This window comes from Salvia splendens, chromosome 17 (assembly GCF_004379255.2).
Source record: "Salvia splendens isolate huo1 chromosome 17, SspV2, whole genome shotgun sequence".
Classification (NCBI taxonomy): domain Eukaryota; kingdom Viridiplantae; phylum Streptophyta; class Magnoliopsida; order Lamiales; family Lamiaceae; genus Salvia; species Salvia splendens.
In genome coordinates, this window is record NC_056048.1 from 23,046,471 (window position 1) to 23,104,445 (window position 57,975).

Sequence of the window (57,975 nt, forward strand, 5' to 3'; positions counted from 1 at the left end):
GTGAATCACTTACGAATCCAAAGTGGTATTCCATGGCCAGTAAATGACACAAACGTGAGAACTGATGAGTTTGTAAATAATATTGTGTCAATATTATTGTCTCGGTATACACCAAGGAGGAATAGTTCAAGGCATCACGTCCGCCAGGCCGCCAGTATGCACGATATTGTTGACTATGGAAAGTTTAAAGCCCCAAGCTACTATTCCAAATGCAATATTGTTTCTCGAGAATTGAACAAAGAGTCTGCATGCATGCAAACACGTCTTGTGTTGGTTTGAGCTTGCAGTGCTCCAACTAATGTGGGGGATTGTTGAAAACGTATGAAATATGAAAGGCTTCAAGCTTTTCACATGCAAGCCCTTTGGCCTTTCATGTAATGTAACCTCCATTTGGTTTATGGTGTTCCTTTAATGCTAAGACTTTTGAAGTGGTCTCTCCTATCCTATAAATAGGTGGGTTTGACAGATGAGAAATACACTAACAAAAAGCATTATCTCTTCTTTCAAGTTCTCTACATCATAGTGTGCATCTTAGGAGCATTGTCTAACTCGATTCTCGGAACTCCATCAAGTTCGTCAGTGCCTAAAGGGTTTAAGGTGCTTCTACAAGCTAGGAGAAAGTCGTTTTATCTTTGGGGACAATACGTCATTCCGTGAGCACTAACCAGGGCGTAATTTATCTTGCGGAAAGAGGGTTTTCCTCGACTCGACTTATTGTTGGTTTGTTTTATTTTATTTCCGTTGTAATTTTCATTCCACTTATCGTTGTCAGTTTCCTTTCGATTGTAATAGTTAGAATACCGCTTGTACACGGCTTGAGAATTTTATCCCAATACTTTGATAAGGTTTAGAGAACAGGGTGCTACTCCAAAAGCCAACAATGAAAGTGGGACCAAGGTGCTACTTTAGACGCCAACGACGTCAGTGCGAACAATGGTCATACTTCCGAAGCCCATAATGTCAAAGGTTTGTTTTATTAATTGATAATTGTAATACATTCATTCTGTATCAGTAACCGTACTGACCATAATCCTTTTTTAGGATCGAAGAGAAGCAGGGAACGCATGATGAGTTGCTTGGGGAAGGTGCTCAAGTTTAAACCAAAGCTGGCGGAAAAGGAAGAAACTGAGAAAATAAGCCGTTAAGGAGTCATCTCGTACTGCAGCACATCAACAACTGATGGTGGTGAAGTTGATAGAGTTCTAAGCATAAAGAGAGGCCCCCCAAAATTCGTGGAAATGATGAAGTTGCTCAACGAGGACTAGATATGGGGTTCGACCAAGGGTTATGATAAAACTCGATCGCAATCTCACAACGATAAGCTCAGCCCAATCCTATTTTTACAAGTGTAATTCTAGTTGGATCAATATAATACGCAAAAGATGACTGCAGGCCAAGCCCAATTACAAAGGCCCATTATTCTAATAATCGCAAATTGTCTTAGAAAATCTGGAGCGGCCTCAAACCCAAAGCCTCGCACTTTGAACTGAATTTGAATCTCAATTTCATTTCCGGAAACCCTTGGGTTTTTTCTTCTGCTATTTTGATTTCAAGACTAAATTTCCTCAATCTGGAGCAGACTAGACGCCGCCTTCTCTGGGAATGGAGGCTTCAAAAGGTCGATAAAAAGTTAGAAATTTGAATTAACATATCTCTTTAAGTCATTTTTTTCGATTCGATTACTTTTCGGCGGATATATGTTTGTCTACTTTTTGATGTGTGCTGTTGATTTTCTGTACTTGTGCTATTTCTTTTGGATTTTGTACGATGCTTTACGTCAGTTGTTGGTTATGAAATAATTAGGCCGGTCTTGCGCGTTTGTTAAAGTTGAACCTTTTGGTGGTAAAACTGTGATGTTGGGGTTAGGGTTTGCGAAGTTATGTGCATTGTTGTGATAGTGATTTCTACTTAATTGGCTGGGTTTATTCCATGCATACAATTGCCCGTTGGGGATGGTTATTCTTGAATTTTTACTTTCCAGAATGGATTTTTTGGGAATGTCTTGTTTGGTTTCTATCTATCTAAATAGCTCAATTATTTATCGGGCATCCAAGTGCAAGAAGTTGATGTACTTATTGTGGAATTCTGCCTTACTCTGCAGATTGAGAATCATCCAGATCATATATACTACAGCATATTTTGAATAACTATTTAGATTGTGGGGTTATTATTTATGTACTACTCCACTACTTTCGTTTGACAATAAGTTCGTCAAACTTCATCTTTTGCTCTGTCTTCTCATCTACTCTTTTCTTCTCTTTTGTCATTGATGCAGGATAATGTGTTCTGTACCGCTTTTTGGAGCGGTTTGGTTTAGCCGGTCTTAGCACGCTTTCTGGTTCATAAATGCGATTTTAGCTGCAGCCGATGCCGGTTATGAGGTGGAATCAAATTGCCTACAAATAGTACATGTTCGTGAAATTTTTTACAGAACTGCCATTTTGGAGGGAAGAGTAGTCATTGGTTAGATTAATAGGCAACAGCTGTTGGGACCGAAAACCTATCATCGGCTGCCACCGCTCGCCGTCATGAGCAGCGCCAAATCCCGCAACTTCCGCCGCCGTCGAAGACGAAGAAGCCAGTACCTTCGTCACACCATCCACCACCAAAACCTCTGCCACCACAAACAAACCCTCCACCACCAATAAACCCAAAAAGCCCACCCCTCAGTCCGGCACCAAAAGTCTCCTTTCATTCGCCGACAACGACGACGACGAAGAATCTCCGTTTTCTCGGCCACCGCCGAAGCCATCTTCCTTGTCTCGATTCCCCAAATCTTCGTCAGCTCACAAGCTCAGATCGTCAAAAGACCGAATTGCCCCTCACCCTCCATCTTCGTCCCTCCCCTCCAATGTCCAGCCACAGGCTGGCGTCTACACCGAAGAAGCCCTATTAGAGCTTCAGAAGAATACTAAAACCCTGGCCGCGCCCGCTCGAAATAGGCCAAAGCCCGACCCCGAGCCTGTTGTTGTGTTGAAGGGTTTGATCAAACCTGTTACTTCGAGCGAATTAGATGCCGCAGCTACTGGAAAAGGTCAGGATAGTAGTGATGATGATATGATGTTTGATCGGAGGGTCAAAGATTCAAGCGTTGAAGCTAAATTGAAGGATATTCGGATAGGGCCGGGTTTTAGGGAGGATAAGGAAGGGATACCGGACCAGGCCACAATAGAAGCGATTAGGGCGAAGAGGGAGAGGCTGAGGCAGGCCAGGGCTGCAGCTCCGGATTACATAGCAATTGATGGAGGCAGTAATCATGGAGAGGCTGAAGGTCTGAGTGATGAAGAGCCGGAATTTCGAGGAAGGATTGGATTTTTTGGTGATAAAATTGGCGGGAGTGACAAGAAAGGTGTTTTCGAAGATTTTGGGGAAAGGCCAGTGCCGAAAGAGAGGGGAATGGAAGTGGTTAGCGATGAAGAGGATGATGAGGATAAGATGTGGGAGGAAGAGCAAGTGAGGAAAGGGTTGGGGAAGAGGCTGGATGATGGTATTGGGGTTCAAGGAGCGGGTGCTACTGTTGGTGGTTTAAGTAGGTTGCAATCTAGTTTAGGGAACCCTGTTGCACTTCCTAGTGGAATGCATCATCCTGCCCAAAATGTGGATGGTAGAAGTAGCTATAACAATGTCGGGGGGGCAAGTTTTGACATGTTTGGTGGTACTGATATGTCAATTTCTCAGCAGGCTGAGCTTGCCAGAAAAGCCATGACTGAGAACCTGAAGAGGGTTCAGGAATCTCATGACCGAACAATGGTGTCTTTGGCGAAGACAGATGAAAATCTCTCTTCGTCTTTACTGAATGTTACTAGTCTGGAGGATTCCTTGTCGGCTGCCGGTGAGAAGTTCCTCTTTATGCAAAAGCTTCGTGAGTTTGTTTCTGTTATATGTGCGTTTTTGCAGGTATGAATATAAAGTTTCCTCGTGTAATGTTGGTTAATTCATTGTTTTGTGAACATGCTATGCTCTTTGTTACACTTTCATGGAACATAATTCTGGATTGATTATGTTCATAGTTGAAATACAAAACCATTTCCCTTGAGTTTCTTTAGAGACTAGTCGCAAACCATTTAGTTGTTATGTACTTATATTATACATAGACACACAAGTACTCTTCTACCAAAACAAACGAAGTATAAGTGGGCTAGTCTATTGAATATTTGTAGAAAAAGATAGTAGCATCTGTATGTTTGTGGTAGATATTGTGAATTAGATAGAACTTTTCCTTGTAAAATTATGATACTAACGTAGAACGGTGGATTGGATGTAAAACCAAGAATTTGTTGAATAACTGACAAGACCAACATGAAGAATTCTAGACATTTGAATCATTGAAAGTATGTAAACTAGTGAAAGCAATATCCTAATCATTGAATGCAATTATCTATGATTTCTATATAATTTGCAACTGTCATCCAATTAGTTTCATAACCTTATCCCCTTCAGCACTCTGTATCATCTATCTATAGCGAACTTGATTGAATAGCGCATACAATCATCTATTTGTGTCTAATATGCTATTATAATCCCCTTAGTAATGCTTGATTTAATGTTCGGCTAAAGAGCCTTACTTATGTTTTGGCTTAATTTGCTTTGACAGCATAAAGCTCCTTTCATTGAGGAGCTTGAAGAACAAATGCAGAAGCTTCATGAAGAACGTGCGAGAGCCATTGTAGAAAGAAGAGCTGCAGATAATGATGACGAAATATCTGAGATAGAATTAGCTATTGCTGCAGCACGGGTAGAACTCTCTAAAGGAAGCAGTGCAGAAAAAGTAGCAGCAGCCATCGCTGCTTCCCAGGCTGCCTCTGCTAATGCAAGAGGAGCTAAAGGTGCACCAGTGGAGCTGGATGAATTTGGCCGAGATGTGAATCTGCAGAAACGGATGGATATTACTAGAAGATCAGAAGCCCGGAAACGAAGGCGAGCGAAAGCTGATTCAAAGAGGAAGTTGGCCATGGAAAATGACAGTTCCGTTCAACTTATGGAAGGAGAATTCAGCACTGATGAAAGTGATACTGAGACTAGTGCTCACGAGTCAACCCATAATCAATTACTTCATGTTGCTGGCAAAATCTTTAGTGATGCAGCGGAGGAATATTCTCAATTTTCAATGGTTGTGGAAAAATTTGAGAAGTGGAAGAAAGATTATGCCACAAGCTATCGCGATGCATATATGTCCTTAAGTATACCTGCTATTTTTTCACCTTACGTGAGATTGGAGCTTCTAAAATGGGACCCACTTCATGAAGATGCAGATTTTATGGATATGAAATGGTACGCACTACACACATTATTTTCTTTTTGTTATTTCTTTTACCATAGTATAAAACACTCCCATTCTGGTTATTTATCATCCCCGTATAATTTTAGTAGAATAGTGTTTTGGAAAAACCGAGGACAAGTGCACAAGACAGGATAATGATTTAAATATCTTCATGTTTATGATTTCTTAGCTTTATTTTCTTGATAAACATTATTTTTTTTCCATTTATCGACTGGTAGTAGTCTGGGCGGTTTTCTCTATCTGCACATTTTGAGATTTTTCTTTGCAATTTTACAGCACTACTTGTAAAGACATGTTATTTTTAAAATATGTATTTGCACTAGGGATGGTGGAGGAGATACAATGCAAGTAAAATTTATTGACTGATAATTCGTTTATTTATAAATTCAACTGTCTGTGTTTTATGTAGGTGTTCATTGCTCTTCAATTATGGCCTTCCAGAAGATGAAAATGGAAAGAATGGAGAGGATGCTGATGATGATGCAAATCTTATTCCTGAGCTGGTTGCAAAAGTTGCACTTCCTATTTTGCACCATCAGTTAGCCTTCTGTTGGGACATTCTTAGCACCCGTGAAACAAAGCATGCTATTTCTGCTATGGACATGGTCACAGAATTTGTAGGTTCCTCCAATTCAGCTGTTGGGAAGCTGGTAGCTGTGCTTCGTGACCGTTTCACCACTGCTGTGAATGATTTGGTGGTAATGTTTCTTAACTTTTAAACTTGAACCCTCTTTGTATTATTGTGTCATATCAATATTTCTCAATGGTGTTTTCTACCGCATGATTTCTCAAATAGGTCCCCACATGGAGCCCACTTGAACTGGAGGTGGTACCTGGTGCAGAAAGAGTTGCTGCATATAGGTTTGGCACCTCTGTTCGTTTATTGAGGAACATATCTTTGTGGAGTAAGGTTCTTGCTATTTCCGTCGTTGAGAAGATTGCTCTAGATGAACTGTTGTGCGGCAAGATTCTTCCTCATCTGCGCAGCATACAGACAAACGTGCATGAAGCAATTATACGAACAGAGAGGGTGATTGCTTCACTTAATGATGTATGGACCGGTTCTAGTGTTACAGAGGATCGAAGGTATGGCTTCTTTGTAGTTCATAAGTTCATTTACTTTGCTCTGCAGCTCATTCTTGATGATATATTGGGATTTAATTACTTTCATGCTCCAATTTCTGGTGTCAGTTTCCATGGTTGCATGTTTTGAGTTTGTGCTCTTTTCTGTCAAATATTTCAAATTATGTAGCCAACCTATATGCTGTACAAATCGATTTTACTGGGAAAATCTCCGACTATGGCCCGTATAAAAATGTATCCCCTGACCTTACCAATACTAGTAGAATTTTGTTTTTCTAGTTTAATGTTTCTTAGTAAATATGAATAGCTCTTTTAACTATGCAATCAATAGAAACTAAGTTTGGGTGTTGATTGAATGTAGCAAGAAACTGCAGCCGTTGGTGGACTACGCGTTGCTGCTGGGGAAGGCTATGGAGAGAAAGCATGCTAGCGGTGGCATGGAGAGCGAAACAGGTAAACTGGTGAGACGATTGAGGAAGATGCTGGTGGAGCTGAACCAGTACGACCATGCAAGAGCATTGTCAAGAAGCTTCAATATCAAGGAAGCTATCTGATGTTGTCTTTCTACAATTTTGAGCTACCTCGTTAGTACACCAACCATACTTATAATTAAGTATGAAATTGGCCTAGCAATGACATACTACTACTTTATTGCAACTATATGAAGATATTCAAAAGGGTCGCCCCAGCATCTAAATTAAAGAATACAGTTTTAGGAACAATAACTTACTTGGCCACCATTAGTAAAACAACTTTTAGACAATTTTTTTGAATTTTTAACATTATAAACTGACACATTTTCGAATAAATAGACAAGCCAAATTTGATTTTGGAACCATTATTAATGGGTGATAAACTAAGAACTTACTCCTAAAATGAAGTATACAAAATAAATAATTGATGGAGTATAATTAATAACAAAATCACAACTTGAAGGTGTAGAATCTTAGTATAAATTAAGTGGTCCGGATATATTACCACGTGGTGTGTCCAGCCAATCACAGTTGAAAAAAAATCTTATTTTGCTCTTTCTTTTGTCGCTTAAAATACGACAATATGTTTGAGTTTTTATTTGTGGAAACAAATTGAATGATAATTAAAAACACAAAATCACAGCATAATAATTTAGCAAGCCCAAAAAAACTGGACATGATAAGGACCTCGTGTTTTTTTAATGGATAAATGAATTTAAATTTAAAGGTCCCGCCACGTAGGACTTGAACTTGAGACAAAATTAACCCTCTACCGCTCAGCCAACTCTCACACATAATAGTATTGCTTTGGTACTTGATGACAAAATGGAGATTTGTTTATATAGAATAATTATGTTAATAAATGTATAAAAACCTCTATTTTTTTTTTGTCAAAATGGATGTATAAAATTGGTTTTCTACGTAGTAGAAGTATTTTATGTTGATTATTAGCGGTAAATAACTAGTAACCAGACAAGACCTCTTCAAAGTTCAAACTAAGTGACTCATTCCAACTAATCCGACTTGTCCACGTCTCTCGTTTATTTACCACTTTGCAATTCAATTCTGATACATACAATAAGAAATAAAAACAAAATAAGAATCCACATGGAATCCTCTTAGTAATGTAACAACATCATCAACATTGCCATTTCTTGGTCTATCAAATCTTGCATTGATTCACTATAAATAACCATTCCAAAGAGTAGCCTCTCATCCCACAACAATATAAAATCCAGACTTGAGTTTGAAGAATGAGTTTCTTGTCAAGTATTTTAGGGTGTTTTGTGTGTTTGTCTTCTCGCGTATCTGACACGACCTTGCAAATCTCCGACAATAGTAAGCGCGAGAATGAAAAGAAGTCGGCACATGCTCCAATTCCTGTATCACTTCCCACTCAACTCCAGATTCTCCTATTTATATGTGCTGCCTTTGTGGATAATCTTTCTAATTCTTTCAGTTGTGGTTTTGTTTTCATTGTTGAGAGAATGTTTCTTCGAGTTGTGCTACTTTGTAGAAATTCAATAAAACGATACAATCGTTGAAGAAGAATTTTTTCAGCTTAACTTTCATGACTCTTTTACAACTTTAAGGATCATCATCCCTCATTTGTTTGTATCATGAATTGTAACAAACTCTATCAATATATATGTATATGTATAGTGTGTACAAGGCCTCTTAATACAAAATTAAGAATAAATAAAAGAATTAAATACATATATGCTTTCCTATTACTATACATGCTCCTCATTCAAAAGATGTATAGAACTACACAAGGGAGACTCATGGAGCTATATGTATACCATCACAAGCCAGCAGAGTCTGGCCATGGCCAAATGCAAGGCCACCAGAAGATCCCGTAGGCGTCCTGTGTGTCTGGTGTGAAGTTGAAGGATCACGCCATATGACATTGGTTGAGATGATGTTAGTCCTTATTGTGTCGAATGAGCGACTGTAGCATTGCACATGCATTCCGGGATTGGATATTTGGTGACGTCCCTCCCGGCCTTGCTAGTCCTGAGCTCCGGCTGGCCCAAGGAATCGTGGTGCAAGTCTTGGATGATGCTGCTGAACTCACTCTCCCCAACAGAGGACTCCATGAAATATTTCAGCATCTGCCTTTTGTTAGGGATTATAGTCTTCTTGTGCCCTGCGTAGGCCCTCTGCCCCTGTTTTCAAACCAATACACCAACACTTGATAAGCAACAAAATTCATCAATAATCTTTCTCTACCTCTCACACACACACACAATGTACCTGAATGGCATGCCCCATGTTCCCACCATGAGAAGCCATGAACACATCACTTCTCTCTGAAACTATGTAATCAATGGCGGCCATCAACGACGCTCGCTTTGCAAATGGCTCGAGCTCGCCCTGCAAGGCGAGGTCTTCTTTGTTGTAGAAGTGAGGAAACTCAGTTATGAGAGGAAGAAGTGTATCTTTCCCTCCCAATGGAATCCCTCCAGCCCAATAGATTCTTGCACTCTTAGGAGCTCCCAAAGCTTTGAGCAACCTAAACACACAACAACATACACAGCTTAGTACTCTAACTAGTAATTGGTGTTAGCAATTAGCAAAACTCCATCTTGTCTCATTCAAACCTTGCAACTTCCAAGGCATTTAAAGGGCATAGCCCGGCAAGTTTCCTCTGATCGTAGGTCATGTTTGATCTCGAGGTCAAGAGCTTGGGACGCGCCTTCCTCTCGTTACTGATCATCTGGTCATACTCAGGACCGAGCCCGGGAAGGCATCCCGTCCTCACCCACACATCCTTTTCCATTCTGAGATGGAGGGCGACATACGGCCCCTTGCTCCTCATTCTCTCCGAAAGCCTGTTGCCTACTTCCGTGATATGAGGGGCGAATCGCAAGGCATGAAATGCAACCTGCAAATAGTCATTCCTGATCAATAACTGCACAAACTAAGATAAATTTAATCACATAGCAATCTATCAAGATACCTTGCAGCGAAGCTTCTGAAGGTCGGAAGGAAGATCCTTCGAAAGCCTCGAATCCAAGCCACGCAACAGCAGCACACCGTCCCTCCTAATCTGCATCAAACAAATGAGATACTCCACTTTATTAGACCATTCCTCCATTTCTCAATGCATTGATATATGATGAGTATATTCTTCAAGAATTGATCAAACATCAAGAATCAGTTGAAGTGAGCCTTACCCGTCGAATGTAACGTGATCGAATCCATTCGGGTGAGGCGTGGAGTGGAGTTGTCTTCTCCTCCACCGGCCGAGTCATCAAATGGGTAGAAGGGAGTGAGTTCACTATTCTCACATCACCACCCAACACACTCTTGAAATGATCCAAATCAAATATATCAGAAAATTCACTGCAACAATCAAAAAAAGCCACTTCATTAATCAATCCCAAACTCACCATCACAGTAAAAATCAAGAAATGGTAAAAAGATCAAACCTTTCATCACCCCAGATAACATTAACTTGCAAAATGGGCACAACAAGAGCCGCGCCAAGAATCCTAGCAATCACGACGGCGTCAACGATCTGATTCCTCTGCTGATTCATGCCGCCGGAAACCACCACCAGCAGATACTTAGTCCTCTCCTGCACAATCCCACGGCTCTCTGTTTTGTACTTTTCACTGAATTCCAAACACGGCCTAAACCCCATTCCATCAGGCTGCTTCCAAAACTCACTCTTTTCAACAATTTCTTCCTCGTTTCGACCCACAGTCCCCTGAGAACTCAACAGCCCCCGCGAGAGAAGAGAGCTCTGCCGCGAGATAAAACAGGGCTGACCGGGAAATGGAATTTTGGGGTCAAATTTAGCCCACATCTTGAGCATCCACAGAGAGCAGAAGCAGAAAATCAAGAAAAAGAGTAATCTTGGGGTGTTGAGGAGATTCAAAGAGCGAGTCTTCTTCTTCTTGGGGGAATGCAGCAGAGACTCGAGAGAGGATTGGGAGATGGAGTTGATTATCTGAGACGGCACAGAGATGTAGCTCTGGTGCTTCTTCTTCGACACCGCCATGTGACACATTAAGACATACAATTTCAAGGGAGAGAGAGAGAGGGGTCTTTAATTGCAGAGACAAGAGTTAAATGGTGAATGGGTTTGAGTGAATTCGTATTAAATGGTGGTACAAGCACTAGGCTTTATAGCCTGTGTTGAAGAAGATTTTAGAGAGGGAGAGAGAGAGAGAGAGGGTGAGGGCGGCGGGAAGGGAAGGCCGGGCAGAGTACGATCGATGATGACCGTTTGGCGATTTGTTTGGTGTTTATGTCAGTGTATCTTTTGAATTTGTCTGCCGTTTTGTGTTTTATATATAGCGTTTTGGGTTCTTGATTTTCTTATTAATAGCATCTCCAGTAAGACTGGACGTCAAATAACCCTCACATAGCCTTCACACTTCCACATCATCAGCACTACAATTCTCCTGTCACATCAGCTTGCCACATCAAATAGCCCTCACATAGCCTTCACACTACCTATCCACATCACTAATAACAATTATATAATTTAATTTACAATCGTATCAACATACGGAATTTAATTTACGAGATAAATACATTTAAATTGAATAATACTATTAAAATTTCAAAAAGTACAATAATTTAAAAAAAAATACATTTAAAAAAATTACTCATTTCTTAAAAAAATTACTAATTAGGGTTGTTAATCTGTATTAACAACTTCACCTTACGCCCATTTTAAATTCGACTAATTCAATATCAGTATATCATTACTCACAATTAAGATATCACTCCTGTATGGAATGTTTCTTTTGTCTTGCACATGCACGAGTATTTTGTGTTTTGAATAATTTTTTGTGGATATTTTAAATTGTGTTTTGACGAGAAATTAAAACGAATAATTTAAAAATGTTATCAACATATAGCTGTATAAAATTTAAACTACTATTGCAACTTGCAAGTTGTATTCTGTCAAGTGTAATTCTCAATAAAGCACCTACATTATTATATACTATCATCTTCAAAGATATGGTGAGTTCGTGACTTCTATTAAAAAATTAATATGTAGTTTATATCTTCTATAATTGGCTGGCTAAACACGTCAAATGAAAATTAGTATAGTACATTGTTCGGAATGTCTAGTTGTGGAGGTTTAAAACTCATGTGTGATCACAATTTTCGAGTTTATAGACTCAAAAATTGCAAACCTCATTTTTTTTAAAATCTATTTAATAGTACTAGTATTTATTAAAATCATATGCCATTTGCCAGTATTTCGATAATTGTCGTTTTAAATAATTAGTAGAATATTTGACAATTACACAATTACCTAAAGATATATTTACCACTATTTCTATTCAATTTGAATTGATACTCTACCGATGATATAAGTTGATGATACAAACGCTTTCCCGCCGCCTCTATTAATCAATAATAAAATTGATTAAGTTAAATTTTAGGGGTATTATGCATGTTTATCTTTACAATTCACATGCATACTTCAAACTTGATCACACTTGTGATTTAAACATATATAGAAGTAATTTAATATTTACCATTTGAAAACATAACAGTTGGATTACAGTCTACAGACACGAAATTTCGATGTGGACATATCAACTCCAATTTAACAAAAATAAGACCATTTTTCATAAAGTAATCTTTTATCCTCGTTTATATAAAATTATTCCATATCGTAACACGCAATTAATATATTACATAATGAAACATGAAAATAGACGGTTTAGCAGGTCTATTCAATATTAATAATATGAAATAAATTAATGTTTGCAAGATCAGTTTCTATCAACGTTAGTTAGCCCGTTTACTTTGATTCGGCAATACTTCACGAGTTGGCTTTCGTATACATGCAAACAAAACACATTTATATTTTGTAAATAATTTAGAGGTGGGTGGATTTATTTTTCTTTTTTTTATATTTTAAATATAAAAACACAATATAAAAAAAATTGAAAAATTGCATCATCTTCAAAATTCCTCACTCTTTCATCAGAATAATGTAGAAAATACAGTAGTTAACCATGCATGAGAAAATATTAACCGGAAAACTCAACATGTTATACACAAAGTAAACGGAGATTATATAAAAGAGAAATTCATCTATATAAAATAAATATAATTTCTATATAGAAACAGAAAAAAGTGAATAATTATTAATGAAAATGATGAAATCCCTATTTTGAATTGAGTTAATTTTAAAATGTGGCGTGAATTATGATGTGGAGCAGTAGATATTAGTATATGTAAATATTAATAGTAGGCGTGGTTTGTAATGGTGAGGAGGGGAGCTCCACGCTCCACCTAGCTGCTGTATATAAATATGAAGTGTAAATTGACAAAAATAATACTCCCTCCGTCCTATAAAGATTATCTCACTTTGACCGGGCACGTGTTTTAAAAAATGTAATGAAAAATGAGTTGAAAAAATTAGTGAAATGTGAGTCCTACTTATATATATTAGTTTTATAATAAAATGTGAGTAGGAATGAGTTAGTGGAATATGAGATCCACTACCAAAAATTGTAAAAAGTGAAATGGGACAAACTTTGTGGGACGGACGGAAATGGAAAAATGGGACAATATTTGTGGGATGAAAGGAATAATAATAATAATAATAATAATAATAATAATAATAATAATAATAATAATAATAATAATAATAATAATAATAATAATAAATTTTAGTCAAAATTCGTTTGGCAAATTTAAATTTCCATTATAAAAATTCATGAATTCTGATATTTTTATTAAAAATTTCCGCGAAATCTAGTTTAGGTAAAATCATATGTATCAGAAAAATTATGCGAAAAGGAGACCATTAGAGCATCCACAATGATAATAGGCCACTCATAGGTCAGTTATAGGCTAGTCATAAACTCTTCATGCCACATCATCAGCACTAAAAACTCCTCCTGCCACATCATCAGAACAAGCAACTGGACAAGCAATAGGCTAGCCACAATAAATAAAATTATAAAAAATAAATAATTAACAATCACACAAAATGCGGAATTAAATTTACGACACAGATACGGGAAAATTCAATAATAATAGTAAAATTAAAAAAAGTACATTAATTAAAAAAAATTACATTAATTTAAAAAAACCCCTCTTCCACACACGAGGAAGGCTTTCTCCGCTACCCTCCTGCAGTCCTCGTCAGTTTGTCCACTAGTCTGCATGCGGAGGGCGTTGGTGTACAAGCCCGAAAATCGGGAGACCGCAGCCCTGATTCGGTCTCACCCCTTACGGCACTCCTCCCCGCTGTGTGGCCTCCCCTCCGGGCAAAATGCCTTGTAGGCTACTGATATTTTAGCCCACAAGTTGACGATCCTCTGATTGTTTGAATGGAGGGGATCATCGCAAATACTCACCCAAGTCTTGAACAGTGCGACGTTCTCCGCATCCGTCCACTTCCTCCGTGCCGGGCTGTCGTCATCAGCCGGCTGCGACGACTCGCCGACCACCCTTTTGCCCTTCCCCTTGCCCTTCTTCTTCTTTGGTGCGCCCCGACCCCGCCCTACTCCCCCCGTTTGAACGGGAGTGTCCACATCCTTGAGATCTATCCCCAACTCCTCTAAGGAGAAAGTCTCACACCTAGTGAACTGCGTCTCCGATGGGGTCGATGTGTGCGAAGAAGCAAAAATCAAGACTGGGGCGATAGACATTGTCTCCCCCCCCCCCCCCCCGCGTCCCCTGCATCCTGAGCTGCATCCCGGGCTGCCACCCCGGCATCACCTGCATCTCGAGTTGCATCCCCGGTACCCCTTGTCCGCCCTGCATCCCCTGCCATCCCGACATACTACCCCTGGCCGCCATCCCGGGCATCATCTGCTGCCAAGGGTACATGTTGTAATACCCTTGCCATCGGACCTCATCCACCTCCCACGGGTACCGTAGGAGTTTGAGACCCGCTCGTCACTGGAGTAGACTCGTTGTTGTTCTCCATTTTGCTTTATTGCTCATGTACAGAAATTAAGTGAGAGAGAAAACTCGTTAAAACAAGCGGTGCGAATGAAAATGACTTGCAAATCGCGTATATATAGTGTTTCGAAAATTTTAAAAAAAAAGTGCTGGCCGATCGCTCGCCGATCGCCCGCCTACAATGGCGGCCAGCCGATCAGCGAGCGCTCGCCGAAATTCTCGCCGTTTTTCCGCTCGCCACCTACAATGGTTCGGCTAGCAGACCGGCCAGCGCCGGGAATCGGCTAGCCGGTCCGCTAGCCTCCATTGGAGATGCTCTTAGTTAATTTTATCAAATTTCTCGAACACATTTAACAAATAATTTAATTGTATCTTCAATTTGAAACATATTTGTGCCAAAATCAACAACATATTACGAATAAAATATTAAAACTTTTTATCATGGAAAATTGGAAAATATGATACAGTAACATATTTGTATTTCATATTATCCCTAAAACCATAGCACCACAAAGAAGACTACACTTGTTTCTCAAACAGAGCATAAGCAGCCTAAACATGGGACTAGCTAGATTCAGACTATCCTTATTTCAGCAATATCTTCATTGCAAACATTTATTGCAATTTTTGTACTATTTGATTTAAGGGTATCACGAAGGATTACTTGGTTCATATTGGAGAATTTACAAACTACAACCAAGTACCAAATTTTTCTCTATATTTAGGATTTAAAAAATCATGGTCCCAACTTGGGACCAGACCAGTTATAAAAACGAACATCATTTGACATTGTAATAAATAAATAATCATATTTTTTACAAGACTTCTCAAGAAAATACACCTTCTTTTAGGAAGAAGTGTACATGTATGTTGTCCCTAATGTCGTGAATATGCAAAAGAAGCTCTCACAAATTACATTGATAAATTAAATTTCTAGTTCGTATACACGCTTATTTTAGGCAATTTCTTGCAATTAATTATGATTATTATTATGGTTTTTCCTAGTTTAAAATGCAAAATTAAGGGGGGTTGTTTAAAATGCAACAGTTGTAATTTCATTATTGTTTTCTTTTCCATTTCTCGAAGCAAGATTGATGTATCATGCATGGATATATTATATATGCCTGAACCCCTGCATTGTGGGGTAAGAAGAAAAAGTTGCAGTAATAATAAAAATAATAGAAAAAGCAATCTCGAAATCTAGCTGGAAACACGCTGCTGATGTCTTTCCAGCATGGCAGAGGGTGACTTGTGGGAGTTGCAGATGCCACGTAGGCATAAACAGATACTGGTGGTGGGACCCTCCTCACAGAGGAATATGTTTTGTCCGTATCCCACCCCTATAGTTTTGTATTGTATCCATAGTTGATGTAGCGTAGATTAGATAATAATGATAAATAGTTTGAGCTTGAAATGACTACATCATAATATGAGCCCGTCGATTTTCAAAATTATATCTTCAAAATTATATCTTAGGATTAAATAGGTATGATTGAGATCTATAATTTAATTCTAGATGAATAATTATATGATAAATAAGAATAAACACTAATTTCATAACTTAATCTTAGATGGATAGTCATTTCATAACTTAATTTTAGATGGATAGTCAGATGATAATGAGTCATGCCAACCAAACGCTACCATAGAGTATTACTAGTATTCCGTCACTCCACCAATATCTATCTCGTTATGATTAGATTTGAATTTCAAGAAATTTGAAAAAAAAAGTTAATGGAATGAGAATATCTGGGATATATTTATCGAAAGTAGTAAAAGATAAATAAAATATACTCGTATGAAATGAGAAATACATTGAAAAGAAGATAGAGGATATGTATTCGCTGGAAGGGAGTAATTTTTAAAAAAAAATTAATGGACTGGAGCTCGTTGACGAGGGAGCAGAGTTGAGGCTCGGCATAAAATAGCATTGCCTTGTTAATTTGATTAATATATACCAAAAATGGCATAGATTACATTGCCTAGTTAGTTTGCTACATCTTGTGATTAGTGTGTTTTTTGTTTTGCAAGTAAAGGGTTCATTTAGCTTAGTGCCATTTGGCAATAATGACACCCTTTTTTAAGACTGCCCAATCAAGATCGAGATTGGTAGACGACTTTCAAGTGGTTTGTTTGTTTCTTTTGTGAAATTCTAAATACGAGGAGTAATCTATATTTTTTTAAAAAATTTAATGTCATTGTCGATATTCAATTGGTCATGCATTTAGGATGATATGTTGTGATGATGGTGCCCATATGTTGAAGCAATGTTTCTTTGCATGATGGATTATTTGAATTTGGCCCTAGCATTTAAAGTGATTATTTAAAACGCTTTTTTTTATCGTCTCTTATGAGTATTTACACATATTTTTATTTTGTATTATCTCTATCTTTTAAGCTCAACTACAATTATTAATTATATTAGTTACTGTATTTAATTGATTTGCTTGGAGCAATAAAGTGCACTTCATAAAAGTTGTAATATCACTTCTCATTAATAACTTGAAATCTCGAATTGTCATTCATATGATATACTCATATAGATGAAATTTGAAAAAGGGTTGTAATAATGAGCAACTTGCAGAAATAGCAACCGATGTATAATTTGGAGAATGATTATTTTTCTTTCATTATGTTGCTGAATCTTCCTTGGAATGATTCATGGACTTAGTTTTCAAGAATAATCGATCATTTTAATCATATCATCATATCCTTATCTAGCTAACTCCTCCGAGTCATTTTTTAAATAATAATAATAATGATGATAAATGGATAACTAATGGACCAACCGCTAAAATCATAAAATGCTACGGAGATAAACACCACATTGATTATGTCAATTATGAAAAAATGGATATATTGATAAACACCACAAATCTATTTATTGTTGCACAATTTTATAAAATGGTAGGGTGCGAATGAAATAAGAGGTACTTACATTTTAAATGTGTAATAAGAGTTTATGCATTGATGCATAAAAGAATTAATCAAATTTGGTAAAATATTATTGCAGGGGGAATTTTTCATCCAGCTGACAAATTCCACAAGCTACAATTATTTGATCTCATATAAACTCATTATTGTACTACTACTATTTATTGGTCACAAAATTGCTGGCATATTTTGTAGGTTCATTCGTGAAAACTCATATACAATAATTTCATAACGAATTAATCATTGATTCATTGTCAACTATATACTACTACATTTATGCCTTTGAGATGATCTTATACTGATTATGCAAGCAATTACTTTATGATAGTCTCTTAATAAAACTGTTACTTTATGAGAGACATCTGAATTGTTTGATAAGAAATGTAAAGTTTAGATTGAGATGTCAGAATATTATAAGACTTTGTATTGTATATATATCTAAGTACATATATAGCCAATTTTATAGCATTGCTTGCAATCGTCCAACCATTTTTTTTGTTATGTTTAGATGAATTTTGTATTTTTTCTCTTTTATTTTTAAGAAATTTTGCAATTTCGTGTGTATCTAATAAATCGTTTAGCTTGGTTTGTCCAAATTTATTCATAAATACAAAAATGTAATTTTGTAAGTCTGTTTTTAATTCCCAGCTACTTTCTAGTGTGTGGCCTAGGTGTATTTAATTTTACATCAGATGTCAAAAGCTGGTTGTCATGTTAAGATTTTGACTTATATCAATATATTGGGAATTTAGCTAGTTAATTCAAATTGTGAGTAAATATTAGAAAACCAGAATTCTAAATTCAAAGTCCTTTAATTATGACTAGTGAAATGTTTCCACTGAAATAAAATTATACACTAGTACTATAATGTGGACGGACTACTACATTTCTATGTGTGTGTGAATTTAATGTATGTGCAAATATATTTTAATTTCTGATAACTCTCATTTAAATCACAAATTTTAGTTGATTTCTAATAATTCCAAAATTATAATAAAGTCATTTTTAATTATTCAGCCTTATTGGGATAGATTAAAAATTACGTTTTGGAATGCTACTACTATTTCTTATAAAAGCACTTCCCCTGGTTTCAATAGTTGAAATAAAATATAGAAAATTGCTACAGTGAAACTGCCTTATCAATCATTATTTCCACTATATGTTTTGTGTTACACATGTCATATGCATTTGTCGTCAAGAAATGGTAGAAGTATTCGATGAAATTAATGATATAGTAATGATAAAGCAATTATGAGTTAAGTATGTAACAACCAGTATTATTCAAGAGGTTGACAACAAAGTTGTACGAAAGTAATAGGAGACATATGATGTATGTGGTAATCATTTTCATATTTAATTTTCTCCAAACTTTTGTATTTTCTAGCAAAATTTTAAAAATTAGTAGAACATATAGTATTTTGCTTGCTAGTGGAATGCAAGTATAATTATTGAGTTGATTTAGCGTGAAGAAGACAGAACAGTTATTGCTAGTGTTGAAAACCTTCCCATTTTTGTAAGGAATTGAAAGTAAAAGTGGGGTATATAATTAATGCAATGAATTGTAAAACTTGAAAACGATTTTGAAGGAACAATTATCACTCCAAAATCAAAATCATTATAAAGGTGTTATCTGTGTGAAATTATTGTGGAAATCATATTATCATAGTTAGTCATTTATCACTTTTAATTTACTCTGGTTGGTAGGATTATTGTCATTAGTCTTGATAAGGACTACAAACTACCGTCATACATGTAACAATATATAAATGCAATTGCAACCATAGAGTGACACATCTTTATTGTATTTTCTATCTTGTAACAAAGTGTATACTAAGAGCTGAAAAATTAAATTAAAAAATCTTTCAACTTATTCACGTTTAACTAGGCTTAAATTTGGTCTTTGAAAATATGACGGTGAGTGTCTAACTAAAATCATTGTAAAATATTTATACAATCACGCTTTATAAATATTGGCAACATTGAAATTTTTTTAATAGTTAGAGGATGTGTTGAATGCTAAAAACGGATTCTTCTCTAAATTAATCTAGTCGTATATTCTATATTTCAAGTGCCACCTTCTTGTTGTCTGCTTCTTATTTTTTGCTTTGTTTGGTTTTGATTTTCTATAATTGTTTTTGCGATTAAACTTTTTATATTTTGGCCTAGTTGTGATCTTGTTTCTCATGGATTGGTTTGAGCCTTTTCTGTTATTAGGGAAAAAAAAGATTAAAGAGTATCCCAAAGTTATAATTGCATTATCTACTAAATGTAGCAATAACGAATAGTATTTGAAATTTCCAATTTAATAAGTTAGGACTCATTTATACGCAAGTGCATATTATAGAGAGGAAGAAATATATATATCACTAACTATTTTATTCCAAACAAGTAGCATACAATTTTATGAATATGACTCATTATTGAATAAATATTTCGATGATCGGTTGTTGAATTAATTGAATAGGTAACCACCCAATAATCCGTGACACTTAGACTTAGTACTGTAATCCAGATGTAATCGAAGCTGAGTGAGCTAACTAATGCTACCAAACCCAACTTTCAATATGATTAGTTTCATTAATTTTCTTTGGTGGAATATGACCTCAAATTGCTGCCAACAACCCTATAGAGAAAATAACCCATTTCATAATTGAAACTATCATAATTAATATTCACCTAATTCAACTGGAGATAAAGTCAATTTTAGATATGACGATGTTTATGGTTTAGTTGGTGTTATCTTCGTGATTTTCTATTTTTTCTTTTGTGGTTAATTAAATGATTTTCATGTATCTTTTGTGGCTTGATTTTTGGTTTTCGCCTTTGTTTATTTATGTGTTTTTTTCCTCGCCACCCTTTCTTTCCGTTGACCGGCTGTTACTTTGACGTGTGTTTTGTAATTGTTATTTGAGGGTTCTACGAGTTAGAGCTATTGTGCAATTGGTAGCTGAGATTGACAAGTAACACATCAGAATATGCGTTGTACTCTTTTTTTTCTTATGTTTATCCCTATTTTTTTTATGAAATAGTTTTGGATGGGGAAATTCATTGTCTATACTGAAACTCGTTGTTTTTAATTGTTATTTATATTTTAAATTGCTTTTGTACTGTTAATTTCATTACCCACAAATTAGATATATATTTTTAATCATGTATTGTATATGTACCCAACTTAATTATTAATAAAAAACGATCCGAAGCTATAAAAGAGACACACACGAAGCAGCTGAGGTTAATATCAGGCTGATATAGGAGTTGAACTACCATATTTGACTATGAATAGATTTGTTTTAAACTAATTAAGTTAGGTGGAAATTGATTTCATTTTATTTTAAAATCAGTTATAATCGGAATCAAAGCACCAAGGGGCTGTTATGTCCAGTTCTTAAGAAATGTGATAGTATATGGGATCCAAAGCATCGCGGAGTACTAATCAAATATTCAATCCTAAGTTTAATTAAGAGGTTTATTAGTTAGTTATTTCTAGAGGTGACAAATACTAATACAGTATTAATTATTTACATATTCACTAGTACTACTTATTATAAATGGGTCAATCACCCCTTAAAACACTTATATAGAGGAGCTAGGATCATCATCAAGTCCATGTGAGACAAGCTTTAAGAGTTTTAACACTCCCCCTCACGTGTGGGCCTGAATGACACATCGGACTTCCATCACGTGGGTAGGCAAGAGAAGAGATAAAGAGATATAATCCATCATCGACTTGAGCCCGCTCTGATATCATATTAGAAATTGGCCACTTACCCGCAAGAGAAGAGATAATTCATCATCGACTTGGGCCCGCTCTGATATCATATTATAAATGGGCCACTTACCCTTAAAAGGCTTTACAAGGGGGAGGGTTATCCACATCAACTTGGGTCCGCTCTGATATCATATTAGAAATGAGTCACTTACCCCTTAAAAGGCCTTCCAAGGAGGAGGTTATCCACATTTATATAGAGAAGCTAGGATCATCACCAAGTCGATGTGGATAAGATTTAAGAGTTTTAACACTACTAGTCATTTTTGCTCTAATGTATTTCTCATATAATATTCAACAAATAAATCTCAAAGTTCAAGAAGAATTAATAGCGTATTACTTATTTTGTGGAGTATGTTATAGTAATGCATGATTGTGCATTTTATATGCTATTAAAAAAGTTAGAAATTCTTTGTTCACTAGCTCAATATAAAATCAGTGATACGATTGATAACTTAGAAGTTAGAAATATATTTATATGTTTCATCTCCTCTAAGTTATTAACTGATTACTATTAAAGCTAAAACTAGTACTGGTGCGCAGAGTATTTTTTTTATTTGAGAGCACACTTAAATATAAACTTGTAAAATTTTAATGTAATATGGAGTACTTATTTTTAATAGTATCTCTTTTTATGAATGTAATGATATTTATTTATATGAATGCACTCCATAAAATGTTAACCATTATAAGATATATATAGACATTTAGTTATATGTTGAACTATTAAAATAAAATAATTCGTCGAAGTTAATTAAAGTACTAATAATTTTATTTATAAAAGAAACATATTGTGATTGAGAGTCTGTATATATATTTTATAAATCCATGTGAAACCTGACAATTCTGATCAAAATTCAATATTCGAAACAATATCATCTTAAGGTATGTGCAAGAGAATAAATAGAGAGATGAAGTACTATATAATAATAATAGAACTACTTATTTTTTTTTAGAGTAAAGGTCAAAATTGGTCCTGAACATATGCCCATTTTATCATTTTGGTTATAAACATTATCTTTTGAATTTTTTGGTCCTGGACATTTCAAATCGGATCACAATTGGTCTTCCGTTAACAATTCCATTAATATTTAACGGTCAACGATTTTAATCACAATTTTGACCAACTTAAACAATTTTTAATTATTTAATCATCAAAAATATTTTTTTAAATAAAATCATAAATAATTTGATTATTTAAAAATTGTTTAAGTTGTAATAAATAATTTATAATTTTTTTATGATAAACACAATTTTGACCAACTTAAACAAATTCTAAGTATTTAATCATCAAAATTATTATTTTTAAATAAAATCATAAATAATTTAATTATTTGAAAATTGTTTAGGTTGTAATAAATAATTTATGATTTTTTGATGATAAACACAATTTTGACCAACTTAAACAAATTTTAAGTATTTAATCATCAAAAATATTATTTTTAAATAAAATCATAAATAATTTAATTATTTAAAAATTGTTTAAGTTGTAATAAATAATTTATGATTTTTTGATGATAAACACAATTTTGACCAACTTAAACAAATTTTAAGTATTTAATCATCAAAATTATTATTTTAAATAAAATCATAAATAATTTAATTATTTAAAAATTGTTTAAGTTGGAATAAATAATTTAATTATTTAAAAATTATTTAATTATTTCTAATAAATAATTTATGATTTTATTTTAAAAAATAATTTTGATGATTAAATAATTAAAAATTGTTTAAGTTGGTCAAAATTGTGATTAAAATCGTTGACCGTTAAATATTAACGGAATTGTTGACGGAGGACCAATTGTGATCCGATTTGAAATGTCCAGGACCAAAAAATTCAAAAGATAAAGTTTAGGATCAAAATGATAAAATGTGCATATGTTCAGGACCAAGTTTGACCTTTACTCTTTTTTTTTTACTTTGGGCAAACCGGTCGGTCCATTTTGCACATAAAAATTGTTTAAACACATGCAATAATGCTGCCCTATATGATATCATTCGCAATTTTAGGATAAGTGGAAATAAAAAAAAATGCAAAGAAATAAAATACACAAAACATACCAAAAATAATTTGATGGGACGTAGAGGTTCATTGAATTTAATTAGGCCTCTGATATAGGTGAAATAAAACTATGGCAATAAATCTTGCATGTGAATTCTGACTATTCTTAGCTTGCTCTTTATCCCCAATGACTTCTTGAACTGAGCGACTCTTAGAGCATCTCCAATGGCGGCGTCAGCGTAGGCACGCCGATTTTTCGCGGACGCCGGTGCTGACGCCGAACCATTGCAGCCGGCGTCAGTGAAACCGGCTTCAAAATCGGCGCGCCTACGCCGATTCTGACGCCGACTCTCACTGCGCCATTATAGGCCCCGAATCGGCGCCATAATTTTATTTTTAAATATTTTTTTTTGAAACACTATATATACGCGCTTTGGACGTCATTTTCATTCGCACCACTTGTATTAACGAGTACTCTCTCTATCTTAAAATCTGTACAAGATCAACAACGAGAAATGGAGAACAACTACGAAGGTACTCTAGTGACGACCGGGTCTCAGACTCCCCCGACTCCCGGGGGAGGGTCTCAGACTCCCCCGGCTCCCGTGGAAGGTGGTTGGCCTCCGGTGACCGGGTACTACAACATGTACCCGTGGCAGCAGATGATGCCACCGATGGTCGCCGGGGGAAGTTTGCCGGCTTGGCAGGGGGTACCGCCGATGCAACCCCCTATGCAGATGATGCCGGGGTGGGCACCCGGGATGCAGCCACCGGCGCAGCAGATGATGCCACCGCCGCAGGGGACGCCCGGGGGGGAAAACGTCTATCGGCCGGCTTTGAATTTTCCACCGGTTCTTCGCACACATCGACCCCATCGATGAGCTCAAATTCTTCGCGCGTCAACAAACGCGCGCTCAAATGGTGAAGACCTTAGCCGACTTCCGGACGGCGGTGGACCCCGAGGAGAAGACTTATCTTCGCGTATTGCTCCGGAGCATGCGTGAAGAATTGGAGGGGTTTCAGAGGGATACCGGCGGGAGTAGCGGCGGCGTTGGGGGCGACGGAGGCGGCGGCGACGACGACGAAGGGCTGGGCGACGACGGAGGCGAGGACGGCGGCGATGAGTGATTTTTTATGTTTTTTTTGTACTTTTAAATTTTTGTATTTTTTTTAAATTAATGTATTTTTTTTTATAATTTATTGTACTTTTTATAAATTTTAATATTATTATTCAATTTTCCTGTATTTGTCTCGTAAATTAAATTCTGTATGCTGCTACGATTGTAAATTAAATTATATAATTGTTATTAGTGATGTGGATAGGCTATGAGAGGGCTATTGCATGTCCAGTTGCATGTCCAGATGATGTGGCAGGAGGATTTTAGTGCAGATGATGTGGCAGTGGGAAGGCTATGGAAGGGCTATTGCATGTCCAGAAGACCAGAACCATTGGAGATGCTCTTATGAAATTCACAATTATAAATTTCAAGATTTATAGTTTAGTTTATCAACTTCGCATACTTTAATCAAATACAGTAAGTATTTAATATTTTAAATAAATAAAACCAACCAAATGTTATAGGTAGTTAAATTTTGCTACATATCCTATAGTTTACTTAATTGAATCAGGTCTCATATATATAAAATTAGGTTGCATTGTTCCCTTCTTTCTTGATGTGGTGAGGAGATGTTCTATCTATACTTTTTTCTCCTCCGAAGTCTGACAAAAAAGGGAATATATCCAAATTTAGTTGCATTTATTGTGTGTTGGATGTAGAACAAGTTATAAATTCATACCCAAGAAATGACATTTTTTTTCCATTACAAGATATTGCTAAAGTATACTATGATCTTCTTATGTGGATCTCCTTTCTCTCAAAATTAAGAGAAAGCCTAATACACTCTGACTAATTCCTAGCTTCATATATCATTTCGATAATTTGTCTAGAGTATCCGTATTTTCAACAATAAATAAGATTGACTGTTATTTAATTTAGTTTGAGATTTATGCTATTCTTTATATGCATATGATGAGCAACAAACTAATTAATGACAAAATAAATAGAATTTGGCTAACATTAGCAATGTAGAGTACTAGTTCTTCAAAATCAAATCTACACAATTTCTTCAACATGTATGCCTCAAAATCTCTCACAAATCACATTTCTATATAATATTCCAACTCAAATTGAATGCATTACAAGAAATGAAGAAAGGTTATATTATTGTGTGGACTCAAAGTTTTGTGATAACTGGAAATGAGTAAGGATATGTTGAATGCACTTTAGATGGATGGGATGAGTAGAATATGAGAAACCAAAACAAAAAATGTTATGATTTTAGGAAACAAATAAAAGAAAAACCCATGTTATTTAGCATGTGGAGATTGTCTCCTTGCCATGTGCATTTAATCACATCCAATTTGTTGAACTCCCATTAATCCCAATGACTTGTATTTTGGGCCCTATTTTTCTTATACCTTTTGAGGATACATAGTGTAAAAAGGAGTGCTTCTCACAACTCATGGACTATATATTGTTTGTCAAGCAATACTTTTGTGGGGTTATTAACCAATCAATTTCTTCACTTTTTGGACCTACCAATGTATGTATAATTTCATTTGTGGCTGTCTTTGATAGGAAAGAAAAATAATTCTCTTGTGGGGTTTGACTCTCTCATTTTCCTTTTATACAATTAAATTGTTTGCAACTGCATTTTTGTTTCATGTGTTAGGACACTAATGAATTCATTGTGTATGTTTCTTTTTGTTTAGATATATCCTTTATTGTTTCTATTTTATAATTAGAGAAGGCTAGTCTGTTGTATCCCAATGTGCTCTAACTTATTTAACATTTTAATGAAATTTCTGGTAAAAATAAAACTATGTATAATGAACTCTAATTACTATTTGGTGGCTTAGGAACAAAGTTATATTTGAGAAGAATTTGGAGATGAAGAAAAGGCTATTGCTTTAGAGGATACATTTGTGGATCAAAGGATGGTGTCTAAAATTTCCCTTTCTACTAGAGCAAATGTATAAGGAGCTGGTCAAGATTAGAATATGGTCGGACTACAAGCATAGGACAAGAATGCAATCAAAGATCATTGAAGAGGTGACCTTCTTGCCTTCAGTTTGTTGCTTTGTGCTTTGTTGTGCGATCTTGTTTGTTGTTTGTTGTTTGAGTTTGTTGTGTGTTTTGTGTGCTTCTTTGAAGGACCGTGAGCCTTTGTTTGGTTGGTTGTTAGTTTTGCATTGACATTAGGCTTCTGATGATTTAGAGTAAGTTGTTTTGAATTGCTTGCTTACTGTTTTTAAGATTTAGCATTTTGATTAAGAAAAACTCAAGATAATTAATATTCAGTTTGAAAAAATAACGCACTCTACTAATGATTAATAATCAATTGAAGATTAGCTAGAAAAATTATGATAAACTTTAGCTAGATCAACGAAGCCTAAAGAATAAAAACAATTTAAAACACAAGGTATTGATATTTAAAATAAAAAATTTATTTGAAAACTAAAATTAGTTGATTGTGGAACAGGAACACGAAATAAATATGGTAGAACATCCCATGTGGTCCCTACCAACTATATGGAATTATAAATTTGACCTTTAATAATTTTATTAATTTCAGTAATTTCATATTATATTTTTATCTCTAACTTTTAGTAATTGTATAATTATATTCCAATTTTTTTAATTTACAAACTCTGTCACGATCTTATAACAATGTAATCAGTGTTTTCAAATATTTTTTTTATAAATTATAAATATTTTAGTAATATTTATGCATACAACTTATTTTTAAGAACAACATAATAGATCATTGTTCGACGCGTCATGTCACAATTCATTGTTGGAGAGACATTTTGATAATTAAAAAAAATACATTTTGATAATTAAAAAAAATACATTTTGATAATTAATATTGAAATTTTTGGGATATAATTGTAGATTATAGATAAAAATTGATAAAATTCAAAATAAAATTTATAAAATCATTAAAAGTTAGGATACATCCGCTTATAACCTTTTGGGATGTTCGGTTTGCAAGATTGTATCCCGAGATTAAATATGTAGTGCGTTTGGCTCATGAGATTCAAACCTACAACTCAATCCTAGATGGATAATTATGGGATAATTAGTCATAGCTAACCCCATATGACTAAAATAATCTCATAACTCAATCCTAGATTATATCTTGGTATTATTTTATCTAGGAAACCAAACACCACCTTTATAAACAAACGCGGATAAAAACGAGGGATAAAAAATTTGGGCTTAACTGACTGTAGTGGGTTTTGGGCAGAATATGTTCAGCCCAATAGAAAAAACGAAAATAAGTCCAGAGAAATTGTTGTGTAGATATATGTTGGAAGACTCCAAGTGAGAGCACATAATTTTAGATCCAAAACATTTGGATTTAAATAAAAGGAATTTTTTTTTGCGTGAAATATTTTAAATGCGCATTGAAGCATTTTCCTCTTTAGCATTAACATGTAGTACTACAACATAAATGTTTCAATTGATTAGTAGAACATACAAATATAAAATTAGTTTTAATTTATGCTGATGCATTTTGTCAACTTACTTATTTTAGATAAATGCAATCCGAAATTCTTAATGAAGAGTAGTAAAACAATGAATTTAAATAAAAAATCTCTAGATTGAATTTAGGAGTAAGCCAATCAATTAGGTAAAATAGATCACTCAAAACAATTGGAACAAATATTTATTAACATTGATTTAATATGTTATATAGGTTATACAAATGTGAAAACTGTCAAAAAGAAGAGAATAACGGCTAGTACCAAGTTTCCATAACTTGGTAATTGGTATTAGAATAAATGAGTGAACTTTCCTAGATACATTTAATTAGTGATAGTTCCTAGTGTAATGGTGGTATTTCCTATGGTTGTAATTCCCCTATAAAAGGGAACATGTGTAACCTATTCAAAACATAACAGAAAAATACAATCAAAACCATTCTTCTATCTTTGCCACCATGTTCTACCTCCAATACAACGCCTCTCTCGATTACCATCTTTAAGATGGTATCAGAGCAGGTTGCAACGGTGTGGGACTCAGAAAATTCTCATCACCGTCCCGGTTATACCCTTCCCGGCCTTATACCTTTCCCGGCCCTTTTATTTTAAACCTGCAAAATCAGAAATAAAGCCATGTCAGGATCTGACTCAGAAGCTACAAACACCAACCAACCATTAATGAATTTCTCAGGGGAATTCGCTGCCCAATTAGCCGAATTCCTTAGGCAAATCAATATACCACCAAAAGCTCAAGAACAGCCCCCTCCACCCTCAAATCAACCAGAATCATTGGGGGAGATACACCTTCAAACCAAATTGAATGGCGACAATTATTCCCTCTGGACAACTCTGATGGAACACGCAATCGGAGGGAAGGGTCTGTCGTCTCACATCAACGGAGTTACCGACCCTCCCCCAACTAGTGATCCCGGTTATCCGAAGTGGAAGCAGAGAGATCATTGCTGCTTCAACTGGATTATAAACAACATCGAAGCCAATTTTGTCAACGAAGTATCACAATACGCAACGGCCCGAGACCTATGGGAGGGTCTGGCCATTACATACGGGAGTGGAACTGATCCGTTCCAAGTTTCGGATCTGCACAGGCAAGCGTACAACATGAAGCAGAGGAATATGAGCCTTGAAAACTTATGGAATAAGTTCCAGAAGCTCTGGATTTCCATCGACGAAATGGATCCAAATCCGATGGATACTCCATCATCTATTCAGAAATACAACAGCAACACTCAAAGGCATAGATTATATCAGTTTCTATGGGCGTTGGATGAAAGATATGATGCATTAAAGAGGGAAATCTTAAACAAAGATCCACTACCCACTGTACAAAGCGCTTACGGATTGGTAAGACGCGATTCGGCTAATGAGCGGGTTTACAAACTCTCTGGAGATTCACAAGGAGCTGGAATAGGTGCCGGATTAGCAGCGATGAACCGGAGCCGACCACCACCGCCACCCAAGTTCTCTGCCGGATCTGCGACTCCAACCGACAAGAGCAAAATGACTTGCAGCCACTGTGGTGGGAAGAAGCACACGGTGGATACATGCTTCCACCTCCACGGATTTCCCGATTGGTGGGAAGACATGAAGAAAAGGCAGAACCGGAATCGGGGTGGAGGAGGCAGAGCAACAGCGGCGGTGACCGTTGGGGACCGAGCCACCAACACCGAGAGCTCGGCGGGCAACGTCGGTCAAGCCAACACGGTGGGGAACGGCGGCGGACAGCTTCCAGGTCCGGGTCGCCACAGCTTCGTCGCGACGGGGAACGGCGGGGATGAAAAAGCCGTCGCATCGGTCTCAATCGCCCGGGTCTGGTCGGAAGGTAACCCGGCGTCAACGGTGGCGTCAACGGTCACCAGCACCGACGGAACGACAGAGGCCGAATTGAGAGTTGGAGAGGAGAAGATGATTGAGGCGCCGTATGAAATTAGGGCTGAGGGATTTGGGGGTTATTTTAACAAATTTCGGAAATTCGAATCGCCCCCCCTGAAGTTTCCTAAATTCCCCCCCAACTCCCACTACTTCCTCACCTTTCAAATTTAACCCCAATACCACCACAAAACCCCAAACTTACCTCAACACTTCCGAAAATCCTAAAAATGCCCCAAAAATTTCCAAAAAATTCCCCGACAAATCAGACGGGCTAGTCTTTCAACCTAATATCCCGTGTCATAACCCTTTTAAAGCCTTAGCCTTTACCTCATCCACCACAGTCGAACAAAAGGAGCACAAATGGATTTTTGACTGTGGGGCTACTGACACGATCTCCTTCGATCCAAATGACTTCTCCACAATATCTAAACCGACTAAAACCTATGTCCAAACTGCCGGGGGGGATTTAGCTCGAGTCGAGGGGGCAGGCACTATCAATATTTCTCCAACTCTCCGGCTCTCTAACTGCCTCTTTGTCCCAACTTTTTCACACAAATTATTATCTGTTAGTCAGGTGACCAAGGAGTTAAACTGTAAATTACTGATGCAACCTCGTTTTTGCGTGTTACAGGATACCAAGACGGGGATGATAGTTGGGCGTGGCACTGAACGAAGTGGATTGTACTACGTGGATGAGATAGCTCAACAAAGTGCGGCATTACTAACCCGTGAAGCAACTACAACAAAGGCTTGGCTTTTACATCATCGGTTAGGACATCCTTCCATAGGATATCTGAAATTAATGTTTCCTAAGATGTTTTCTAGTGTGCACTCTCTTGATTGTGAAACTTGTCATTTGGCCAAGAGCCATCGTCATTCTTTTAAACTGAATAATACTCGAGTGTCTACCCCGTTTTCTCTGATTCACTCTGACGTTTGGGGTCCTGCCCCAATCAATGGGGGCCAGGGTCTCCGTTATTTTCTCCTGTTTATAGATGACTTTTCTCGTATGACCTGGGTCTACTTCTTAAAAAATAAGACTGAGGTTTTTGAAAAATTCACCCAATTCTACAGCATGGTCCAAACTCAGTATAAACAAAATATCCAAGTCTTACGGTCCGACAATGGGGGGGAATATTTAAATGCCAACATTAAATCCTTCTTTCTTGAAAAAGGGCTTATCCATCAAACTTCTTGTGCATACACACCTGAACAGAATGGGGTAGCAGAACGGAAAAATAGGTATATCCTAGAAATCACCAGGGCTCTCCTCATCGAGTCAAAAATCCCCACATCTTTTTGGCCAGAAGCTATAGCCACCGCTGTGTACCTTATGAACCGTCTTCCAACAGGTATCCTCAACTTCAAAACTCCCATCGATACTTTTATCAACCATGAAGCCATACAGAAACCAACCTATCTCACCCTTGACCCGAAAGTCTTTGGTTGTACAGTCTTTGTCCACATCCCGAAACATGACCGTACCAAATTCTCTCCTTGTGCCGTTAAATGTGTTTTTCTCGGGTATGGGGTCAATCAGAAAGGTTATCGGTGCTATGACCCTATAAATAAGCACATGTATACTACCATGAACTGTGATTTTGTTGAGGGAGAATACTACTATAGCCAATCTAGCGGTCAGGGGGAGAGCCAACCACATAGACCAATTAGCGACCCACTAAATTGGCTATACATCCCAACGGATGCAATCCATCAGCCGGAACCTATACTAGGGGAAACCGAGCAAGGGGGAGATGAGGGGAAGGAAAACAGATCTATCATTGGCACAGAACTCAACTTAAACGAGGAAACAAGCCATGCCAATGAGCTATCAAAATCCACTAGTCAGGCCGCAGAGTTTGGAGACATCACCCAACCATCAACTCCGTCTTCGAATCCTGAGGTAAACAATCTTGCTGAACTCAACATAGTTCCTTTAGAAATCACTAACACTTACAGTGAAGGCCAAGAAGGGGACAGTGAGAAGCGGTATGAACTGCCACACAGAAGTACAAGGGGGATCCCTCCCAAAAGATACTCTCCAGATTGGAAAGGAAGGAAAACAACGTATTCAATAGCAAACATAGCTCAAAGACACCTCACAGAGATGGCCAGAGCATTCGAGGTTGCCCTATATGAAGAAGAAGAAATTCCTCAGTCTTTCCAAGAAGCTGTTAAGCACAAACATTGGAGAGAAGCCATGAAAAAGGAAATTGATGCCCTGATCAAAAATGGAACGTGGGAAAAATGTAGTCTACCAGAAGGGAAGAAACCAGTCGGGTGTAGATGGGTGTTCACCATCAAAAGACGTGCAGATGGATCAATCGAGAGATATAAGGCGCGATTGGTGGCCAAAGGATATACTCAAGTGTATGGAATTGATTACGACGAGACTTTCTCCCCAGTTGCTAAACTTGACACGATCCGGGCATTATTGTCAGTTGCAGCATGTAAGGATTGGTCGCTACATCAATTTGATGTGACAAATGCATTCCTCCATGGAGAATTAGGTGAAGAAAAGGAGGTCTATATGGCAGTTCCACCTGGATTTGAGACTGAATTTGGTTACAAGCAAGTGTGCAGATTAAAGAAAACTCTTTACGGCTTGAAGCAGTCCCCAAGAATCTGGTTTGGAAGATTTTGCCAAGCAATGGTCAAGCATGGGTTCAAACAGAGTCTTTCTGATCATACGCTTTTTACAAAAAAGAGAGGAGATAAGATAACTTGTCTCATCATCTATGTCGATGATATGATCATCACAGGGGATGACACAGAAGAAATCAACAACCTCAAGATCAATCTGTTTAAAGAATTTGACATGAAAGATCTCGGCCCTCTAAAATACTTCTTAGGAATTGAAGTGCTCAGGTCGAATCATGGAATATTCTTAAGACAGAGAAAATATGTCCTCGACATGTTGGCAGAAACTGGCCTCTTAGATTGCAAGCCTGCTGACACACCAATGATACCGAATCATGGGCTAAAAATTGTTGAGGGAGCTGAACCTGCAGATCGAGAGAAATATCAAAGGTTAGTAGGGAAATTACTCTATCTGTCGCACACCAGGCCAGACATTGCATATGCAGTAGGAATTGTCAGCCAATTCATGCACCAACCACAAGAAGAACACATGAACGCAGCCTTACGAATAGTAAGATACCTCAAGGGCACAATAAATTATGGAGTGTTCTTAAGAAAAGGAAAGGACCTTGAAGTAGATGGCTATACAGATGCCGATTGGGCAAGTAATCCAGTCGATAGAAAGTCAACCGGTGGATACTTTACCTTCATCGGAGGCAACCTAGTTACTTGGAGAAGTAAGAAGCAAAAGGTTGTAGCCTTATCAAGTGCTGAAGCAGAGTTCCGAGGCATCAAGAGTGGACTCATGGAGATCATATGGCTTAGGAGATTACTTACTGAGATCGGTTTTCCCCCAAACCGAAAGAGTAAGTTATTCTGTGACAATAAAACGGCAATCAGCATATCAGAAAATCCAGTACAACATGATCGAACCAAACACGTTGAAGTCGATCGCCACTTCATTAAAGAAAAATTGGAAGGTGGAGTCATAGAATTCCCGTTTGTGCGATCCGAGGAACAATTGGCTGATATCCTAACCAAAGCAGTGAATCCCAGAATTTTTAGAGAAGTTTTGGCCAAGTTGAACATTGGAGATACCATTACTCAACTTGAGGGGGAGTGTCAAAAAGAAGAGAATAACGGCTAGTACCAAGTTTCCATAACTTGGTAATTGGTATTACAATAAATGAGTGAACTTTCCTAGATACATTTAATTAGTGATAGTTCCTAGTGTAATGGTGGTATTTCCTATGGTTGTAATTCCCCTATAAAAGGGAACATGTGTAACCTATTCAAAACATAACAGAAAAATACAATCAAAACCATTCTTCTATCTTTGCCACCATGTTCTACCTCCAATACAACGCCTCTCTCGATTACCATCTTTAAGAAAAACAAGGCTATCCTGCCCCAACTCTAATTCAAAGTTGTTGAATACTTTTCAATCCACACGGTAACTCTTTTGAATTCTCTCAGACTTATAAATAAAAAATAGTACATCTTGCCCCCCATCAGAATTCATTCATCTGATATGGTTAGATATGGCCTTTGCACACACAATATCCCTTTTAATATTTCCTTGTGTGTCAGCCATTCTTGCAGCCGGCCAAACCGACTGCCCCTTAAAGCCAAATTCAGCAACCATATCTGCCGGTAGCAACGACTCTCCATGGCTTTCGTCTTCTCCCTCACTCTGCCCCCAACGACGAAGACCGCTTCTTATTATCAATATGGTTCAACAAAATACCTGAACAAACCATAGTTTGGTCCAAGAACGATCATCCACTTCCCCGCAGATCACTAACCAAGGCCACCTCATTCTCTACACTCTATTCTTGCCTACTCAAGATGTAAATGGTGCTTATTGGGCTAGCATCTCGTCTTTGATGAGGCCGGTTACATATACATACGAGCAGAAGGCGACGAAAACACATACAACCTCACTGGAAACAACATTATGGGATCAAGGCAAGATTTTTGGAAGACAATCAAAAGATGTGAACAGGATAGCCTTGATTAAGGTCCCACGAAACAATGTCACAACAGCCTCGTGTCCTGCAAGAAAAGATCGGTCCGCTGCAGTTATCCTTCTATCAGCTTTTCTTGGAAGCTCAATTTTCCTCAACTGTCTTCTTCTAGGAGCTATAGGAGTGGTTTCCTTCTTGGTGTATCGCAATAAGTTGTTGAATCTGAAGCCATCTAACTCAACTGTGTATGGAATGAGAGTGTACTCGTATAAGGAGCTCGAGGAGGCAAGTGGTGGCTTCAAGGAGAATCTAGGAAGAGGATCCTTTGGAGCTGTCTACAAAGGATATGAGTCGAAGAGATACATTGCGATCAAGAGGCTCGACAAGGTGGAGAAGCAGGGAGAAAAGGAGTTTGCAACTGAAGTGAAGGCGATTGGACAGACTCACCACAAGAACTTAGTGACCTTGCTTGGCTACTGCAACGAGGGAGATCATCGCCTTTTGGTGTATGAGTACATGAGCAACGGCTCTCTAGCTGACCATCTCTTTAGCCTAACAAAGCCTCATTGGAACCAGCGAATGCAGATTGCCCTAGGCATTGCTCGAGGGCTGGTCTACTTGCACGAAGAGTGCAGCTCCCAGATCATACACTGTGATGTGAAGCCTCAGAACATCCTCCTGGACGAGTACCTCCGACTTTGGCATGGCGAAGCTATTACTAACTGAGCAGAGCCGTGCTGCAAGAACTCACATTAGAGGGACGGTGGGGTACTTTGCACCGGAATGGTTTAGGAAGGCTTCTGTGAGCACAAAAGTGGATGTGTATAGCTTCAGGGTGATGCTGCTTGAGATCATCTGCTGCACTTCGAGCGTGGGATTCGCGATGGGAGATGAGGACGAGGCGTTGATTGATTGGGTGGACGAGTGCTACAGCAAGAAGAGAGTGGATGCATTGGTGGAGAATGATGAGGAAGCAAGGAATGAGATGAAGAGTGTGGAGAGGGTGGTGATGGTGGGGATTTGGTGCATTCAAGAGGAAGCTAGTTTGAGGCCATCAATGAGAAGAGTTGCTCAGATGCTTGAAGGGGTGGCTCCAGTCTCTGTGCCTCCTCGCCCTTCCATCTTTATATCCTCTTCACAATATGGATTTCCTGTTATTGAACTTAGACAGATCAAATATGTGTTTTGTAATTAAAACAGTAAGGAAACAGTACTAATTATTTTTTCAATATATAAAACATGTAGGTAGTATCAAATTTTATAAATTTTAAGCTTGGGAGTGTTCTGTATGAGTATTAGTGTTATCTTCATTATTATCTTGGAAACTAGATATTCAAACATGTTTCATACATATATTTATTGCTACCATTTATATCTGCAATGATAAGGTTATAATTAATAAAAAAAACATTCTGGCATGCAAAGTAAATGATGTTCATACATTGATATAGATAATGCTATAACTGTAGTTAATGGTAGTAAATGTGGGACGCTTACTTCTCATCCAATTAAATCCAAATTATTGTTTCATTACTATATGTTTTTTTATGTACAATTAAGAATGTAGTGACATAGACCGGGCTGTGTACCATCTTCAACTAAATTTGACTACAGTGGTTCTTATTTATTTCTGGAAATGGATAAATAGTGTAATTGTATAAGTGTTCAACTCCTTGGTACTCAAGGTGTGCAACTAGTGATAAAAAAACACCCTAATAGTGCTCAAGAGTAATCATACTCTTAGGTGGTGTTCGGTTTGCAAGATAAAATAATACAAAAATACAATTTAGGATTGAATTGTGAGATTATTTTAGTCATAAGGGAGTTAGCTATGACTAATTATCTAGGGGTGGGGAAACGGTTCTCGGTTCTTGGTTAACCGAGAATCGAACCTTATTTTTTCGGTTGTCGGTTAACCGAGAACCAAAAAAGTAAGGTTAAGGTTCGGTCCCGGCTAGTGGATTTAGGATTTAGGTGGTTCTCAGTTCTAACCGAGAACCGAAAGGTTAGAACCGAAGAACCGATTAGTGTGTTTGATTTTAATTTTTTGTAGATTCATTTTAATTTCATAAACCCTACACCTTTCAAGTTTCAAAAAACAATGTTGTGATAGAAACCAAACTCTATATCCCTATAATTTGTCTGCATTTCAAACAAGAGAAAATACAAATCATCTCTTTAATTCAATAACCAATCTCATGACAGCTACTTTGTTTATTAAATTTGGAACTTCAACGTATTAGATAAATATGGATCATTAGCAAATAACTTAAAATATCCACATACTGATATAGGTACATTGACTTATCTTCCATGAAAAAATTACCTAGCATTTGCAATGAAGTCAATTCAAATATCTCGTGAGCTCTCTCATCTAAATTCTCGTAGCACACTGGCACCGCTGCTCTCTCCCACGCCGGCGACGACGAGGCTGCTGCTTTCTCCTCGTTGCGCTGCTCTCTCCACCGAGGCAATGAGAGGCTGCTGCTCTCTTCGACGAGGCTGTTGTCCAATTCTCCACGCCAATGCTCTCTCCTTCGTTGGAACCGAAAAACCGGTCGGTTAGGACAAATCGGTTCCTCAAGGAACCGGACCGACTAAAGGTTCGGTTACGGTTCTCGTATTTGGAAAAAAGGGAGTCGGTTAACCGACTAATCGGTTCGGTTAGGTTCGGTTCTAACCGAACCGACCGTTTCCCCACCCCTATAATTATTCTATGATTATTCATCTATGATTGAATTGTGGAATTGAATCTCATGAACCAAACACACTACATATTTAACCCGGGATACAATCTTGCAATCCGAACACCCCTTTGGTGCACAAAGACTGTAATTACTTTTAGCTTCAAGAATATATATCCTCAAACAATAGACCATCTCATCCCAATGTAAATAAAGTTTTTTTCAACACTATTTAAAGAATCCAAAGCAATAGTATATAATTAGTTATAAACATTAAAATTAGAAATACTCCTATGATGATTAGCTATCTTTTAATTATATCTTCTAAAGAGAAGAAATATTATGCTATCCACTTTATTTTAATTAAAAAAAACTGATTATATTAGTAGTACTCCACATTCTAAATTATTAAAATAGGGAAATACTCCCTCCGTCCCGCACTACTCGCACTTATTTCCTTTTTGGGCGTCCCAAGTTACTTGCACTCTTTCCATTTTTAGTAAAAAATTTCACCTACAGCCGTCATTTTTGACTTTCCTATACACTCATTCCTTAATCTCCGAGCCGAAAAGGAAATGAGCGAGTAGCCCGGGACGGAGGGAGTACTACTAATAATTATAGAAAGAAAAAGGATGGAAGGAAAAAAAGAGATAAAAATAAATCATTCGTTCTGGAATCCCCACGTGGGAAATGAGTCCGTAGGCGAGTCAACTCGCTTCCGAACCGAAAACAACAAAATTAGAGGCGGAATTCAAAACCTCTTCTTTGTTTCAATACAATAAACCTATTTCACGTCCGCGTATCTCAACACACTCTCAAGCTCGCTAATTCTACGTACAAATTCCGATCCTTCAATCGTATACGCTTATTGCGTTGTGTTAAACTCGCCGAATTGCCAACATTCTCCAGATTTTTCTGCGCCGCGGTTGCAATTTTCGGAGTTTCTGCTAGGGTTTCATAGCTCATAGCTATAACCAATTGCGAATCCTCGATCTCCAGAAGCTGGCTATGGACGAGTACGGGCCTTACGACAGTAGCGGTCAGTAATTGAGTGCCGCTGTGTTGTTATTTGTGTTTATTGGGAATTAGTTTATTTTTTGGGGGTTTGTAAATAATGTTGGTGTTAGGGTTTGCGAAGTTATGTGCATTGTTGTGATAGTGAAATCTTGTAAATTGACTGGGTTTATTTCATCCATACAATTGCCATTGGGAATGGTTGTTCTTGAATTTTACTTTCAAGAATGGATTTTGGGAATGTGTTGTTTGGTTTCTATCTAACTGGCTTAATGCTTTATCAGGCATCCATTGCAATAAGTTGATGTACATATCGAAATTCTGCCTTATTCTGCAACTTGCAAATTATTCAGATCATATATACTGCAGCATAGTTTCAGTAATTTTTAGATTGTTAGGTTATTATTTATGTACTACTACTACTACTACTACTACGACTAGTACAGAAATACTGAAATAAAGATGGCCTTTTTATTAGTCAGTTTGCTAAAGGAGAATTTTGAGTCCACTGTTTGCTTTGGTCTTGTATTATGTCGTGTGTCTAGCTGGCTATATGATGGAGTTGTCCTTAATTGCGATAAATATCACTTAGAAAGTTTAAACTTGATGAATGTTCATTAAGTGTGACGAAATACTTTTGTACGAGTACTGCACTTTTTCTCGGAGAAGGCTTAATCAGTTACTGTAATTTATGAACATGATGGGTAATTGGTATATTTATGTTTGTTGGCAATAATTCCTATAGTTTTAGTGGTAATTGTACCCTGAATGTCAATGCCTACATCTTTACTCAATATCTTTTTGGGGTGTGTTTCTTCCATTTCCAGAGTGGGATATCTGGTTGCCATCATTTGAGTTCAAATGTGCATATCCACGAATAGGTTTATGATGCAGCATTGATTTTTCCAGGAGCTATCAACTTTATATGCATGCCACATGGTCATTTGTACAATGCAAATTGAAACCCTGTAACATGAGAAGTCTATGCTTCCTCTTGTAACTCTTTCCTTTGGTCATTTGAATCTGAAAATCTGTAGAATATTGCAGCCTGCAATATTATCAACCAAGTTTTAGTAGTTAAAGTGGATATATTTGCTTATCGCTATTTTTTTTATGCTGTAGAGATACAAAATCACAGACGCAAATCCTGTTCGTGAATTAGAAAACTAGGTTTCCATATCCTTATTCATTCAGTTATCTCAGGAGTCATGTATGCTGAAATTTAGGAAGACTTGGGATGTGAAGCATCATATCACCTTGAAAATGGTTAATGCGTATTCTGTGTCTACTTAGTTTTTGTATTTTGGGAGGTGATCTCCTGTTAGAAAACTAGGTTTCCAGATCCTTATTTTATATTTTTGTATTAATTGGACAACTAAAAGTCTATCCCAGTTGCTTGTCAATAAATTTCAGTTTGACAAGCGTTAGATTATGTACTGCTAAATTAGATTTCTTTTTCATATTGGAATCAAGATTGCCTTTCCTTTGGATGACGATATACACTTGCCATTTCTAATTCCAATCTCTCATGACCTTTCTCTTGGGGTAGATCAAAAGCCACAGTTATTATTAGTATTCAGAGGGTTCAAGCTCTCCTTTTATGGACTTAGTCTTAGCTCTATGAGCTTTGAGGGATCTGAGTCTCCTCTCCACTTTTCATTTTGGTGTTGCTTCAGGAACTGATGATGATTTCCCCCCACCACATCAAAATAGAATGTCAAGAGGAGGTCGCATTTCTGGTAATGGAAGGCCTGCTGCTGTGGGTTCTTTGCCATTTCCCAGGATGTATGAAGATACTGATATGGAAACTAAAATTCACCAGCTTGAGCAAGAAGCATACAGTTCAGTTTTAAGAGCCTTTAAAGCTCAAGCTGATGCCATTTCTTGGGTAAGCCTATATTTTTTAAATATATTTGTCCCGTGGATAAAATAGTACAGAATATTTTTATGATCATTATAAATGACGTTAAATCTATAATTCAGGAGAAGGAAGGTTTAATTACCGAGCTTAGGAAAGAATTAAGATTATCAAATGAAGAGCACAGGGACCTCCTAAACAGGGTTAATGCAGATGAAACAATTCGAAGGATAAGGTTTTATATACGAGAAGAGAGTTTTGTTTACTTACTGGAAAGGAACATATGAGTTCATTAATCTGATGAAATGACTTTTCTGTTTTCCACCCAAATTTTTGGATACACCATCAGGGAATGGAGACAGTCGGGTGGTGCTCTTCAACCAGTCATGCATAATGCTTCTCAAGCCGGCCGTGAACCATTACCTAGTCCATCCATCTCAGCTTCTCGCAAGAAGCAGAAGATAGCTTCCTCGTTACCTTCTCAGTCCTTTGGTGGGCCAACTCCTTCTTTCCATCCCCAGTCAATGGCTGCAGCTAATCAGCCATCTTCATCAGCAGCTAAGCGTGGACCCATGATGGGTGCGAAAGGAAAAAAGCATAAATCAGTGAGTTAAAAGTTTCGCTATTAAACTGCTAATGCTAGACACCTGTTTCTAATTTGAGTTTGTAACATGTTTTACTTCGCAGATGCCTCCTGGTGCATCTTCAATGAAAATGCAGTATCCTTCTGGTCCCGCTGGAAGGGGCCAATTTAGTAACCGTATGGCTGGTGGCCTTGCAACTGAACCTGTAGAAGGAGCATCATTTGATTCATTAATTGGAAGGAAAGTCAGGACTAGGTGGCCTGATGATAATAACTTCTATGAAGCTGTTATAACTAATTTTAATCCTATTGAGGTATATCTAACATGTAATGATTTATAAACTACCTTAATAGTTAATACTTCTTGGTACTCAAGTATCTCCATATGCTCGTTTTCCAGGGACGGCATTGTCTTGTTTATGATCTAGGTACTAATCATGAAACAATAGAGTGGGTTGACCTTACTGAGGTAGATACACGCCTTATATTCTTTCATATAAGATTTTATATATATTTGTTTGATCGTTATATTTATTTGTTTATGATATCTTTAGTATTGTTTATTATAATATGTGAGATAGAAACATATTTAGCAGAAACCAAATATTATCTAAGTTTCATGAGTTAGATGCTTCATCAATGAGTTAGATGCTTCCTACATTGATGATTTAAACAAAGTCTTGTGTGAAAATTTGAAATACCTGATGCTCTGAAAATGTTACATGTGGAACCTTTGATTTGAATCTGTAGATTCTGTAGGCGAGATACACTTTTGCTCTGAGGAGGCTTAATTTAATGCTACTTTCTACTTTATGGTGGTAATAAATAAAGAAGACTAAAGCCCAAAATTGGTCCTTTACATTCTTTTTGGTCATACACATTAAGAGTGATGCTTATGGTCCTAAACGATATGTTTTCGTCCATATTTAATGGTTTCGTCAAAAAGTTAATGGAATTGTGACCAGATTAGTAACTTATTGCATTTTAAATTGAAAATTAAAAGAAACATAATGTCCTTTTTTAAATCTAAGTACTCCCTCCGTCCCAAAGTAGATGTCACACTTTCTTTTTCAGTTTGTCCCACAAAAGATGTCACGTTTCCTCTTTTGGAAAAAGTTCCTTCTCACATCAATTATAAAATTATATTTTCTCTCACCACTTAACACACAAAATAACATCTCCTCAAATCCCGTGGCATCTCCCAAGTGTGACATCTACTATGGGACGGAGGGAATATTTCTTAACTTTTATAGTTAGAATGATATTTGACTCACTAATCTGGTCAAAATGTTTTTGACTGTCAACTTTTTGACGGAACCATTAAGTGTGGACTAAAACATGCCCAGAGCTATCGCACCTAATGTGTAGTGGACCAATTTTTAAATTAGTCAATAAAGATGCTGAACATTTCAACTCTTCAACTGAATTCTGTAGAAAGAAAAGTGCTCCTTAATTCCTTACTTTTGATTATGCATCAATTTGTTGCATCTTTGGGCCAGGTTTGAATGTGTTTGTTCAGGTTATTGATTACGCCACAAATAGGTTTCTGATGAGTTCTTGCTAATTTTTCTTTGGAAAAATACAATGCAGTTGTGATTTGTTGTTCTACCTCAAGGTTTCTGATGCTTATATATCATCGTTTTCTATTGTAATGTAGACTTGCATTATCACTGCCATTACATGAGTTTGATAAATAATCTTGCTGACATTGCATGCCGGAATTTTTAGATGCTCATAATAATGAGTGAATCCTCTTGAGCATTTTTATGAAGTAATTTGAGGTTAACTATGTCTGAGGGATGCCTGTGATTGGTTCTGCTTGAGCCTAATTTCATATTAATGACCAGGATATGGACACAATATCGAAGGCAGAATAAAAAGAAATAAAGGCGAAAAAAATGATTGAAATATATTAATGTACAAGGTGCTTCTTTCAGTGCAGCATGATATTCATGAAAGTATCCCAAAGAAGATAAAAAGGATAAAAATATAAATAAATAACAAAAGAAAGGAAAAAAAGGGAAGATATTGATTGTATAAATGATGATGTTGATACTTCATACTGGAATGAGGGTCTTATATGTTCGGTATTCTGTTGGTAGATTTCTCCTGAAGATATACAGTGGGAAGGTGAAGACCCTGGAATTTTCCATCATGGGGGTTATGGCGGACCAGGTCATGGACCGAATAGACATCTTGGGCGGGATAGTGCTCCAGGTGCTGGAAGAGGGCGGGGAATGGTGAAGGGTCAATCCAGAAAGGACTTCCAACCATCACAGAATGGCATCGGAAAGAAGGGACCAGATGACATTCAGTTGCTTCACACCGACACTCTAATTAAGGAGGTATAAAGTTAGGGTCTACTTCATACGCCCTGTTATGGTGGTTTGTGTATATTAACTGTTAAACTGTGGCAGGTAGAGAGAGTTTTTAGTGCTAATCATCCAGACCCTGTAGAGATAGAGAAGGCAAAGAAAGTGCTAAAGGTCAGAGAGTGATACTTTGTTTATTTTTTAGTTGTTTCTATATGGGACAACCACAAGTTTAACCTTTTGAAAATAGGAGCATGAACAATCTCTTACTGAGGCAATTGCAAGGCTCGGTGATTTATCTGATGGGGAGAGTGGTATGTTATTTTTGATCTAATAATGAAAGCTTCATGTGTATTTCTTTCTCATGACAAAGTTTGGACTTTTGCCATTCATTCTCTGCTGCATTTTGTGTTTTTAAGCATTTTAGTCTTGGTCAGAACAATATGATAGTATATATTTTTTCTATATAAAAAAAAGTCCTATGCAGTTATTGTGTTCATTCAAAGTCTATGCCATTGCCATTCCTTACTTCTTCCTAACATATCTTTACAGATGAGGGTGGCCGTTTTTTACATGCACAAGCTATGAATAGGGAAAGATAAACATCATTGAAATTATTGGTGACATGGATGGAAAGATATATAGAATAGTGCTGGCGACTAAGGTCTGTTTCTAACTATCATGCATCAACATGGTAAGTTCCAGCTCTGACGTGTTGTATAATGGTTTAATTCAGCTAAGTTTCGTAATAGTTTGTCGGTTTTAGTTCAGGCGAACGCCATTACAGGCCGGTTTCCCTTCATTAACTGGATAGTGCTAGCGTGCGTATATGTTCACTAAGAGTTGCCATTAAGGTGTAGTCATGTACAAATTATGTTCATGTTGAGGTTTAGCTTCTCTTATTTAAAATTTTGGCATTGACAATGGCGGGTTATTAAATAATAGCCAAAGGCATAGTGTTTATATCTGCTGGCCCTCTTTCACTTTTTCTAGCTACTTATCATAATGTGTGGTGATATGCATACTTATCACTTAGTATTTTGGAGTAATTTATTTGGGCTATATGTAAATATGTAATTGATAAAATGTAAAATCAGAATCCCAATTTGTTTTGAGGGTGTCGAATGTTTGAAGATATGTGCATGATGTAGCCATCTTCGGCTAAGAAGAGACCTTAGAGCATCTATAGTGGTACTGGTGCTGCTTTTGCGGCTGGGCTGGTGTGCGGCGCCACTGCAAGTGGTGGAGGGGATGCGGCTGCCGAGATACCTGCTCTGTTTGCGGGGAAAAGACCGCAAAAAGTAGATAATCAAATCTCAAATCTATAGAAAACCCTTCCAATAATTTTATACTTCAATTCTAAGAACGAAGAGATTCGTGAAGAATAAATATTAATTCACAATATTACACTATGTAATGTCGTGAATTTGCAGGTACCAAAGATTTTTAAAAAAACCAAATACCTAGAATAGCTGCAGTTTTTATCGTTTATGTCAAAACAGCAAGTTATTAAATTGCATGAGAAAATAATCAAAACAAAAAGTATTAAATGAAAACTAGTAGTAATAACTAATACTAATATCAATTATTTTCTACATGTAACCATTAGTTTTAAGTAATTACTCCTAGTGTAAGTTACTGAGTTATTGGTAGAGATATGTCATCTGAGGTAAAAACTAGAGTGCAAGGTACTCTTTTTACACAGATTTCACAACACATTTTGGATGTGGAAATACCCATGATTATGAGTTCTGTTAAACATTAAATTTAATCACAAAGTAAGAAATCAAACACCATTATATTGTTATTGGTTTCTAGAAGAGTAAAGAAAGGTACGAAAAGCCAACCTGAAGAAGAGGTAAATTTTCAGCAACCATAGTATTTGGCTGTTTACAATATGAGGTCGACTGACATTATTTGCATTATATGCCTAAACCATTTACCCAATGGAAAGATATCTGAGGGGAAAGGAAGTGAATGTTTAACGCAAACACAGAACTTGATGTCACACTAAATAGAAACGCTTTTATGTCTAATACTAATGATACTAGTGAATTAGTTAATAAGAAGCAGATTACACAAACTGGTTAAGCCAATGAGTTCCGTAATTCAGCAGCGGAATGAGCAAAATGGCATCTCTCTCCAAAAGTGCACAATCCCTTGGGGAATTTCTCGCACATCCTCTTCTTGTAATGGTTGCTGCTGTTTGGTGGACCTCCATGACTATACGAGCCTCCCATAGAATGATGATGATTCTCTTGATGACCGGATGAGGATTCAGTGATATTCATAATGAGTTGGCGTACCATCGAACTAGCCTCCTTTATCTGATCGAATGTTCCTTCAAGCTCAATATTCCGCTGACTCGGATCTGTCTCATGCTCCTTTATGGAAAGCTTAACACCAGTCTGCCGACAAATCTGCTTTGAGTTGGCACCATTTTTCCCAATAATGGGCCCAGCAAAGGACGCGTCAATGCTGATTTTAGCAGTTGCTGATGCGCCAAAGTTTCCCACAGAATGTTGGGATGACTCATGGCGTTGGGAATACCCACCTCTCATTCGTTGATCATCGAATCCTGGAGTGGCTGGCTTGCCAAGCTCCATCTCGCTATGGGCAAAGTGGCATTTGTTTCCATATCTGCATCCCTCAGGAGTGTTTAACCTGTTGCAAAGCTTTGTTTTCATGTTTGGGGACGGTGAATCAGAAAAGGATGGTGTATTCCTTCCAACAGGCGCAGCAATCTTAACACCCATGTTTGCTAACTGGGTGTGCGCACTGTACCCAGGAACATAATGCTGAAAATGGCAAGCATCGCCAAAAGAGCACCCTGCCGTGCTGCAATCACCAAATAATAGAAATGAGAAGCAAGATTCAAAAGAGCTTCCAATGATCATATTCCAGTCAATGACTCAAATCATTACCAAAGTCCCAATAACTGGGAAGAAAGTAATAGACTAAAAATGCACAACAGAGTGTATAATGTTATTTTTTTTATTGCAAACCTAACTAGTCTCCATGAAAGATGATACATAACCTGCCCACACATAAATGGATAAAAAGAGGTGCATTTTGCATTCTTTGCTCTTTGCTTTTTCAGTTCACATATGATTTACACATTGAGAGGCAGGAACCAATGATTTAAGCTTCAACCACCCCATGAAACTTGTACTACCAACTTGTGAGTTTACATACTATTTGGTTGCTAGTATACACAATTTTATAAAGTAATATACTTCAATAGTAGAAGCTTATGGTTACATAGATTAAGATTATAACCTGAAAAACTTCGTGCAAGGCTTTGATTTGCTTCCTACACCAGTTGTAAACGAGTCCATTTCTGTACCAGAAAGTTTTCTTTCTTCAGTTAATATTTCAATGACTTTTACATCCATCATTAAAGAACATCCTCATCCAGTGATGATGCCAAAACAAATGGCAGATATGTAAAATTTTACGAATAGTGTTTTCCTGGTAGACTTGTGAAATTTCCTAAATAATCATTAAGTGGCAATGCCTAATAAAAATTGATACCCAATAACCAAGAACATAAGGCCTAAAAACAAAACATACTATAGTACATATAGTTAAGTGGACCATTATTTTATAGAAAGCTCTACACAAACAAACCGAATTTAGATGTAGATTTCCGTAGGTTAATATTATCATTTCAATCTTACCCAATTTACCAAAACATTCCTCTTGTAGAGAAAATAATTCAAAGGCACTGGAATCTGCTTACTGCACGCTTCACAGTTTTACCAACAGGAGATTCAACTTTAACAAACAACCAAATTATCTCATAACTAACAACTGACGTAAAGCATCGTACTAAATCCAAACGAAATAGCACAAGTACACAAAATCAACAGCACACATCAAAAAGTAGACAAATATATCCGCCGAAAAATAATCGAATCGAAAAAAATGACAAAGAGATGTGTTAATTCAAATTTCCAACCTTCTCTCGACCTTTTGAAGCCTCCATTCCCAGAGAAGGCGGCGTCTGGTCTGCCCCTTTTGCGCCCGAAATCCATTATCACAGCTATATCAAAATTGCAAAAATAAAAAAAATTGGAAGAGAAACAAAAATATTCGCACGAGGATATGCGCAGAAATTGAGGGAATTTAGTTTTGAAATCAAAAAAATCAGAAGAAAAAACCCTAGGGTTTCCGGAACTGAAATTAGATTCAAATTCAGTTTAAAGTGCGAGGAATTGAATCGCTCCGGATTTTCTATGAAAATGGGCCTTTGTTGTTGGGCTTGGCCTGCATATATATCAACCTTCTTTTATTACAATTAGTTTATTTTACTGATTGATTTTTTTATTAGAACTGCGATTGAGTTTTTGGTTAACCGATGATTGGCCCGCCTCAAGCCCGTTAGAAGCCCAGCCCAGTTCATGTTCGAATCAAATAAAACTCACGACTATTAATCTTATATATAAAATATTTTTAATTAATTTGATATAATTAAAATCAATTTGTGATACATTCGCATGTCATGTAATAATAATCCCAACTAATTCCCTACATTGAATGTTAATCATTGGATGATATATTAGAAATGCTCTTTTATATAAGTTTGCATTTGATAAAGTTTCAATGATTTAGAATAATTATTAGACGTCGGAATAAAAAATGTAGGAATGGTGAATTTAAAAAAATAAGTATAGAAGATTATGACGCCACTTGGGACCATAATTAAATAGAGAATTTAATAATATTGTATAATGATAAAAGTTTGAGAAAAAGAAATTTTGAGATGAATAAGAATAGAGATGATGTAGGTGATGCATAATGATTGTGAACGTGGATTATGATTTATGGGCATTGACTATACATTTTCAATTTGAGTGCAAAAAACTGGAAACTTTCAACGAAGCACTAACATTGAACTTTGTTGTCAAAATACAGATTTTTGGGTAATCTAATCATCATTATATATGCTTCCATTATCTCAATCTTGCTGCAATTGATGACTAACCATTCATATTCATTAGGGAGGTGGGTTGTATGTTAATTGATACTCCATCTGTCCGCCATTAAATATCTCATTTTTTTTTTTCGTTCGGTCACCAATAAATGTCTCATTTCACTTTTATTATATTTGGTAAAAGGACTCTACATTCTACTAATTCATTTCACTCACATTTTATTATAAAACCATTATATAAAAGAAGGCTTCACATTCTACTAACTTTTCTACCACTTTACTTTATAGTCAAACAATTTATTAAAACCTGTGTCGGTCAAATATGAGACATTTAATCAAGGACGGAGGGAGTATATATAGAGTATAGGGATTTGTGTCCTTTTTGTGTTTATAATATAATTTCGTGACAAGTTTGTATATACTATCACAATATCATTATTATTTTTATTTTAATTAACAAGGTATGGGTTATTTGATTACTACTCTTTAAATCTAGAGAATTTATATAGATTTGTATAAATATTGTGTCTGCAGTATAAAATTTATTTGCGTTTTTATCATGTCATATTGTTATTGGGCTGTTATTGGTCTGTTATTGGGTTGTTATCATGTTATTAGTGTGTTTGTTTTTAAATCGAGTGGGGGGTCGTGTTCGTTTTCATGTTGAGGGCTTGCTTAGCGAGTCGTGTTCGAATCTGAACTTGTTAAATTATGTCAGGGCGATAAAGACTCCACTCACATGATTTACCTTGCCTAATTATCAGCATCATTTAGGCTATTACATTTAGTTACTAGTGAAATGTGTCTATGTAGGCAGGTGATTTTTTTTTATATATTGTCTTTTTATATTTGTGTTTTTCCCTTCCTTCCATTAAAAAAAGGTGCTCCAAATTGAAAATATTTGACAAAAGATTACATGTCTCAAAGAAGTTTTGCATAAATTGCCCTTGTTCAATAACAGTACCATTCTTTATTTTATTTCTACAAAATATATTGCTTTCATAAACCAACGTTTCAAGAAAAGTCCTACTATTACTTAGTCATATTAATTTGCCATGTATAGGGTTTGTTTTACTTTTAGTTTCTATGTTCTAATCATTTCTCTCCTAAAAGGAGTAATTGGTGATTTACAATAATTTCAGAATCTTCTATCTATAATTTTTCCAACATCCCAATATTTAAAATCGTGCATGCATTAATTACAACAAAAAGAACGGCTAAGGGCATTTTCTAATATTATTAAGGACGTTAATTTATGTTTCTAATTATTATATTAATACTTCATAAAGTGATCTTATTGTTGGTGCCCAACTAAAATTAGAGGATACAAATGAAACGTCCAAGAAAAGCAAAAAAATTAAGTTAAGTTATCATCAACTTAGAGATGCTTTCTTTTGCATCTTAAATTGTGATTATTTAAAAAAAATCAAGTGTTATTAATTGCGTCTAATTTTTGTGTCATTGGTAATGACCCATTGAAATAAAGTACAAGATCTCCGGTTCAAGCTCGTCGGATTTCATCCTTTAAATTTCTATCTACTTGCTTACTAAGAAAACAAAACAAAAAACAAAACATGTGGGCATATAATTTTAGAGCTAATATTTATAAAAAGATAGCCAGATAGGTGATTCATGAATCGAAATATTGGCCAGAATGAGTGCATTCGACATTTTAATCTACAGTCTTCACTACCTTGATTCTTTGTTTGGTTATTAGTTAATGATTTCCTTTTGAGGAAATTTGCAGTGAGAAGAATGAAAAGGGGTTGAACGTGTTTCACAGTCGAACAAAATCTTTGATATCTTGCTTTCTTTCCTATGTTTCAACGCCAAAATATATGGTTTCGTTTTTTCAAAACCCAAATAATTACACATATATTGGCGTGTTGATAATGGCAACTTTTCTTATTTTCCAGGAGATTTACAAGAAAATTGTTTACAAACCACCACCTAGTATGACATCTCTAGACCATCTCTAACCCTGACTTGTTTATTTTCTTGGATGAATATATATATATATATAATATATATAGGGTTGTATTATCTACCAAACTAGTTTTAAACAATAAACGCCAAACACATCATTATATAATAATGCGGAGTTCATTACAACTTTATTTGTAGTTCATTATAGGGAATTCTAAGATTTAAAAACAATGACATCATCATGCATAATTTAGAAATCTGAAGTTCATTATATGTTTGTTATTAGTTCATTATAATGAACTCCATGTTATCATATAATGATGTTGTTCGGCGTTTAAGATTTAAGAGTGGTTCGGTATTGATCACAATCCTATATATATATATATATGTGTGTGTGTGTGAGAGAGAGATCATTAGGTCGCTGCCTTCACAAGCTATAAAGCTATGAACAAATTATAGGAGTAATGAATTTTGATATAAGTATTAAAAAAATTAATTTGAAATTTATAATATTAAAAATTGACATAAATAGATTTCGATAAGTTTTAAAAAACATAATTAAAAATTTAGAATATTTATTTGTAGCTATTAATTTTATTAAAATCATTGTAGAAGTATCAAATCAATCGTCAAACAATGCGAAGAGCATAGAACAATAGTTGCACCAACGGCCAGTCCATCAGGTTGCACTTATTTCTAATTGCACTTATCTCTTACATAAATATATAAGAGATATTAGCATCTAAGTATACAAACTATTCATGTGTTCAGAAATTACACAGATTTTTTTTAAAGTAAAATTTGCGAACTTATCAATTTATTTTGTTTCCATACGAATTAAAATATCCATATTTGATGGATGTAAGACTTCAATCTATGCTCAAAATTACGTAGTATATTATTGTTTAGTTAAAGAAAAGGCAAGACTCATACACATAGGTAATGTACAATAGTAAAATAATAGTAAAGTTAACGATGATAGTGATTTATTTTTATTTTCAACCGAGTAATAATGTATTTTTAGAAATGTAATCTTGATTTCTTGCTGGTACGTTCTCATACATTCCCTCGATTAGGGCATCAGCAGTGGGGCGCCATAGGGCGCGCCACGTCATCAGTTTTATCCTCCTACCTCCTCACCTGTAATGGGGCGCCCTAAGGCGCGCCCTATGGCGCGCTACATCATCGTTTTTTTTAATATTTACAAAATCCATACGAATTTAAAAAACTAATAAATTAAAATACGAATTTCAAAAACTTCATTTCATTTAATAAAAATTAATACATTACAACGCGAATTAAAAAAACGCAAACTCAGTGACGGCGGTTACGAGCTCACACTTCTTCAATCATGTCGCTCATGAGCTGCGCATGATCCTGTTGGTTGCGCATTGAGGCCTGTCTAGATAGAACCTCATTGAAGCCTAACGGTAACCCTCTATCGGGTGTCTCGGTCGACGTACCGGACGAGCTAGATGCACGGTCATCTTCATTCCAATCGGTGATGCTTCCGCCTTCATTTTCGACTATCATGTTGTGCATGATTATGCACGCATATATGACATCGGTGATGACTTCCTTGTACCAGGAACGAGCAGGCCCTTTCACAATTGCCCACCGTGATTGGAGCACACCAAATGCCCGCTCGATATCCTTCCGCGCCGACTCCTGCTTTTGCGCAAATAAAACCCTCTTCTCACCAATTGGGCAGCTGATCGTCTTTAGGAAAACTGGCCACCGTGGGTAGATGCCATCGGCCAAGTAGTACCCCATATGGTATTGGAGTCTGTTGGCAGTGAAGTCGATGGCCGGGCCGTTGCCGTTACATTGCTCGGTGAAGAGGGTGGACGAGTTGAGGACGTTAATGTCGTTGTTCGACCCGGCTACGCCGAAGTAAGCATGCCAGATCCAGAGTCGATGGTCAGCGACGGCTTCGAGGATCATCGTCGGGTGGAAAAAGGTACCGCTACATTCTAAACCGGCGGCGGAAAACAGTCGGGCCCCATCGTGGTTGATCGGCAAAATGGTCTTCAACCAGACGTCTGTGAGCTTCTGGGTGGTCGCGTCGGACATACGTCCTATGTCGAATAGGCCTATGGACTTGCTCAGCCGCCGCTGCAACCGCCTTCTCCTCGCGCTGCATTGCCGCATAGCATGCCGCCATGGCCTCTTCAACGGCTGCATCTAATGCTTCTGACGTCGAACTACCGAACTCAGACGAACTAGAACTATTGGTGTCGTCGCCGAGATTCATTTTGGTTGGATGTTGAGAGAGAATATGTAAAGAGATAGTCGATATGTTCGTATGTACAAATGAATGAGAAACGAGATTTAAATAGAAAATAAAAAAAGCGTGCCATCGTCCGCGACCATCGTCCGCGTAGCCCACAGTGGGGCGGCCGATGGCCTATCCTCCGCGGCCATCGTCCGCGTAGGCCGCAATGGGGCGGACGATGGACATCGTCCGCGCTATACTCCGCGCCCTTAGTATAGGGCGCGACGATCGTCCGCGGTCTATGTCACACACCCGCAATGGGGCGGACGATGACGGGCGCGGACGATGCGCGCCATCGGACGTGTCATCGTCCGCCCCATTGCGGATGGCCTTACCTCTGTCCCATCGCGCATAAAAAAAGAAAAAGAAAATTATAAAATGTGACAATAGCACAATATTTTAGTTAAATAAAAACAAAATCCAGAGTCAACTATCTTAATTCTTAAGTTTCTCAACATATTCATTACGTGCGCATGGCTAAAAATCAACTAACCTAAGTGATGTCTCAACCTTATCTTTGAGAAGTAGAGAAATGGCTGTCGTTGACTTTTCAATTTTTCGAAAAGTAACAAAAAGATATGGTTAATTTATCACTAACCATAAAGTCATTTCCAGATAATAATGCAATAATCTTCTCTTTGCTGATTGATTGATTGATTTATTAGTGTTAAAAATGGGTCCCACGTCATCCTCTATTTAATTCCCCTAATTTTCACTATTATTATTATATAGTTTGACTTGTAAGCATAGGAAAATAAGTGTATTTGATTTTGCAAACAGATAATGACTTAGGCATATACGTATTATTTTAGTTAATGCAACCAAATAAGTGGGCTGATGAATCCGCGAATTTCTGATGTTGATGAATGCAAGAAGATGCAGATCACGACACAGAGATTTACGTGGTTCGATTTACTGAGGTAAATCTACGTCCACGGGAAGAAAAGAGGGCAGAGTTGTATTGCTTGATCTGTTTTCTACAGCTTACAATACAGACTTGCTATTTGATCTTTGATCTCTAGAGAACTTAACAGAACTTAACAGAAATTAACCCTATCTATCTGATCTAGGTTCTATTTATACATTGAACCAAGATCGTGGCATGCAGCACTATTTACTAGGCAGTGGATGTCGTGGAGATCGTGGCGATCTTGCATGGGTCCACTATCCTGCATGAGTTAAAGACTGCTTGACACCACTAAATAGATCGTGGGTGTAGTGGAGGTGGAAATCCTGCATGAGTCCACTATCTCCTAGTTCGGTCGAATACTGAGACCGAACTGCTGAATTATTGCCGAGCAGCTTTTGCCGATCTGAGAGTAGAGCTTGATGCCGACCTGAGAGCAGAGTTTGATTGGTTGGCTTTTACCGAGCTGTAGGCTGGGGCCGAACTCTTTGGTCGTGCCGAACTGAACTCTGATACTCTTTAGTCATGCCGAACTGATACTCTTTCTTGGGCTTTAGGCTGATGGGCTTTACTGCTGTTGGGCTTGTTTAGTACGTACTCCATCACTACCCCCCCCGAAAAGCGAAGTGAATCACTTCGGCATTCTGGATAAAGGTACGGGGTAAGTTGATGTTTGTCCTCGGTCTTATGAAGTGAACTCTTCTTTGACCGGACTTGGTTTGTGTCCTAATTTGGCGAGTTTTATCGCTCGGATCGGACTTTCCGTTGTCCTAATTTGGGGATCGGACTTTCCCTTGTCCTAATTCGGCGAGTTTTATCGCGTGGATCGGACTTTCCCTTGTCCTAATTCAGGCAAGTTTTATCGCGTGAATCGGACTTTTGTTGCAGTTCGTTTCAGACGAAGTGCTTGATTTTTAAGCCGAATTGTGGTCTTGTATCCTCTTTAGAAGCTTGGACTTCACAATCGTTGGCTTATTGCAGTTCGTTTCAGACGAAGTGCTTGTTTCTTAAGCGGAATTGTGGTCTTGTATCCTCTTTAGAAGCTTTGACTCACAATCGTTGGCTTATTGCAGCTCGTTTTAGACGAACTGCTTGTTTAAGCTGAATTGTGGTCTTGTATCCTTCTTCGTGAGAACCGGAGGTAGATGTCTCCCGAGGCCGTTTTTCAGACCTGCGAGCTGGACTAGCTTCCTCACGGTTATCACGAACGGTATTATGGGTGTTATGTGATCTGGTATGCATTTTTTTTTGGGGTGGAAAAAGGGTCAAAAATTCGCTTTATCACAAATTTGGTTCTCTGTTTCCCACAGACGGCGCCAGTGATGAATCCGCGAATTTCTGATGTTGATGAATGCAAGAAGATGCAGATCACGACACAGAGATTTACGTGGTTCGATTTACTGAGGTAAATCTACGTCCACAGGTCGGCATCAAGCTCTACTCTCAGATCGGCAAAAGCTGCTCGGCAATAATTCAGCAGTTCGGTCTCAGTATTCGACCGAACTAGGAGATAGTGGACTCATGCAGGATTTCCACCTCCACTACACCCACGATCTATTTAGTGGTGTCAAGCAGTCTTTAACTCATGCAGGATAGTGGACCCATGCAAGATCGCCACGATCTCCACGACATCCACTGCCTAGTAAATAGTGCTGCATGCCACGATCTTGGTTCAATGTATAAATAGAACCTAGATCAGATAGATAGGGTTAATTTCTGTTAAGTTCTGTTAAGTTCTCTAGAGATCAAAGATCAAATAGCAAGTCTGTATTGTAAGCTGTAGAAAACAGATCAAGCAATACAACTCTGCCCTCTTTTCTTCCCGTGGACGTAGATTTACCTCAGTAAATCGAACCACGTAAATCTCTGTGTCGTGATCTGCATCTTCTTGCATTCATCAACATCAGAAATTCGCGGATTCATCATGGGCACCAACTCTTTTTGGTGTAAAAGCACAAGTTGTCCATGTAAATTGTAAAACGAAATATAGTGTCACAAATTAGATATAGATAAAGATAAAGATAAAGATAAGGGTAAGACTGTCACGTTCAAAATCTTTGAAATGGGATCTCAAAATATTTTCGATTCTTGATTCGTTTATTCGCTCTACATTCAGTCATGTCATGCATGTGATTGCTTTTCTGCAGTTTCATTTTATCTGTGTGCCTAACTCAATTTTTGCATCACTTTTGCTTAACTGTCAGGCTTTTAGCATATATTCTCCCCCATAAAAATAGTCATATTTTTCATTTTGATCTAGCTACCTATTTAAATTAGCCTTTCTTTATTTATTACAGGTTTTTCGAATGAGTTGAGTCATAATTTCTACTTAAAATACTTTAATCATTTTTCTATATATTCATCTCTCTTATTTTACATTAGAACTCGCATCGACGACCACCAAGACTATTTACTAGGTCTTTTTTTTAATTTTTCTAATTAGTCTTTAAAATTTACAAATGTTAAGTACTCCTAATTGTTATGCAAAAGCTCCTATTAATGATCCGAATTGCTAAAAAAAATCTATTTTCACACATACACTTTGAATTACAAATCTTTTTGTCTGCGTCTGCTCATGAACCTGCAATGAGATCAATCGACCTCACCCAACCCTTCCTAAAATTGTTCTTGTTTAAGATTTTGGTTTCTAGGTATTTTATCATATTTTTGTTTTCCAAGTGCCATATTTCTCCTACGTAACTGCAAGCCATTTTAAATAAATTTTATCTAATACACATTTCGAACAATAACATACTTACCGTCGATTTTTATTTTCTTTTTCTGATTGACATTATATGACCTACATAAATGAATGGCCTGCAAACATATTGATATGTTGAAAACATGCTATGTAGCAACATAAGAGCTAGCGTGAGGCTCGTCACCATATTAAATGATGCATTGTCATATATAAATAAACCTAATCATATATAGTACATTGTAATAATTGAAAAAATGAAAGCATCCAAATGAGACCACACATGTGTTTATATCTAAATGTCTCAAACACAATAAAGTATTGATTTGTTCTTCTTTTACATCATCTATTTAACCTAATGAAATCACATCAATATACATTCCCTTTAATATATGCTAATCTATTTTTTTGACTAAATAATACCCATCAACCAAGGAGAAAAATCTGGATTAGGATTATTTGTATGATGGATACAAAACCCCAAAAGAATATTTTCAAATTTCAAAATATGAACAGAATTTTATGACACAGAGATTAACTTTGAAGCAAAGTCCTCGTGACATATCCTATCCTTAAATCAAAAAATTTCGAATCCCACTTTAATTTTCACTTAATGGCTACGAAATGAAATGAATACATAGATTTATCACTAAGAATAACAAATATAAACCAACCACTCCGTCAAAGATTTATCACAAACGTCACACAAATTAAAAGTAATCAACAATCCATCATTAGGTTTATCTCAAAGCATTATACATACACTTTATAGAAAGTAATTAATTTGAATTTAGAAATAGGAAAAGGGTCATCTTCTTCTTGTTTTGTTTTTATTGCTTAATTAATGATGAAGATGGTTTGGCAATGAATGAGATAGACAGATAAACCAAGAAAACGTAGCACAAATCATTGGGTGACATACAATATTGGCAGTTGAAGTTTCTAGTTAGGTGATTGGATCATGTGATAATTTTTCCTTCACTATTAACTATTAATAACTATACATCTAAAATTTCTCAATCAGGTTTATCAAAATGGGACCCTTGGTCGGTTACTTATACTATTAATCATCAAATCTTTCTATGCATGATTTTACTTTTTTATTTGAAGTTTAACTTTACAATTATCTGTCATATATATTTGTTCATTTGTTTTCTAAATTTTTGGTGACCCTTCCACCACGCCATAGATTGACTGCACAATCAGTATTTTTCGTATTTTATCCGATCAAAACTTTAATTATTCGTTTCTGACTATAGTTAATGAATTAATGTATACATCTGGATATGTTTTTATGTAAAGTTATCTTGGTATTGATTACATTACTGGTAATAATTAAGGAAATTGAAATTTATGAAAGATCTTCATTGAGTACTATCATACATATAGTTCTAAATTTCAATTGTCTTATATATTCATGTCTTAATTTAATGATATACATTGAAAATAATTGATATGATTAGACAGCTTCATAATATTTTTTTTTTGCGAATTGAGCATGTAAACACAAGATCAATTATGAATCTAGTTATGGTCTTTGATACAACACTTTGGAATTCTTGTCATTATCAATGGTAGATAGCAAAAATAATAAATATGAAACAGATCCAGAGTCATAATAAATATTAATGTTGAACATACAAATACAATAGTTGAGAAATTACTTGCTGTGTTATTTATTTTCTCATGTCTGCAGATGAATTCACTACTTTTTGTATCCATGCGTATGTAAATTCGATGTAGGACAATTATCGATACACATATCAATATAAAAAACTAGGAAATCATTAATTGATTATTCATATAGTATATATATTAACGGCACCATATGTTATTTGTATCATGAACTTGCATTCTTTCCAATACATTAATTAATCAAGGTCCAATATTCTAAAGTTCAATATTCTAATTTACTTCATATATGATTCAGTTCATTCATCATATATATACCATAATTATGAAATTACGATTGATTTGTAGTACATCGCAATAAATCTATCGCCTTGTTCGATATGTGTAAATAGCATAGTATTAGTGGATTTTATGTCTTCATTGATGAATTGCGAAATTGATCATCAGCTGCATTATTGCATATACTTTTTTATATACTACTTGTTATTTTTTTTCCATTAGAATTGACACGTACAACGAAATCAATATAAATTAAGTCTAATATTTAAATAGAACCGTCTGTATATGTAATGATTAATTGGTCCTTCACTAAAATTTAATTTAATAAGTACTCCCTCCGTCCGTCCCTCCGTCCGCGAATAGGAGTCTCGTTTTGCCATTTAAGTCCGTCCATGAATAAGAGTCGTAGTTCACTTTTACCATAAATGGTAATAGGGTCTCACCTTCCAC

At 36.6% G+C, this 57,975-nt stretch overlaps 3 protein-coding genes, 1 long non-coding RNA gene and 2 pseudogenes across 4 annotated transcripts; 3 read left to right on the forward strand and 3 right to left on the reverse strand.

Annotated features, from left to right (window-relative positions):
• The first annotated feature begins 1,479 nt into the window (after positions 1 to 1,479).
• Positions 1,480 to 7,041, forward strand: LOC121774909 (annotated as a pseudogene).
• A 1,403-nt stretch (positions 7,042 to 8,444) lies between these two features.
• On the reverse strand, positions 8,445 to 11,112 carry LOC121775249 (O-fucosyltransferase 20-like). The gene is made up of 6 exons (XM_042172296.1): positions 10,272 to 11,112; positions 10,017 to 10,185; positions 9,800 to 9,889; positions 9,441 to 9,724; positions 9,094 to 9,352; positions 8,445 to 9,005 (listed from the first exon to the last, which is right to left on the reverse strand). The coding sequence occupies exons 1-6, from the start codon at positions 10,853 to 10,855 to the stop codon at positions 8,769 to 8,771; spliced, it is 1,623 nt and encodes a 540-aa protein (XP_042028230.1). The 5' UTR covers positions 10,856 to 11,112; the 3' UTR covers positions 8,445 to 8,768.
• A 21,530-nt stretch (positions 11,113 to 32,642) lies between these two features.
• On the reverse strand, positions 32,643 to 33,313 carry LOC121773704. Its single transcript, XR_006044832.1, has 2 exons — positions 33,083 to 33,313; positions 32,643 to 32,879 (listed from the first exon to the last, which is right to left on the reverse strand). It is a non-coding gene; the product is annotated as an uncharacterized LOC121773704 (long non-coding RNA).
• Positions 33,314 to 34,340: 1,027 nt separating this feature from the next.
• On the forward strand, positions 34,341 to 35,616 carry LOC121774490 (annotated as a pseudogene).
• A 2,260-nt stretch (positions 35,617 to 37,876) lies between these two features.
• LOC121773748 (protein EMSY-LIKE 3-like) lies at positions 37,877 to 43,835 on the forward strand. Its single transcript, XM_042170661.1, has 10 exons — positions 37,877 to 38,144; positions 39,796 to 40,007; positions 40,103 to 40,212; positions 40,327 to 40,582; positions 40,665 to 40,874; positions 40,961 to 41,029; positions 42,663 to 42,905; positions 42,978 to 43,046; positions 43,123 to 43,186; positions 43,425 to 43,835. Exons 1-10 carry the CDS (start codon positions 38,114 to 38,116, stop codon positions 43,472 to 43,474), a joined length of 1,314 nt encoding a protein of 437 aa, XP_042026595.1. The 5' UTR covers positions 37,877 to 38,113; the 3' UTR covers positions 43,475 to 43,835.
• Positions 43,836 to 44,720: 885 nt separating this feature from the next.
• On the reverse strand, positions 44,721 to 47,046 carry LOC121775563 (zinc finger CCCH domain-containing protein 14-like). The gene is made up of 3 exons (XM_042172649.1): positions 46,834 to 47,046; positions 46,152 to 46,212; positions 44,721 to 45,710 (listed from the first exon to the last, which is right to left on the reverse strand). The coding sequence occupies exons 1-3, from the start codon at positions 46,907 to 46,909 to the stop codon at positions 44,960 to 44,962; spliced, it is 888 nt and encodes a 295-aa protein (XP_042028583.1). The 5' UTR covers positions 46,910 to 47,046; the 3' UTR covers positions 44,721 to 44,959.
• Positions 47,047 to 57,975: the final 10,929 nt, after the last annotated feature.

Coding starts and splice junctions, on each gene's coding strand:
- LOC121773748 (XM_042170661.1), top strand. CDS start 38,114: ATGGACGAGTACGGGCCTTACGACAGTAGCG. Junction 40,875..40,960: donor CTAATTTTAATCCTATTGAG/GTATATCTAACA, acceptor CTCGTTTTCCAG/GGACGGCATTGTCTTGTTTA. Junction 42,906..42,977: donor CCGACACTCTAATTAAGGAG/GTATAAAGTTAG, acceptor AAACTGTGGCAG/GTAGAGAGAGTTTTTAGTGC.
- LOC121775563 (XM_042172649.1), bottom strand. CDS start 46,909: ATGGATTTCGGGCGCAAAAGGGGCAGACCAGACGCCGCCTTCTCTGGG. Junction 46,213..46,833: donor CTTCAAAAGGTCGAGAGAAG/GTTGGAAATTTG, acceptor TTTCTGGTACAG/AAATGGACTCGTTTACAACT. Junction 45,711..46,151: donor CCTTGCACGAAGTTTTTCAG/GTTATAATCTTA, acceptor TGGTGATTGCAG/CACGGCAGGGTGCTCTTTTG.
- LOC121775249 (XM_042172296.1), bottom strand. CDS start 10,855: ATGTGTCACATGGCGGTGTCGAAGAAGAAGCACCAGAGCTACATCTCT. Junction 9,890..10,016: donor GATCACGTTACATTCGACGG/GTAAGGCTCACT, acceptor TGTTTGATGCAG/ATTAGGAGGGACGGTGTGCT. Junction 9,725..9,799: donor TTCAGAAGCTTCGCTGCAAG/GTATCTTGATAG, acceptor GACTATTTGCAG/GTTGCATTTCATGCCTTGCG.